This window comes from Myotis myotis, unplaced genomic scaffold (assembly GCF_014108235.1).
Source record: "Myotis myotis isolate mMyoMyo1 unplaced genomic scaffold, mMyoMyo1.p scaffold_m19_p_9, whole genome shotgun sequence".
Classification (NCBI taxonomy): domain Eukaryota; kingdom Metazoa; phylum Chordata; class Mammalia; order Chiroptera; family Vespertilionidae; genus Myotis; species Myotis myotis.
Genome location: NW_023416401.1, coordinates 81,952,868 through 82,011,598, shown reverse-complemented (window position 1 = coordinate 82,011,598; position 58,731 = coordinate 81,952,868). Strand labels below are relative to the sequence as shown.

Genomic DNA, 58,731 nt, shown 5'->3' with positions numbered 1-58,731 from the left:
ACACTTCCCACTTCGTGGAAGAAGAAAGAAGGAAGAGAAAACGCGAGCGCACGCGCGCGCCTGAGCACACACAGCCTCGCGCTGCCACCTGCCAGCCCCGGGTGCCTATTTCCTCCCCAGAACACGCGTAAGGCGCCAGGCAATGAATTCCCCCACCAAGATGTGCAAGCCCCGAGGCCAGAGGTCAGAGGTGGCGCTTCAGACACTTACAGGACGGTCAGCAGTAACGCTGTTGGACAGGGCGAGGGAGAAGAACCCCTCCTGGGGCCGTCATTTCTGCCGGAGAGCCGAGGTCGCTGCGGCTCACACGTCAGGGCCCTGACTTTGCTCGGCTCGCCCGGAGGCCCCTCCGAGTCAGGCCTCTGACAGCAACCATCTGTGTAAACAAAGTATTTTTGAGCCTAGAAAAGTGGTTTCTTCTCTGGGCAAGATTTTTTTTTTTACTCGATTGTCCTCTTACCTCCAACTCCCATGCTTCAAAGGGCAAGAGAAGCCTAGCATTTTATCCCACGTCTCTCCAGAAAGCAAAACCACTTTTGAGTTCCATGCCTCCCCGAGGGGGATGACTGTGTTGCCACCGGGTCCGAGGGGATGGCTTTGGATGTCAGGCTGTGGTGACGGACCTCCCAGGCTCGACTTTCTCCTGACCTCGGACCCCTGGTCTCTGGCCTGGCTCTTTCCCTGGATTCTCTCTCTCCACATCTCGTTAACCCATCTCTAAGCTTCCCTTTGCCCACACGGGAAGGAAAAGAGAGCTCACAGCATAAGTATAGGGTGTCCCCCAAAATAACTACTCACACTTTGAGTGATTATAAAGGCAGTGTTTACTAAAACATGTCTCATTTTCAAGTGTAATAGAATCTACAGACATTGTGTGAATACATTTTGGGGGGGATACCTTGTATTTGGCCTGCAGGCCTCGCTCTTTGGGGGCCTCAGTTTCTCCACTGGAGGATTTGGCTCGATGCTGGCTCTGGGACCAGCGATGTCGGAGCAGGCTTTCACACACACCCCCGCCCCCCCCTCCCGCCAGGCTCAGGGCCCCCCCACCTCCTGGCAGGTGCTAGGCGCTAAGTTATGCTGCTGAAAAGTTCCAGGGAAGTCCGGCCAGTGCCTTGGCTGCACTTGCTTTGGCCAAATCAGTGTTTCCCCACCTTATCTCCAGCCAGCTTGCTCATAATATTTAGACACTTGGCCTTAAATGGAGAAATCTAGTGACTCAGAGAGAAAGCAGCTGCGGCCGGCCCGGATCCCTGAACCCTCTCCCCAGCAGGGACGCGCCCTTCCAGACGGAGAAACGCACTTTCCCCGCTGGAAGCTTTTCACGGGGGCAGGGGGAACCGGGCCCAGCGAGGAGAGACAACTTCCCTAAAGCCACCCAGTCAGGGCGTGGACTGGACACCTACTCTGCGTGGTCCCCGTGGCAGGGGCCGGAGACAGTGCTGAGAGGACAGAGCAGGGAGCCGTCCTGGTGGGGATGCTGTCACGGCCGAAGAGTCTTGATCAGATTCAAAGCGAACACGAAGCTCTTTTCATGTGCTTGTCACCATGTTAAGTGCTTCCTGTAATTGATTGGTTGATTCCTCCTGAGAGCCTGATAAGATGGCTACTGTCATTTTACAGCAAGGAAACGGAGGCACAGTGAGGTCAGGACACTTGCCCAAGGTGGCACAGCTAGCGCAGTGGGCTGGACGGTGGACCCCTGAGATATCAGTTCCTCATCCCTGGGACCAGCAAACGTCACTGTATGTGGCAAAGTCTCTGCAGATGTGATCACATCAAGGATTTTGAGATGAGGACATTATCCTGTGGGGCCTAAAGCCACCACTTGGAGGTGAGAGTGGGTGGGTGGGAAGAGATTAACCAAAGAACTTGTATGCATATATGGATAACCCATGGACACAGATAATAGTGTGTGTGGGGGGGGGGGGGGTGCAGGGGTAGGCTAGAAGGGGTGAATGGGGAAATAAAGGGGACATGTGTAATACTTTCAACAGTAAAGATGAAAAAATAATAATAACTAAAAAATAAAATAAAAAGAAATGCCACCATATTTATTCTTCTAAGAAGAAGACAGACACACAGAAGAGGAGTGGGTGAGGTGAAGACAGAGCCAGGGATGCAGTGATGTGGCAACAAACAACAGAACGCTGGCCACCTCCAGGAGGGGGAAGGGGCAAGGAATGATTCCCCCCTAGAGCTTCCAGAGGGAGCGTGGCCCCACCAACATCTCGCTTCTGGTCCAGCGAAGCTGAGGTTGACCTGGCCTCCGGAACTGTGCAAGACTAGGTTTCTGTTGTTGTAAGCCGCCAAGTTTGTGGTAATTTGTGGCAGCCACAGGAAACTAACACAAAAGTAAATAAATGGTCAAGGCAGGATTTGGACCTTGGCAGCCTACTAATTTTCAGCTTTACAGATGTGCCTTACTTCTGTTCCTTTGGCTCCTGTCAGTCCTTCTCCTGCGAGATGGTCAATATGACCACTCAGAAGCAAACCCTTGCTTTCCCCCACTTTTCTGTTGGCTGGGAGGCCGGTGTGAAGGCAGGAACTGGAGTGGCTGCCTTGTACCCAGAGGCTGAGGTTGCCTATTGGGAATGGCTGAGGCGTCCCACCAGCCCTGAATCAGTGACGTTGGAATTGTTACACTAGAGACAGAAATAAACTTCTATGTTGTTAATAAAAATGGAAGGAAGGGAGGGAAAGAGAGAGGGCAAGGGAAAGGGAAAGGAGCCTCGTTATCTGATTTCCCCCCAGAAGTGCTTGCGTTCACAGGCTGCTGTCGGGGTTCATGGAGAGTGAAACGCGCAGCACCACTTTTTTGTTCGCTTCCTTGTGTCAGGAGCCCTCGCTTGGAGTCAAGGCCAGGAAAATCATTTGTCTCTATACAAGCTTATAATATCGCCTCTTTTTCTTTCTCCCCTCCGCCTTCTCGTTTTCTTTAAATATCAGGTGAACAGGCTGATGCAACTCAGTACATTTCCCTTCTTATCTCAGCTGCCAGGAAACTCAGTTAAAATCATTCCACTGTCATGACTGTCTCATCCCAGGTGCATGATAACATCTGTGTCCATGCTCCACAAGTCAGGGTTTATCGCTTAGCATTTTTAGTTGTTCTGGGAGACTGGATAGAATAGACCAAGGTCCAGATTCACCTCTCCTTCGCTTACCAGTTTCCCTGTTGCAAAATGGGGTTGCTCACCACAGAGCAATAGATGCCCAAGATTCATCCTGCCCGTCTGGTAATAGGACCCATCTCTTGTTTTCGGAAGCACCTGTCTCTCATGTGGTTACTCATCCCCTGGGAGATTAGCCCTGGCTTGTTCTGTTGATGGGTCTGCAGGGTCCAAAAGAGAGAGAGAGCACAAAGTGCAAGGACTCTTGAGGCCTACGCTGGGAACAGGCACAGCATCGCTTCCCTGCATTCCACCGGCAGGAGGGAGTCTCAAGGCCAGTCCAGATTCGGAACATGTGAAGGGCTTTGGTCCAGGGAGTTCATTAATTAGAGCAGTGGTTCTCAACCTTTGTTGTGGCCCCACCCCATAACAAAGAAACAGAATGTCCGGAGGGTGAGGCCCAGAAATCAGGGTTTTAAAAAGATTCCCAGGTGATTCTAATGTGCAGCCAAGGTTGAGAACCACTGAATTAGAGGATCAAGACAGTGGAACTATCTCCATCCCCACCTCCACCTCTATAAATGGACAGGAGACCCAGGTCTAACCCAATGAGCATCCCATGTGGCTCCAGGATGAGTAAAGGGAATTGCATCTGACCTGAATAAGGCCAGCCTGAGTCAACCTCAGACTTTCACTAAGACTACTGACAACGATATTCTCCTTTGACTGGAGCTGCCAAGCTGGCAGGATGTCAGGGCTGCTCAGAGCCATCTTATACAGCACGGGGAGAGGCTGCCTGAGGGGGAAGCCAACACAGAGGAAAGCAGAGGTGAGAGATGGAGTGAAACGAATCCCGACAACATCCTGGAGTTCCTGGATCCTGCTGTACCTGAAGCTGCTTTCTCCCAGCTCCTTGAAGCCAGGATTCTACCCCTGGACTTGCCCTGCTAGAGCCAATAACTTTTTTTTTAAGACCCCAATTTGTAAGAGCCAATTTTAGTAGAGTTCCTATCACCAGCAACAATAATCATCTTAACTATTACTTGTAGATGAATGGCTCTCATACTGAACACTTTGTGAGAGAGAGAGAGAGGGAGAGAGAGAGAGAGTCTTTCCTTTCAGGTTCAGAGTGGGACATCCTGGATCTCATGCCACCATGCCACCGGCATTGCTTGCGAGCTCCCCGTCATTGGTTAAGGGAGTCACGACTCCTCCTGCCCCAGTTATAAGGGTTCCAGGAGCTCATGCACCTGCATGTGCTTAATGCAGAGGGGGCACTCAAATGGCATTTGGAACCTCAGACTTTCTCCTTGGAACTCAGTTTCCCTGTGGCCAAGATGGGGTGCAGGCATGCCGGAAGCTAATCCCAGCATGTCATAAATGCAAGTTTCATCAAAAGGTTGATGGAACTTTGAGGACTGCCTGCTGGAAGTAGCTAAGGGTATTTCCCCACACCTAAAGATTTGCATAGATGATTGCTTGCTGCCAGACAGCTGAGGGCATTTTAATCTACATGTTACTGCCTCCTACTGGCCAAACACCTGAACAGCCATAGGCCGTTCCCCAAATCTGACAGTGGATTCTGTATACTAAACCTTGCCTTTGATATGTATATCTACCTTGCTTTAGGACAATTTGTGTTAATAAAAAGCAAGGGGTCCAGAGAGACAGCAGAACTTGGTTCCTTTAGCTACGTCTTCTCTGGTTCCCCAAAATGCCTTTCAAAATTATGTTTTGCCTCTAGACTCTTTAATAATTTACACGCAGCCCTTCTCTAGATTCCTGAACCCTTCTAGATGCTGGACAAGACCCCGGGCACAGGCAAATGCAATCTAGGAGAGAAGCAGACGGGGGAGGGAAACCCTTGTCCCTGCCATACCTGGGCAAAGCTGCTCTCCCCTGAACAGTTTAAATTATTAGCCTGGCTTAAGATTTGGTATTTCTTGCTACATGAAGCCCATGAAAAGATCAGACCATGCAAAGAGGACAGGAGCTGAGCCTTTGATGATATTTATTATATGCCAGACACTGGTTACATGTGCCCTCCCCCCCTCCCCCGCCCCGGCCCCTGCCCAGGGGAAACTGAGGCCCAGAGAGGTTAAGTGACTTGCCTAAGGTCACACTGTAAGTAAGTGGCAAAGCCGGGATTTGAACCCAGGCATTCTGGCTCCAGAAAATCCTCACTCCTAATCATTGCACTAGATGACCTCTCTGGAGAATGCAAAAGATGAAAGGCTTATTTTTCGTTGCATAGCCAAAGTCAAAGAGAGGACATTAGCAACCCTACTGGCGTCTATGTAAATAGGGCCTTGATTTTGGTGTGTACAAAGGAACTAGCCATCCTCAGGCTGCCTCTCACCAGGACATGTTTTCTTTGGTCCGTGCAAGTGTTTTACATATTGGAAAAATCCCCCCCCCGCCCACACACACACTTAATAAACGTAGGGCTGGAGCTCAGGGGCGGGCTGGGTTTGAAGGGGGGTCTGTTCACTGCAGGGGGAGGGAGAGGAGAAGGCCTCAACCCCTGAATAAGACTCAGTCTGAGGCCCTTTCTGGGCTGGGGGAGGCCTCATCTGGGTCCCAGCACATCCCCAGGAGCCAGCCATTCATTCCTGCTGGGAGCACAGTGCCCTCTTGTTCCCCCGCCGGCCTGGAGCCCCAGAGGGGAAAGGCGTCTGGGTGAAACCCAGACTCCACCATCCCTGGGCTCTGTGTCCTCGCCGATCCCTGTCCCTCTCTGTGCTTTCCTTTTCTCATCTGTAAAATGGGCTTGCCGCCATCCCTGCCAACTTCCAACCTGCCGGCCCCACTTTCTGATCCTCTTTCGGGGAGCTGCTCTCCCCGCTTGTTTGGCTGTCCATTAAGGTCAGTGGGTGGACACATGACCTAAACTCAGCCAACCGGATTCTCTCTTGGGAGAACCAGAAACTTAAGGAGAGTTAAGGCCAAGCTGGGGAACAGTTGGGGCCGTGAAGACCCTGCCCTTTGGCTCTTGCTCCCCTACCCTTGGTTCTGACTTCTCATTCCCGGGAGGTGACCTGCACTTGTCCTTTCCAAGTCCCAGCTGGTCAACTTCTCCTTCCAATACCCCGTTACTTGCCTTTTTTGCTTAAATTAGCCAGGGCTGGCTTCTGCTGCTTGGCATCTAAGAACTCTGCTTGATGCCAGGGTGACAACTACCACTTCTAAAGCAGGCGTGAGAGTCAAATGATAGGCACTAGAGTGTAAGGCAGGACTTGGAAAACTGTAATGTGCGACCCACGTAGAGGAACTACCTAACCGAGAAAGTGAAGGTAACGCTGGCGAGGATCAGTTATATGATTTGTGGGGCTCAGTGCAACATGAACACGTGAAGCCCTTGTTCAAAAATCATTAAGAATTTCAAGATGACGAGAGCAGAGCATGACACCAAGTGTGGGGCCCTCGTGAGCGTGGGGCCCCGTGCTGGTGCCCAGGCTGCGTGTCCATGAAGCTGGCTCTGACTGGTCTGTAGATCACATCTCAGCCAGGCTGGGCAGGGGGTCTGGGCAGGGGAGGCTGTATCACCCTGATCTGTATCCCACTGCCCCCACCCAGGAAGTCCTGGAGAACGGTCACGGAGGATGTAACAATAGATTCTATCCAACAAGCACCAAAAATGGAACAGATACTTTCATTTGCTGCTGTATTTAGTCCTCAGAATGGAGGACTTCCCAGGGCCTGCTCCCAGTCAGCCACAGAGGGAGGTGTCCATTCCCGGAGACACAGGGCTCCTCTGGAGGCTCCAGGACTGCCATCCGCCTTGCTGGACTTTCTTAGAACTACACTGAAGACTACACCCCTTCCTTCCTTCCTTCCTTCCTTCCTTCCTTCCTTCCTTCCTCCCTCCCTCCCTCCCTCCCTCCCTCCCTCCCTCCCTCCCTCCCTCCCTTCCTTCCTTCCTTCCTTCCTTCCTTCCTTCCTTCCTTCCTTCCTTCCTTCCTTCCTTCCTCCCTTCCTCCCCTTCCTCCCTCCCTCCCCTTCCTCCCAGCCTCCTCTGCCCCCCCCCCTTTATTTTCCTCCCTGGCATTTCCCCCAATAAATTTCTCATATATTTCGTCTCATCTTGGCTGAGGACCTGGACTAACATATTTTTCCATAACAGATTTGGACTAAAAGGAAGAAGGGGTGCAGGCTTCCAGGCAGGTAAACAGCATGGGTAAGGTGTGGAGGTGGGAAGGCCCAGGGTGTTCGCACCACAGGGGGGGAAATTGGCCTGTCCTGAGAGGGCATTGAACTTCCATGCTCTAGCCCTGTGGTCGGCAAACTGCGGCTTGCGAGCCACATGCGGCTCTTTGGCCCCTTGAGTGTGGCTCTGCCTAAGCCTTAGGAGTACCTTAATTAAGTTAATAACAATGTACCTACCTATATAGTTTAAGTTTAAAAAATTTGGCTCTCAAAAGAAATTTCAATCGTTGTACTGTTGATATTTGGCTCTGTTGACTAATGAGTTTGCCGACCACTGCCCTAGCCCATCGGAGGAAGTACTCTGTCACTTTGGCCAAGTTACTGAGCCTCTCTGGGCCTTGGTTTTACCATCTGAAGATTGGGAATAATAATAATGCTCATTTTATGGGGCCTTGTGCAGATTAGATGGGTTAATATGCAAAAAGGGTTTCAAATGGCCTAAGTTGCCAACTACGTTAGAGCTGCAATTAAAGAAATATTGAAAACGGCCCCTCCCTGAGCTAGTTTTCAGCCTTGAAGGAGGCAGCACACATAATATTTTCCTTTCCTGACATAATTTGTTTGTGGCCTTTCGGATGCAGATACGAACCAGACCTGGTTCTGGGAAGAGAGGAGCAGGGGTGGTGGGAAGGGCTGCCCTTTCCCAGTCAAAGCCCCCCCGTTCTGAAGGAGTTGGGTCTTGACATTACCCTCCTGACCCAGCCAGATGTCTTGTCTCTTACTGGACAGTGCACATCTGGACACACGGAGACTCCCACAGGGGAAGGTCCGGATAACCCTCCGTAGGTGGCAGCCCCTTGTGCAGCCGGACAGAAGAGGGACTTTCCTGACTGTGGGCTTCACCTCCCTCGCTTCCCTGAGGAAGGCTAAGGTGTGCCCACTGCGCAGATAAGGTAAAGCAACTTGCTGAGGGTCATGTGGCAAACGCGTGGCAAGGTTGGGGCTTGAATGTGGCTCTCCGGCCTTGGCTGTTCCAGTCTTTTCACCACGGGCTTGGGATCGCTGTCGCTCGTCTTCATTCCTGAGGATGTACCAGTCCTGCCCCAGGCAGGGCCCTGTCAGTCCTCATGGGCCAGTCCTCATGGGTCAGGGCAGATTGGAGTCTCTGCTACTTTCCAGAGCCTGCCTGCTCCTGCAAGACGCTGGAGCGAAGAGAGCTGGGTGCCCCATTAGCCTGATACACGTAGAAGGCCTGAGCTATTAAAAAAAATGATCAAAAATAATAAGATGAAGCAACATTTTGAATGATCACCATGGACTGGTGCTGCGAGAGGAGTTTCAGATACATTCTTTATTACCTCACGTAGTCTTCGCCACAGCCCTAACTGGAAGGTCATCTTAGCGGAGAATGCTTTTGGCTGCATGGAAGAGAAAGTCTGACTCATGGTGTCTTTACTTGGTTATCTCATTAAACAAGAAGTCTAGAAATAGGTGGTTCCAGGGAGGGTTATTCTACAGCTCTATTTTGCAATTCTCCTTGCTTTCCCTCCTAATCCCCCCACCATCACATCTTTACACAACAGCACCCAAAAAAGAGGAGGGAAATGAGGAGGGAAAAGGCGCCCCCTTGGCCACCCCCGGACCAATCCCTAACAAAGAGGGATTTCCCTGGCTCGCTCAGACCAATGGTGGTTCATTTCCTGGGAGGGGGATGGGACCACTTTTCTAAACACCTGCCCGATTCCTGAACAAAATCCGGTTCTGTTAGCAAGGACAAGCCAGGGGCCCCCAAATGTTCTCTCATTGGTGTTTGAGCAGCTGGCCTCCTTCCCTGGGGGAGTTTTGCCTCTGGGTTAAGGGGGGGGGGGGGCGAGGAGAAAGGGCCTGCTATTTGGGACCCTGGTCTACACGTAAGCCAGGGGTGTGGGATAGAAGAGCCAACATTTATTGAGCACCTACAGTGTGCCAGTCCCAGACTGGGTGACTTCATTCTCTTGCCATTCAATTCAGTCCTCACCACAGTCCTGAAAAATCCCATTTTCACTAATGAAAGGAATGAGGGATGTAATGGGAAAAGCCAGCTGTACAAGTCTCCAACAGAAGAGCATTCAGGCAGAAAGAAGAGCAGAAAGCTGAGACCAGACCTGGATCACACCTAAAGCAAGAGTCTGAACTGGCATAAGCACTGACAGCATTACCTTTCACTAATGCAGTGGTTCTCAACCTTGGCTTCACATTAGAATCACCTGGGAATCTTTTTAAAATCCTGATTTCTGGGCCCCATCCTCCGGAAATTCTGTTTCTTTGTTACTAATGTTGTGGCCCCACCCCATCACAAAGAAACAGAATTTCCGGAGGATGGGGCCCAGAAATCAGGATTTTAAAAAGATTCCCAGGTGATTCTACTGTGCAGCCGAGGTGGAGAACCACTGCACTAATGCTCACTGCATGCGAGGCACTCTGACAGCCAGCTGTTTCCCCTGAATCAGGTCCTTTACTCTTCATCCCAACTCCATTCACTGATGAGGCACTGAGGCCCAGAGAGGTGGAGCGGACAGCTGAGCTGGGCTGTGAACCCCACTGCCAGGAGGTCGCCCCTGGGGCCCAAATTTGCAGAAAACCTCCAGGCCTGTTCTGTGGCCTTTTTAGGACTGTTGGCTTCACCAGCAGAGAAGCTAGATAAATAAACAAGAGGCTCCGGAAACTCCTTTTCCCTTTTGATGTCCTGGATCCACTGAGGCCACATGAGAGTCATCCAGCTGCCTTGACAGCCAACATTAAACAGGCAAATAAATGAATCCTTATTGTGATAGCAGGAAATGTTAAGTACAGAAAAAAAAAACACCCCACACAGGTTAAGGCAACAGAGAGTGATGGTGTGACTTCTTTGGACCAGATGGTCATGGAGGGCTTCTCTGAGGAGGTGACAGTCCAGCAGAGGCAGAGGAATGAGGTATGTAATGGGAAGAGCCAGCGTACAAGTCTCCAACAGAAGAGCATTCAGGCAGAAAGAAGAGCAAGTGCAAAGACCCTGCGGTGGGCATGAGTTAGGAAGGATGAGAGGTGAGTGTGGCTGGAGCAGAGTGGGTGAGGGTGAGAGTGGGGGGTGTGGGGGGGAGACGTGATGTCAGGGAGGTAAAGGTGGAAGGATGCAGATCATACTCGTCCTTGTGGGACCTTGTAGGGCTGTGCTCTGAGAGGTGGCGCCATGGATGGTTGAGTGGGATTCAGCGACAGGATCTGTCTTAGGTTCTAGCAGGGCCCGTCTGGCTACTGTGGGGCGAATGGCATGTGGAGAGGTGAACGCTGAAGCCAGAGGCTGGGGAGGATCAGCAGCTCCTCAGAGGGCTGTTGGGAAGAAGAAATGAAACCTGCCTAAGCTCACCCAGCCGTGAGCGGTAAGCCAGGCCTCTGGCCCTACTCCACACGTCCCCCAGTCTCACGGACCTTACCTGAGCCAAGCATTCAGGGTTTGCAACTCCCTGCTACTGACCAGTTCTCCCTTCCTCACACAGCCTCTGAGCGAAGTCCAACTCTGACCCGTCTGGCCCCAGGTAAGTAACTGGCCTCAGAGGGTAGTTACCTGTGCAAGGATTGGGGGGTGAAAACGGGGCTGCGGGTTTAGGGAGTGGTGAGCCTGCAGCAAACCTGGAGTTGAAGCATGGTGGCAACCATGCTTGGGTGGGAATTGCTGTTTAATATTTTAACCCTGCTGACTTGGCTTCTGTCATTATTTGCTTGCTAAAATAATAGAAAAGTTATTTTGATTTTCTGAATTATATAAATCATCCCATTCGATTGAATACCCTATCGATTGTCATTTGAATACCCCATTGGTTGGTCATACTGGTTTTAGAAACCACATTCCTCTGTACCTGGAGGCCAGGACTGCACAACTACTCTAAATTGCCTCAGTGGCTCCAGATAATGTGTTTCCGTTGACTCAGTGGTCCAGGACCCGAGGGCTTCAGATAATGTGTTTCCATCGACTCAGTGGTCCCAAGACCCGAGGGCTTCAGATAATGTGTTTCCGTCGACTCAGTGGTCCCAAGACCCAAAACTATAATTAATCTTTGTAGATAACTAATCGGCTCAATCTAGCTTCTGTAACCAACTGCTTTTTTGCAAACCAGGTTTTTCATTCCAAACCCCGAGATGTAATCAATACCTTTGTGATTTTTGCCTATACACATCTGGTGTTGCGGCCATCTTATCACTACGAGATTTGTAGTCCCAGATTTGCAATAATTGTGTCTCCTTAATTCGACTTCTTGAGGCATCCTTGTGTGATTCGCCGGGTACATTACAACAGAGTGAAACCAGGCTTCTCTCCCCCTCTGCCCCCCCATCCCCACCCCTGTGAGCCCAGTTTCTCACCAGCACCCAGGGGTGGGCTCCTGCTGAGCCGCCTGCACCTGGGGGCTGGCACCTTAACCACCAGGTAATCCTGACACCACACCCTGAGCCCCTGCTCTGCCCCCGTCCAGTCTGGGTGCTGTCCCCTCACGGGTCTGCCCCTGACAGCAGGTGAGGCCTGGTTCTCACAGCCGGGTTCCCAGTGGCTCTGCGACCCCCTCCCTGGAGCAGTGGTTCTCAACCTTCCTAATGCCGTGAACCTTTAATACAGTTCCTCATGTTGTGGTGACCCCCAACCATAAAATTATTTTCGTTGCTACTTCATAACTGTAATTTTGCTACTGTTACGAATCGTAATGTAAATATCTGATATGCTATATGTGTTTTCCGATGGTCGCGACCCACAGGTTGAGAACCGCTGCCCTGGAGTTATGCAGGTAACACGGGTGGGGGGTGGAGGGGGGTAGCATCCCGCCCAACGCCACCCACAGCGTAGAAATCAAGTCTCCAGCTCCCGCCTGGGTGGGGTGGCGGGTGGAAGCCCCTCCTTCCCCTCCCACCAGTCACCCTCCCGCCCCCATCTCCGCATTCCCACCCCTTCCTCCCTCGCATAGTTTCTCCCTCCTTGCATCCTCTTTTCCATCGCCCTCCCGCCCCACCACGCCCCCTCCTTCCTCTCCAACCCGCAGCTCCCCTTCCCTCCACCCCACATTTTCCACTCCCCCCACTTTCCTGGCCCAGGGTGGGCCTGTCTCGGACCGAGCTGAGGGGAGGGGTCTCCAGGAGCTCCCCCCACCCCCCACCCTGCGCCGCCTAAAGGCCCTGCCAGAAGCTGGTCGGAGGGCGCCGCGGCCGAGAGGGGCACCTGGGTCGCCGGCCGGGCCATGTCCTGGGCCGTCCTGCTCGGCCTCCTGGCCGTGCTGCTGCTGCTGCTGCTGCTGACCCGCCGGCGCACGCGGTGAGTACCCCTCGCCCGCCCGCCCGGCCCCCCAGCCCAGCCCCGCCGGCCCGGCCAGACAAAGGGGCGTCCCGGCTCCGGCCTGGCTGCAGCTGGGGGTCGCGGAGCCGGCGGCAGGCCCCGGCCGGAGCCCCGGCCCCCGTGCCCACTGCCACCCCCACCCCCACCCCGGGCGAGCCCCTCGGAGGTGGGAGTCCAGGCGCCCGGCACCAGGGCTCCCGCGCGTATCCCGGGAGGGGCCGGGCCTCTCCGCCGGCGCCGAGAAGCGGGGAGGGCGCGCAGGAAGATGTGGGGACCGGCCGGGACCTGCGGTGGGATTGCAGGTGGGGACCCAGGTCTCCGGGCCGAGGAAGGGTGCGCCGACGGCTGGTGTGGCCCCCGCTCCCGCTCTCAGCTGCCGCCTGGGTCCAGCACCTCCTTGGGGTCGACCCCAGCCTTGCTCTCTGCAGCCCTGCGGGCCTTCTCCTCCCCGTCCCCGATGGGAGAACTGAGGCTGCGGGGGGCAGAGGCCCTGGGGGATGCCCTCTGACCAGCCCCGAAACCACCTTCCACTGGATTCACAGGTGGCGCTGGTTAGGCTGGTACTCCCCTCGGCCAGGGCAGAAACGGGGCTCCCCGCCCCTGAGGTTCCTGGCCCCAGAGGCTGTCCGGTCCCATTGAGAATCTGCAGCTCGAGAGAAAAAGTAAAACTCATTCAGTTACACTTCACATCAGGGAGATGGCAGTAGGTCTCTCTTTCTCTAAAACATTTTCCAGGTTCATTTGAATTGCACACGGAAGAGCGGGATGCCTTTGACTTAAAACAAATATTCCGTTAGGGATGAGCCCTTCTCACCACCCTTCGGACAATTCTGGACTCTCCTGCGGATCCGACTGGGGCAGCCTTCCAGATCTTTTGAGAGCACACTTTTCATTGTAGACTAGCGTTACAGTTACAGAAAAGTTGCAAAGGGAGTACAGCTCGTTCTCAAAATGCCCCTCACCCAGTTTCCGCTCCTGTTAAGAGTTTTTGTTATAAGTGTATATTTGTCAGAACTAAAAACCAACTCTGGTCTGTTAGGACTAACCGAACTGCAGGCTTTATTTGAATTTCATCAGTTTTTCCATGAATGTCTTCTTTCTATTCCAAGAGCTAATCCAGGGTGTCATATCTCTCCGGTCTCCTTCCTCTGCTGTTTTTACAATTACTCTCTCACACGTAGACGTGAACCTTAAACAATACAGCCAGTGTAAGTGCTTGCATGCCTGTGTGTGTGTGTGTGTGTGTGTGTGTGTGTGTGTGTGTGTGTTTAAACTGGAGTATCTGAAAATTTCCGAAATTTTTCTGGAAACTTTATTTTTTAAACAGTAATGTTAGTTGAATTTCCAAACAATAAGTTCACAATATTTTTCTTCAACAACCAGACACCTTTTTAAGTGAAATTGAAAACCATGTATTGAATCATTTGCCTGGAAAGAAAAAGAAAAAGACAACAAATAAATTTCCCTGTGATGAAATGAATTATTTTCCCTGAGTTGTCAGGCTTTTCGGAGACGCCATGGAGAGGTGTTTTCAGACTTGATGTTGGCTTTTTCCACTCCAGATTTTAGTTATGACATCCCTCCATGCTGCTACGTGGAGAGCTAATTCATTCTTCTGATTTTCTGTATAGGCTTCCATAGTATGAATAGTGGCAGGCTTCTTTTCGCCTTTTTATTCCTGCCCCTATTGATGGAGTTTTAGGTTGTTTCCAGTGCTTTCGCTATTTCAGACAATGTGCTGTGGTTTTCCTGTGGAGATTCCTGGTCTGTGCTTTTCTCTGGGGCGATGGGGGCCACCATATAAATACATGGAGTTGCCTGGCCTGCATGGCTCAGTGATTGAGCGATGACTTAGGAAATAGGAGGTCATGGGTTCGATTCCTGGTCAGGGCACATGCCCAGGTTGTGGGCTCGATCCCCGGTGGGGGCTGTGCAGGAGGCAGCTGATCAATGATTGTCTCTCATCATTGATGTTTCTCTCTCTCCCTCTCCCTTCCTCTCTGAAATCAATAAAAAATGCATGGAGTCTGGGAGGCAGGGTGCTCAGTGCCCTGGGTACTCAGTATATGGACATTTCCAGCTTCTAGGAATAAGAACAAGTTGAATAACCACTCTGCCTCAGTTTCCCAATCTTTAAAGTGGAGATGATGATGATAACAGTAGCTGAGAGTGGAATTGCTGGGTTAGCGGGAATGCCAATTAAACATTATTTTAGTTGATTCTTGCTAAACCCAGAGAGCTAATGTATCTTTGAAGGTAAGTTGTTCACTTTTATATCTATGGGGAGCTTAGGAGGTTCCATAGTGGGTATTAGGGGAAAGTATGGGTATGGGGATCACTGACAGCTGGAAGACAGTTGCATGGACCCATGGGGACCCCAATCAAGCCCCCAATCTCACTTCCTCCTCCTGAATTGGTGAGGAGCACTCTTGTTACCTCATTTTACAGAGGAGGAATCTGGGGCTCAGAGAGGCCAAGCAATTTGCCCAAGGTCTGCCTGGATTAAAAATCTGGGCTGCATGAAAGTTTAATTCCCAGGAAAAATGAATTCTCACTCTTTGCATACATTATATTTGTGACCTGAATGCTCAAAAGTCTTAGAACCACACGGTGTTAAGATAGTAAGAGATGCAGCTATGACCAGGAGATGCTTAAGAAAGCACAAGTGACCAAGTGCTGGAAAAAGAGGCAGATGATGCTGGTGCTGTGTAGATGGTGTCAAACAAGCAAGGCCCTGCAGTTCCCTTGTCTGTTCTTTCTCCTGCCTGACCCTCTCAGTAACGCTCATAACCCCGTCTTACAGCCCAGGCTTAGAAAGGGTAAGTGACCTTTGTAAGGTCATACAGAAATTACATTCCCCATTTAGCTGGTTCCAACGTGTATGCTTTTCCCAGTAAAAAGAAAAAAAAGCACTACTTCAGTCAGTCAGCAACTCTGTCTTTACCTGTGCCTTTGTTCTTTATAAAGTTTAAAAAATTTTACTTATGAAAAATTTCAACTATACAAAAAAATAGAAAGCATTGTATAAGAAACCCCTGCATCCATCACCTTGATATATATATTTTTTTGATGGGAGGAAAATTTAGTGTGTTCAAAAGACAGAGTTTGTCATCACAAGGACCATCTTAGCATCTGTCGACTTAATTAAACATTAAAACCTGTAAGAATTTTATGCGTTTATTCAAGCCAAATTGACAACAATTGCCGGGAAGCAAAATCTCAATGGATTGAGAAAATGCTCCAGAAAATGGCAGTTTTGCACCTTATTTTATGCATCAGAATCAAAGGGGAAAATAAGGGTTACATGAAATCGTTAGAAATAAGGCGAGCCCCCAAAAATCAGGGGTCCTGGTAGAATACAAAGCATACTCAAGAGCCAACAGCAAGCAAACCTTTCCTCCTGCAAGAGGGTACACACACACATGGTCAGGGAGCACACGCACACTTTTATTCCTGATGCATGTGACCTGTCCCTCACTCTTAATTGGAAGATCTTAGGCTCCCAGTCTAGCACAGTCATCGCCTTGATTTGACAGTTGTCAAGATTTTTTTTTAATTCTTTTTTAATTATTTTTTTTCTAAGATTTTAAAAAAATTATAGATATCATAATATCTTACCACTAAATATTTCAGTATGCATGTCAAAGAAACAATGACAATCACAATTCTGTTATCTTGAGAATATAAAAAAATAATTCTTTTTAAAAATATATTTTATTGATTTTTAGAGAGAGAGAAAGAGAGAGAGGGAAACATTGATGTGAGAGCAAAACATTGATTGGCTGCCTCCTGCATGCCCCCGACCGAGGATCAAGCCCCAAATCCAGGCATATGCCTTGTCCAGGAATTAAACCAGCAACCTTTCCAGTCACAGGATGATGCCCAAACAACTGAGCCATACTGGCCAGGGCTAAAAAATATTTTTTTTAAAAAATATGTATTTTTTTATTGATTTTAGAGAGGAAGGGAGAGAGAGAGAGAAATAGAAACATCAATGATGCGAGAATCATTGATCAGCTGCCTCCTGCACATCCCACACTGGGGATCAAGCCCGCAGCCCGGGCATGTGCCCTGACCAGGAATCGAACCATGACCTGCTGGTTCATAGGTTGACACTTAACCACTGAGCCATGCCGGCTGGGCTAAAAAATAATTCTTAATGTCATCTCGTTCCAAGTCCAAATTCAAATTTCTGCAATTATGGCAAGAATTTTTAAGCCCAGCTTGGCAACCGTGAGTGCTTCCTCCTGGGAGAGGTGGTAAGCTGGGAGTTAGGAATCTGCTTGTTGTGCCCATTGAGGCTATGGCCTGCCATGTGAGCATCAGAAACCTTGCTTTCTCGGCCCCAGTTTTTCCATCTGTGTTCTGAGCTGGCTCATGTAGCTGGTCTCTCATGCCCGAGCCACTTCCCCAGGCTGAGTGCGTCTCTTCCTCTTTGGGCTTGTGTGCCTGTCACCGGGGGCCTTGGGAAAGGTCTCCTGGGTGGGAAGCCCCTTTTCTGGGGGGCCCGAGGCCACAAATGGCATCAGGCGAGGGTTCCTGGTGGTTCAAGGGCTGATCTGGGCCCTTGCAGAATATGGAGTTTTGAGGAATAAATCTGTGTCCTTCCAACATGTACTAACCAGAGGTCACCAACTGGTGTTCCATGGCTGGATTCAGTGCCAGGTAGGTCTGGTGTGTTCCGCAGCGCAAGGGGAGAGAATTGGGAGACTCCACACAAAAAACCCTCCAGATTTCCAGCTTCTTATTAGAAATTGGAAGATCTAACAACACTTGCCTGGGACTCGGTAGGAGAAGCCTCTCTATTACTGGTGGCCACAGTCCCCACCACTCCCTAGTGCCTCTCCAGCATGCAGCTGTTGTATTTGTCACTATACTTGCTCTGCTGTTTTTTCTTATGTTGAGAAACAGTTCTCTGAATCTGTGACTATTACAAGACAGGAAAACAAAACTAGAGCAAGATGGCCACATGCTCTTTCTAAACAGTGGGAGGCAAGGAGAGAGGGTGGAGTGAAAGAGGGTTAGGGAGGCCCTCGGTTAGTGGCAGAATGCCTACAGGTGAGCCTTGGAGAAAGAATGGGTGAAGCAGTTTAAACAGTAGCTCAGGTTGTTTCAACCCGGCTGGGCAGCAACCAGCCCCCTTCTGTTCTTCCATCAAATCCTCCCAGAGCCTGAGGCCCTGAACTGAGTTGAAACTACTGGACAGAGAGGTCAGGCAATCCACCAACATTGCACAGCAAAATGGCACAGCCTCTGCTCTGGGCAAGCGAGAACATAGATTATCTGTACGGTGCTTAACCTGCGCTAGCTCCCTTAACCCTCTTAGCAACTGCTCATTGAGCACCAACTATGCACAATGCATTCATCTGACACATTTATTAAGCACCTACTCAGGGCCAGGCGCTGTTGTCAATAACTAGTGCCACCTTAAGAGACACAAAGTTGGGTGAGATGCATCCTTGACCTTCTCCCCTGATTTGCAAAGAGGCTGAGTGGAGAGAGAAAGGGCAGGTGGTGGATTGGTGAGGTTAGCAGGAGGGTCTGTAAGTGAGGAATGGGCAGTTGTTGGAGGACCCCACACAATGGGAATTAAAACTCCAGGGGAGAATCAGAAAAGGTGCCCTGGTGTCTGAGGCGGGCCACAATCCACTATGTGGGCAGGAGCTGGGGATGACAGGGTCAACCCTGCATCCTGCCTGCTCCCTGCTCCCCCACCCCCTCCGGGGCCTGGCTGGCAGTGCCTGAAAAAAGTGAGAGTGTCAGAGAGGCTAGCGACTGCAGACCCAAAATAGAGCCTCCTTCACCCCTGCTGGCCAGCCTGAGTCACGCTGGAATGTGAGTTAGATTGAGGGCTGTGGGCTGGACGAGTCCTTGGCCACAGGGGTCAGATGCCTGGGCTCCCAGCTTCCTGCCTTTGTCTGCACCTCCTAGGGCTTTTCTGGGGAAAGATGAAAGCTGCCGGAAATAACACCTGGCTTGCTGGGGGGCTGCTGCCCAGATAAAGGGGATAAAGGTTGATAAAGGAAGCCCCAGCCCCACCTGCATCCCCAAAGAGGTCTTAGGGAGACAATCTCAGGCCCTGCATATGGGCAGGTTTCTGAAACTTCTCTGTGACTCAGTTTCCTCATCTGCAAAGTGGGGATGCAAATACCCACTTGGGGTGACTTGAGGTCAGGGTAGCATCTCTACAGCCAGACCTGCCTGGATTAAAAACTCAGATCCTCGGCAGTGACTCCGCCCCTCTGCCTCAGTTTCACTTACTGTGAAATGGGCTTGATAGTAATAATTCCTTCCTCAGAGGTTGACACAGCCAGGGCTCATTAAGTAATAGCCAAGCAAGGAGACCTTTGGAAAATGTATAGCACCAGACATACTGTTGTTACTCAATAAATGGCGCCTGGGAGTCTAATTGGTCCTGCTTCTCAGACCCACCCATCTGCTCCCAGGCTACGAGGTACCAGGCACTCACTGTTCTTTCTGTAACTCCCTTCATCTGCATCACAGCCTGATGTGGTGAGTAGTGTTGTCGCTCCATTTTTCAGATGAGGAAACTGAGGCACGGAGAAGCAAAGTCACACAGCCAGCGAGAGCATGGCTGGGATTTGAAACCAGAAAGTGTGGTGCTAAAGTTGGGCTCATAACTGCCATGCCCTCCTGCTTTTTGTGCAAAACACTGCTGTTCCCGTGCCCATCTCTCTGGGCTGGTGCACACTGAGCTAGCAAGTTACTCCAACCCTGGGCTCTGCCAGTGTGACATCTTACCTTTAAATGGAGCCTTTTGGAGAAGTGGCCTTGACTCAGGGGCTCACAAAATGACTAGGGGGAAGGTCCTGGTGTCTCCCTGGTGCCCCCTTAGAGATTCGAACCTGCGACTTTGCAAGTCTCCTCAGTGATGGGCTCAGAGGCAGAGTGGGGCCAGGGAGAGAGGAGGAGGTGACTGGGCGAGGCACTTCCCAGGGCCCTCAAACCTCAGCTCTGATTCTGCTCCCATATCTCCCCAACTCCAGCTCTCAAACCTGACCATTCTCTCCATTCACCACCTGTCCCATGGGTTCCATTGGAGGACAACCAGACTGAGGGGGCAGGAGGCCATGGTGGAGGAAGATGGAGAGCAGGGAAGGAGGATGCAGAGAAGGTGGTGCTCCCCTGGACTTCTGGAAGTTGGGGAGTCGGGTGCTCGGGCTGGCTCACTGGGGACCGTGGCCTACGCTTCCACCATCATTGCTCTCCAGGATGATACAGTAGGCTCCGAACACATCTCCCTGCTGCCTCTCTGTTGCAACCTTGTAAAAGCATAATCTTATCGCTTCTCAGCTCCCACTTCAAACCCTCTGGAGGATCCCCATCTCACTCTCTCCTGGGCTTTCGGGGCCTCATGGTGCACAGGTCATGTCCAACATCACCTCCTACCTCTCACCCTTACATTCTCTACTCCAGCCACACTGGCTCCTGCTATCATGACAACCTCACCAAATCTGTTCCTACCCCAGGGCCTTTGCACTTGCTGTTCCCTCTGCTTTTGTCTCCTCTCTTCCATTGTGCTTTCTTCTCATCCTTGGGTCTTGGCTCACATGGTACCTCCTTGGAGAGGCCCTCCCTCACCACCTTCTCTAAACTAGCCCCCTCACTCATATCACCCTTCTTTTTTTTCCCTTTACTGAGATATAATACACATACTATAAAATTAACCCTTTTAAGATACACAATTCAGTGGTTTTTAGGATATTCACAGGGTTGTGCAACTATCACCATTACCTAATTCCCCAGTATCTTCATCACTCCAAAAAGAAACATGGCACCCATTAGAAGTCACTCTTCATCCCCCCTTCCCCTCAGCCCTGGGCAACCACTGTCTATTTCTATTGATTTACCTTTTCTGGACGTCCCATAGAAATAGTCACACAATGTGCGGCCTTTCATGTCTGGCTTCTTTCACTTAGCACAGCGGCCTGGAGGTTCTGCCACATTATAGATGATTTAGTGCTTCGTTCCCTTTTATGGCTGGACATGTTCCCAGGCACGAGCACACCACAGTTTGTTTATCCATTCATCGGTCAGTGGACATTTGGGTTGGCTCCACTTTTTGGCTGTTCTGAACAATGCTACTATGAACAATGGTGTGTAAGTTCATGTGTGAGCACAGGTTTTAAATCCTTTGGGGGGTATATGGCGGGGTCACCTAGTAACTCTGTCTAACCTTTCAAGGAACTGCCAGACTGGTTTCCAAAGCAGCTGCACCATTTTACATTCCCACCAGAAATATATGCATATTTCCATTTCTCCTGCACGTTCACGTTCCCTTTTTTTAAAAAATGAGGCTCATCTCAGTGGGTGTGAAGTACCGCATGGTGGTTTTGGTTTACATTTTCCCCAATGACTAATGATACTGAGCTTCTTCTCATGTGCTCACTGGCCATTTGTGTCTCTTCTTTGGCAAACTGTCCATTCAGATCCCTTGAGCATTTTTAAACTGGGTTATTTTTCTTTTCATTGTTGAGTGGTATCTTCTATATTTTCTTACCACACTCCTCACTCTGAAACGTTTGTAGGTTTTTTCCTCTCCTCTCCTCTCCTCTCCTCTCCTCTCCTCTCCTCTCCTCTCCTCTCCTCTCCTCTCCTCTCCTCTCCTCTCCTCTCCTCTCCTCTCCTCTCCTCTCCTCTCCTCTCCTCTCCTCTCCTCTTCTATCTCTCCTTACTAGTACATATGCCCAGTGAGGTCAGGGACCTTGTCTGCCCTGTTCACTGCTGTGTCTCCGGCACCCCAAATGGCGCCTGCTTCACAGTTAAAATCTGGTGAAGGAATGAATGAATCCACAGTGAAAAGAAGAGTTGGGATGACTCACTCATTCAGCAGACCGGGAGCTTTCTGCAGCCCTGTGGTTCTGATCATTCAAAGACGACATCACGGGTCCTAGCCTTGGTGTAGAGACCTCCAAGGGGTCCACTCTGAACACCGGCTCTACACCATTGCGAGGCTCCTTTTGTGATCATGATACACGTCTCCTTAACTGACAGCCCCTCTCTCAGAGGGTGGTGGGGGAGGACAGGATGAGTGCTCATATACCACGTAATACCCACTAAGTGCTTAGCCAAGGGCAGTGCCCAGTGCGGGTACAATGTAAGTTTGAATGGATTCGTTTTTATCTTGTGCTGCGTTACAAATTATTACTCACTTAGCTTAAAACAGCACCAGTTGTTAGCTCCCAGTCTGGCAGCCAGAAGCCAAGCATGGTGTAGCTGGGTTCTCTGCTCAGTTACGAGGCTGAAATGAAGGTTCAGGTGAGGCTGCCTTCCTGTGGGGAGTATCCGGGGAAGAATCGGGCTGAATTCAGGTCCTTGTGGTTGTGGGACTGAAGCCCCATTTCCTTGTTTGCTGTCAGACAAGGTCCACTCATCGCTCCTAGAGGCCACCTCCATTCCTTGCCAGGGGGCCCCTCCCATCTTCAAAGCCAGCAACAGTCTCTCCCATGCTCTGCATCTCTTTTGTCAGGAAGATCCCTGCCTCTGGAAGCCCTGTGTCCGCCTGATTAGGTCCGGCCACTAAGGAGAATTGTTCTTCCTTAAAGTCAACCGTACCGCCTACCCCCCACTCAAGGGGAGGAGTTTATACAAGGGATAGGTCATCTTAGAATTCTGCCTATCACAGTGAGCTGCAACTGTTATTAAACTCTCAGAGGAGTTGCTCTGCTCTGAGAGATGATTCTGATCTGACTATCACAAACCCAACCTTCCCACCCCCAGGCTGAGCTAGCATGTACCCCTGGGACATCCCCACAGGCCATGGGCCTGGCCTCGGGCCACCTGAGATAACTCATGCTGAGCTGGCAAGGGGCAGTCAGGGGTCAGCGATGAGACCCTTCCTTCTACTGCCTTCTCCCACCCAGCTGTGCTCTCCGGTCTCATCCTTTCTCTGTGGGCATGACAGGGAGTGTGAGATGACCAAAACCCTGGTCCATGCTGGCTCAGTCAGAGACTTCTGTACCCTTATGGTACTGGGTTCTGGAAAGCTCTCCCACTCTTAGAGAGATGGCCGCCTCCATCACCTGGTCCCCCAGCTTCTGCTCGCATCCCCCTGCAGTCCGTTCTCTACTCAGCAACCAAAGGTTCCTGAGACTAAGCCAGATCATGTCCCTACTCTTCTTCAAACCCCCATGGCGCCCACCTGACTGAGACAAAGCTAACGTCCTCACAGCTGCCTACAGGGCCCTGCACGGTCTGGCCTCAACCTCTGCTACTTTTCCTTGCTCCCTCCAATCCAGCCACACTGGCCTCTGTACTGCTATTTGAACACACCAGGCAGGATCTAACTTCAGGGCCTCTGTGCTTGTTCTTTCTAGCTGGAGGCTCCTCTTCCAGATGTCCGTGTGGCTCCCTCTCTCACCACCTTCAGGTCTTTGGTCAAATGTCTCCTCAGGGAAGCCTGCCTTACCCTTTCCATTTAACATCAAACCCCATGCCCTACACACTTGACCCTCTTCCCTGCATTATCAAATGGCGATATGCACTGTGGTTTCTGCAGGCGACCTGGCGAACCTCCCCTGGACCTGGGCAGTATCCCCTGGTTGGGCTACGCCTTGGAGTTTGGAAAAGATGCTGCCAGCTTCCTCACCAGGATGAAGGAGAAGCATGGGGATATATTTACTGTAAGTATCTCTTGGGAGGGAAGTGGATGAGCAGCTGGTCCTGTCATGCCTGATGTTTACTGATTCCTCCAACATCCATCCATATCCTAATTCACTCATTCAGCATCCAGTGGTCCCACCAACTTCCTATCCATATGTCTCTCCACTGTACACCCAATGTTTATCTAACATCCTTCTCTTAGTTATCCCTCTAGTATCTTCCCAACATTGAGCTATCCAGTCATTCAATGTCTAGGCATACTTGTACATCAATCTAACCGACTTCTATCCATTCAACTTCACCTATCCAGCAGCCACCCATCAATATGACATCTCTTCTTCTCCCTGTCTACCCAATACCTAAGTAGCACCCTTCCATACTAATAGTCACCCAACACTCATTCACATATTTCATTTCCATTAAACCTCCATCTATCCACCCATCCATCCATTTTCCTATACTAGTATACCTCTCTAACATTCAGCCAACTTTCATTTGTATATTCAATTTCCACTAACTTCCATCCTTCCACATATCTACCTGTGTTTCCATCCATCTGCCGCTATTCACCCAATATTCTGTTATTTATCCATTCCATATACATCTATTTATATCTCCATCTATGCATCCATTCAACCTCCAAACAACTATCACCCATCCATAGACCTTCCATGTGTCCTTCCAACTTCTTCTATTCATCCAACATTCATCCTTCAATCCGTTTACCCAATATCCACTTAGCATCCTGCCACACATGTACCCAATGTTCATCCAGACATTTAGTTTCCAACCAACTTCCAGCCACCTATCCATCTTTCCATCCAATATTCAGTGATCTGTCTTACCATTTATTCCCCCACCAATAGCATTATTTTCTTAGATATTGGCCTGTGTCTTATAAGGGAGTTTCATTAATGTGACTCACAGACCATCCTTTGAAAATAGGGCCAAGGCAATTTAGAATTGTGTGACCCCTGCATAGACATTTGAGGGGAAACGCCCTTACCTTTGTTTCTGCAGAATTAGAGCTCTTTCCAGTGCTGTTTCCTTCCTTTCTGGGGCAGCGTGTCACATACAGAGCTCAGCCTCCCAAAGAAGTGGGTCTTGCTTGCACATCCGCTAGCATTTACCCAACAGCATCCATATGTCCTTCCTTCCTCCCTCCCTCACTTCTCCCTTCCTTCCTTGTTTCATTCCATCATTCATTTGTCCATCCATATATCTATCCGTCCACCCATTTATAATCTATCCACTAGCATTTACCCATCAATATCCTTCTGTCTATTCATCCATCCATCCATTTATCCACCCATCTGTCTATGATGCACACACACCCATCTGCTGCCTTCTGTGGGCAGACTCCCTCCTGTCTGCTGGAGACAGGACAGTAACCAAGATAACCATGGCACGTGCTTAAGAGTGAGGTGGTTAAGAGAACAACCTTTGGTTCAAAAAAAAAAATACAGAATTCCAACTCTAGCTCTGTCACTTCTCAGCTGTGTGACCTTGGGCACGTTACGTGCCTTCTCTAAGCCTCACTTTCAGCTGTAAATTGGTGAATGATGGTCTCTACCTCCCAGGGTGGTCGTGAGTGTAGATGAAAGACCATTGTCCGTTAAGTACCGAATGGGGCCAGTGCTCGGCACAGGGTAAGCCCTTCATCCCTGAGCACTGCTGCTGTTCATAGAGGCACTCACTGTAACCTGCCAACTTCCCAGGTGCTGGTGGGGGGCAGGTACGTCACCGTCCTCCTGGACCCTCACTCCTACGACTCCGTGGTGTGGGAGTCGCGCACCAAGCTGGATTTCCACGCCTACGCTGTCTTCCTCATGGAGAGGATTTTTGATGTGCAGCTTCCGCACTACAACCCCAGCGATGAAAAGGCCAAGATGAAGCCGTGAGTGGTCAAAGACGGTACCTGCGCGTGGGCTGGGGGCGGGGGTGATCTGTTTCCACCCGCTTGTCTCCACAACAGGTGTCCAGTAAAGACATTTTGTTTTGAGAAAATAAACAGAAACAAAAGAAAAAAAACAACAACTCCTACATCTTAGGAGACAGCTCTGATTTGAGGAGAAGGCGACCAGGGTTTGGATCAGTCAGATCTAGATTCAAATCCCAGCTCTACCCCTTCCTAGCCTTGGGACTTTGGACAAGTCACTCCCCCTCTCTGAGCCTCTGTTTCCACATCTGTAAGATGAAGAGAGATGGGTGGGGTGGCTAATATTTATGAGTCCGCATTCTGTGTCAGGCATCATGCATGATCTCATTAGTCTTCACCATGCTGAAGGGTGAGTAACTTACAGCCCCATTTTATAGATGAGGACACGGCTCAGAGAAGTGACTTGTCCGGGGTCACACAGATAGGACACGGTGCAGGTCCTGAAACATAAGGAATACTTACATCAACAAGGGGGCATGTGAGCGCAGTTACTTAGTATTCATTGTGCAAACATCTGAGGACCAGCTAAGCGCTGCTCGCCATCCTAGATGCAGGGGGTGCAAAGTGATGCTAACCACCACCTGAGGACACCTACCACATGCCAGGTGTTGGATAGGCACGCTTTCATATGTGTGCAACAGCCTCAAGAGGTGGGTGCTTTTATTCTCATTTTACAGATAAGGAGTCTGAGGCTCAGAGAAGTGACTTGCCCAAAGTCTCCTGCTAGTAAGTGGCAGAGCTGAGATTTGAACCCCAGTCTCCAGGTTCCACAGCCCATTCTCCTCCACCCAACATACTGAGGAAATTAGACTCTGCATCCGTCCCTAAAGAGTCACGCAGTCTGATGGCAGTCTTTAGTGATGTGTCTCCAGAAAGAGTAACCTCCTGGTAAAGTGTCTAGAAGGCTGGGTTTTGTAAGACGGCTAAAGCAGAGGAGAGGCCAGCCGTACGAGTGAACACTGATAAGAAGCAATGCCCTGTCTGACCTTGGAGTCTTCCTGAGCCTGCGAGTCCCGGGTCCCACCATTCCAGGGGGACCATGAGAGTTCATTAGCAACAGGAGTCCACAGTTCACTGCATCCTGCCCTCCTACCCTGGAAGGACCCCAGTTTCCTCCAGTGTCTGCCCCCAAGAGTTTCTGGGAATTTCTCACAAGTTGGCATGATGTCTTCTGGGTGTGGCTGCCACATCTGTTGAAGGCTACTTTCTCTGTCGAGGACTAGGGTCTGGAATGGGGTCGGGGAAACAAGGTCAATCGCAGGCCCCTGTTTATTGAGCACTTGTGATGTGCCAGGTGTTCTCTCTTAAGCCCTTTACACCCATCATCTCACATGGGTCATGTCTACTGTTATTCCAACAATGTTCCAACTTACACATTCAAAAGCTCTTATTACCTGAAAGTTCATGGAACCCCTCTGGAGTTTTCCACTCTAGAGATATCCAAGAGCCTAGGGGTTTACTCAGTCTAAAGTGGTCCTTATCCAAGTTTATGTGCCCCGAGGAGGGACTGTGGTGGTTAGGAGTTCAGACTCTGGAGTTGGGCAGGTCAGGGTTTCAATCCCAGCTGTATCACTTGCTGGTCCGGTGACTTTGGGCAAGTCACTTCCCTCCATGTCCCTGAGTTTCTCTGCCTGTAAAATGGGTATCATAATAGTCACTATTATCCCTAGAGTTATCAAAAGAAGAATTGAGATCATTGCTTAGCACAGTAAATAGTATTGGTCGGCATTGTTAATGATGGTGGTAATAATATCATCTTGTTTAAGCCAATCTTCCAAAAGCCCCCATTGCCTACAAGGACCTGGAGCCCTGGGACCCTGAGGTTGGGGGAGGGAGGTACCCATGTGCGGATATTACCTTTAGGAATCTGCACTCTCATTTCTTTGTTCCCTGCCTCAGGACTCTCCTCCACAGAGACCTGCAGGCGCTCACGGATGCCATGTACACCAACCTGCGCACTGTCCTGCTGGGCGACACCACAGAAGCGGGCAGTGGCTGGCATGAGATGGGTCTCCTCGATTTATCCTACAGCTTCCTGCTCAGGTGCGCCCGGGCAGCCCCCCTCTCCTACACTCTCAAGTGTGACCTTTGGTGTGTAAGGGATCCACATTTTCCCTGGAGCGGTGCAGACACCATCAAGGGCTGTGACTGGTCTGAGCAATGCTGGTTTGGTCCACCCTGTCATTGTGGAGCAAACAGGTCCAGAAAGGGGCAGCTGAAACCACCCAGCAAGTTCACAGCAAAGCAATGCCCAGGTCTCCTGGCCTCTGCCTCCCTGTGTCCTTGTGTGGGCAAAGAAGTCAGAGAGGAAGCTGTGGCCTGGGGGGACGAGGGGCGAGAGATGATGTGGTGGCAGCTGGGTCTGTGTAGGCCCATGGTAACAGCAGGCACAGTTTGGGGGTCAGATGTAAGTAGACCCCTGTATCTGTAGGACCCAAGGCCTGGGCTGGAGCGCCTACCTCCTTGCCTGGCAGCCTAGGGCCTTTTCATCACCATCTAGAGCCCCTGAAATAGAAAGGGATGGATGAGTTGGATGACGGACACTCATATGGAGGTTCACATGGCCCCAAACCATGAGATGCCACCCCTTACATCCTCCTATGCAGGGCCCTGCCTCACTCAGAGTCACATCTAAGCTCTTACCCTGGCCTATAGGATCCTGCATGATCATCCCCCACCCCTCCTGCTCTCATCCCCTACTGCTGTCCCCATTGCTCTCTTCCCTGTCATCTCACCGGCCTCTTTGCTGCCCCTTGAACAGGCCAGGCATACTGTAACCTCGAGGCCTTGAAGTTTCTGTTCCCTTGCCCGAGAATGTTGTTCCCTGCGTATCTGCATGGCTCCCACCTCACTTCATTCAAGTCTCATCTTAAGTGTCACCTCCTTCAGAGAAGCTGTGTCTGACATCCCATTTAATATGACCCTCTGTTGTTACCTCGCCCCAGTCCAACTTTTTCTCTACAGCTCCTAGCGCCACCTATAGGTTATGTATATTTTCACACATTTAATTATTCCCCGTCTTCAGCCAGGTAAGGTGTTATTTTGCTGTGGAGGTACCTTAGGAAGGGCCCTCACTCCCACCGTGTGAAACCTTTTGGCCTTCTTGATGTGTCTGTTTTTGATTGCCTATTTTGGTAGAAATATATGTACAGGGAAAAGGCTCTCTGCTTTGAGAAAAGCCCCCGTGCAAGTGGGATGACAAACGGCGACAGGTGTTAAACTGCAGTGTCACGGGGACCACAGGCCTGGTGAGGGCCGCCTGACCCTGCCAGCCCATTGCTGTCTTAAAGGGGAGGCCATGACTCAACTCCTGCCTGGGGCTGCCAGGCTGGACTGGGGCTTGGGGGCCAGATTCTGCCCTTTTTCAAATTGAGATGAGGGGGAAATCCAGATTTTGTGTGAATTTTCTCAAAAGTTTAAATATATATTCAGTTTGTTTTTAGGAAAACTCTGTTGACCAAACAAAACCCGTTTGGGACTGAATCCAGTGTGCAAGCTGCCCTTTACAGCCCCTGCCCCAGGAAACAGGGCACTGGTCTGGGAAGAGGCCGGGGCCGCACGGGTTTGGGGGAGAAGGGAGAGAATTCCTTCTGGCTGATGCGGAGGCACGAGCAGGCCAGCGGGTTGGAGTCTGGGAGGAGCTCGTTCTGAGGAAGGATTGTCTTCTCTTACTCAGTGGGGTGGGCAGGTCGTGAGCCCCCCATCTCTGCCACATGGAGGCCGAGTCTGGACGAAGGGAGGTGGAAGGATGCAGGGCAAAGGGGGACAGTAGCCCGATGATCCTGTAATAGTCTCCTGAGATCAGTGTTGTCAGCATTGAGTTCTAACTATCCATCCATTCACCCACCCACCCTCCTGTCTGTTTGTCTACCCATCCACCTGCCCTTCCTCCCATCCAACCATCCATCCATTCATCCATCCAGTGACCATTCATTGGGGGCCTACTATGTGCCGGCACTGTGCAGATAAGGGACAGAGTCTGGGCTAGACAGGCCTCTCTCTCAGCCCCCAGCCTCCCTCATTCCTGCATCCACCCTCTCCTTCTCAGGAAAACCCCTCTCCTGGGAGGCCCAGGGACTAGGAGGAGCTCGAGGGGGAGCACTGGGCTTCAGTCGTGTCTCTCTGCAGAGGCCGCGGCCTGCCCCTCCCACCACATGGAAAAGTGAAAACCTGTGGCTTTCCTCCCAGGACTGAGGCCAGTGGGCCTGGGCCTGGGGCTGGGCTCCTGGAGCATTCAGAGTGGTGGGTGGTGCAAACGTTTCCTCAGGGCGCGTTCCTACAGGCGGGTGTGTGTATTTGTATGTATGTCTGTGGTATAGGTGTGTATGTTTGTGTAAGGTATATGCGTGGTGTATGTGTGTATGAGTGTGAATGTGTGTGTGTGTGTGTGTGTACATGTATACATGTACGAGGGCGCACACATGCTCCCGTGGCTCATCCTTTCTCCACACATACATCCCTGTCCTTCTCCTGTCGGACTCCTCAGGTCAAGCCCAGCCTCCTTCTCCTGGTTGCAGCCCCCACCCCCGCCCTGCATGACCAGCTAGCTCCCACCCCTGACCCCTCACATTCCAGCTCTAGAGTCCGGACCAGTGATACCTGGCGGCTCTGACCAGGCTGAGTTGCTCCCTCAGCTCCGGGCCTGTGCCCAGGCTGTGTGCTCTGCCTGAACCCCTTCCCCCTCTTCTTCCCCCTGCTCATCAGACCCTGCCTCCCTCTCCTGGTCTGTGGCTCCATCGTGCCTCATGGTCCCCCTCACTCACTCTGCTGTGGCCTCACCAGCCTCCTTGCTGCTCCTCAACACCCCATCTCCTTCCTGCCTTGGGTCGTTGGCACCCACTGTTCCCTCTGCCTCGGACCCCCTCCCTCTGCACTTTCCTGGCTGCTGATCCCAGCCTTCAGGTTTCAGCTTAATGGTGAGCCCCATATACCTCTGAGTGCCAGCTGACATATTACTTGTTCACTCGTTTCTCTTGCCTATTGTCTGTCCCCTGTCCTAGAGTGTCCGCTCTATGAGGACTTGAGGGTTTTGTCTGTTCACAGTGACTCCCTGGCCTAGAACAGTCGGGCATATAAAGGGTGTCCAAAAATTCACGCAAGAAGTAATTTTGATAGAAAACACAGGTTTATAATTAAAAATTGTAAATTTTTTATTGATTCATAAAGTATACAGTATAGAGTTATGTATGGAATAGCATATCGGGTAAATGGCCTCCATGGCTTTGCTGGCACATACGCACTCTTTTGTTGAAATTTTCCATGACCGTTTTGCATAAATGTGGCTGAATTTCGTTGATACAGCGCTCAATTTCCTCCTTCAAGGCGTGGGTGGTCGTGGGCTTGTTGGCATAAACCTTAGACTTCAAAAAACCCTGAAGAAAAAAGTCCAACGGCGTTAAATCGCATGATCTGGGCGGCCAATTCTGATCACCAAAATGGGAAATTACACGACCAGGAAATGACTCACACAGTAATTGAATTGTTTCTCAGGCTGTATGGCATGTGGCACCGTCTTGTTGAAACCAAATGTTGTCCACATCCATATCTTGCAATTTAGGCACAAAAAACTGGATTATCATGTCATAATAGCGAGCACCATTAAATTAAAATCTTGCGTGAATTTTGGGACACCCTTTAGTAGGAAAAGTAGGTGCTCTTTGGGTGTATGAATGAAGAAAAGCTTGGAGGCTGCTGTGGGGAGGGTTTGGCCGGGGATGACCAAGGAGGACCCCTCATCTGCTGTTTGCTGCCCCCAGAGCCGGCTACCTGACTCTGTACGGAGTCGAGGCCCTGCCACGTACCCAGCAGAGCCAGGCCCAGGACCGTGCCCACTCAGCCGACGTCTTCCACACCTTCCGCCAGCTCGACCTGCTGCTCCCCAAACTGGCGCGTGGCTCCCTGTCAGTGGGTAAGCACTGTGGGGACCCTGGTGGGTGGTGGGGCAGACTGAGGGACCCAGAGGGGGCATCCAAGCTCACGGTGGAGGGAGGATCTCACTTGTAAGGTGGGGAGAAGAGCAAGACCTTCCCAGAAGGTGGCTATCAGGACTGGCTGAGGTAATGAGAAAAAAACAAACACTGTTATTTCTTAGCGCTGTGTACTAGGTACCAGGTAAAATAAGCATTGTCTCACTCAGTGCTCAGAACAGCGCATCACTTCATTTCCTTTATTTGTATATTGTTAGAAACCAAACTTTAACACATTAGATTGTTTAAATGAAGAAACATTCTCTGGTTAACAACTCATAGATATAGACAGTAAAAAGTAATAATATTCACTCTTCCAAGCCCTACTTCCTGGGAACCAATTTTAACATGGTGATTTATAGCCCTTCACAGGGTTGTGTAGGAACGTTCTATTTTGCAAACAGAGACAGATATACATATCTGGAGTGTGTGTGTACTTACAAAAAGGGATTATGCCCATTATTTGCAACTCGTCTTTTTAACCTAACAATACAGATATATTTCCCTCGTCAATACAAGCATCTTCTAGGGTTTAGCCAATGAAAGTAGATAAGAGAAGTCAGTTACCAATATAAGAAGTAAAACTATCCCTATTTGCAAATGAGCAGACACTGTATCTGGAAAACCTCAGAAAATCCATGATAAAACGAGCTGAAGCAAAACCAACCAACCAACCAACAAACAAAACAACAAAAGAAGAAGAAGAATCCAGCAAAGTAGAAAGATATAAAATTAACATTAAAAAAATACAGACACATTTCCAGCCCTTACGCAGTGGTTCTCAACCTTGGCTGCCCATTAGAATCACCTGGGAATCTTTTTAAAATCCTGATTTCTGGGCCTCATCCTCCGGAAATTCTGTTTCTTTGTTTTGGGGTGGGGCCACAACATTAGTAACAAAGAAACAGAATTTCCAGAGGATGAGGCCCAGAAATCAGGATTTTAAAAAGATTCCCAGGTGATTTTAATGTGCAGCCAAGGTTGAGAACCACTGCTCTAGTGGGTTGTTATAGTTGTTTCCGTGTGTGTGTGTGTGTGTGTGTGTGTGTGTGTGTGTGCGTGTGTTAGTTACAGTATTTCATTGCACTGATATCTCTTCTGCCATCTGGTGATTTTATTTCTCAATGTTAGTTTCCTGGAAGTGGGATTGTCAGGTCAAAGGGCATATCCATTAAAATAGTTATTAGTGAGTATCACATCATCTCCAAAAGATGGAGCAATTTCTACGCCTACCCAAAGGGAAGGAGTCCACCAGATGTTATCAGTCTTTCCACGTGTTTGCTAATCTGATGGGCAGTTTGTTTTAACTTAGGTTTTCCCACAACTTTGTCAACATGCACTTGTCATCCTTTAAATCCTTGCCCATCTGATGGGTAGGAAAGGGCATCTGGCTTTCTAGGCATTTTCCTGTTGACTGAGATGAAACATGTTTTTGTGTTTCACCAGCCAATTGCTTTTTCTCCCTGAGTTGCCTGTTCATGTCTCTAAACATCTCTTTAGAGGCAAATCCTTACCTTATTGACTCCTGCCATCAATGTTGGGAGTTTGGTACCATTATACCCATTTGCAGGTACGGAAATTGAGGCTCAGAGAGGTCCCTTGTCATAGACACACAGCTGATAGGTGGCAGAGCCAGCAAAATGGAAACTTGGTCAGCCTGCAAAATGCTGAGCATAAAGAATCTGACATCCCAATGCCCATTGCTTCTCCAGGGAAGGGTGGTTTCTCCATGGCCCTGCCGCCACGCTGACGCTCCATGGAGTCTGGGTAGATGCAGGGGGGACCCACCCCTCCTTCATTCTGGGAGCAGGGGGGGGAGGGGGGGAGTTGGTTATAGGAAGGCTGCATTTTCCAGTATAGGCAGCAGGTGGCAACATTGGGAAAGGTTTCTCAGCTCCAGGCTGGAGGCTGTGGGGCAAACCTGTCCCTATCAAAATATAAAATGCACAGGCTTTTAATCCCGAACTCCCTCTGCTAGGAATTATTCCACAGACATGCTCGCATATGTCTACAGACACAACAAGATATTCATTGCCATGTTGCTTGTAACGGCAAATGCTAGAAACAACCTAAATGTCCACCAGCAGGGGCTGATGAAGTAAGTTACTCATTCACATAAAGGAAAACCATGGGACCATAGAACAGAAAGGGTGAACTGCATGTGCTGCTAGAGGACTGAATCCGCTATTATGACAAAGGCGCGGGACAGCGGGTATATTGTGCTTTTTACCTTTCTTCAGCTTTATTGAGGTATGATTGACAACCAGAACCGTGTGAGTTTAGGGTGTATTGCATGACTTGACCTACATATTTTGTGAAATGATTACCACAATGAGTTTAGTTGACATTCATGTTTCCTAAAAATGTGAGAAGATGTATAGATTTTTTATTCTGGAAAGGCTGAGATGGGATGGAGAGAAACTTTTATAGTATACACATTTGAACTTTTAGAATTTCTCTTTTTTTAATTATTATTATTTTTTACCATGTGCATGCATTATTCCTCTGCTTTTAAAAGATATAAATATGTTTTAAAAGAAAATTGACCCTCTTGGGGACTTTACTCCATTGAGTCTGGTATTTCTCTTACAGGAGGGCAGTGGGGGCAAGGGGCAGTTAAACAGAGCCCTAAGCTAAGCAAAATGTTCCTTTCTAGAACATTCATTTCACTGGATTATTGGGGAGGGGTGCTATTTTATTTGAATTTTTTTTTTGGGGGGGGGAGGCATTTTTATATTAAAGAATCAGAGAATCTAATACAAAAACCTAATTCATGTTAAAGGGAAAATGCAGACTTTGAAGGCCTGTCTCCCTAAGGGGCAGAGGCACTTTTGAGGGAAAACTTGAGAGGCGCTTAAGCCTAGGACCCTCTTTTTACAGATGGAAAGATCGAGATCCAGAGATAGACAGGGCCTCAACCAATTCCACACAGCATGGGAGGTCTGGGATTCGAACCTGCTTCTCCTTGGAGAAATGTCTATTCAAGTTCTTGGTCCATTTTTGGAATTGGTATTGTTTGGGTTTTTGTTTTTGTTGAGTTGCAGGAATTTTTTTAATATATTCTGGGTACTAGATCCCTATCAGAGAGATGATTTGCAAATATTTTCTCCTCTTCTGTTGTCTTTTCCCACTGTGTGGCTTTGTAAAGTCATCCTTAAAAGCAGTGTTTACAGTGACATTCAAGGTTTGCAATTGTGCTGTCCAACCTGAAAGAATGCCACCCATTTCTAAATCTGTGTTAAACTTCTGTGCCTGCTTTTTTTAACTATTTCCTCAGATGACCCCCACACACATCCAGAACCAGCATCCACTGAGGTGGCTGCAAGCTTCCTGCACCCTGCACTCACCTGTTTCAAATCTCCGCAGGCGCGGGCCCACCCGCAGCGATTCTGACAAGACTGGTCTATGGTGGGACCTGGGCATGAGATTTAAAAGCTCCCAAGCGATTCTCCAGTGCCCAAGAAAATAGTGTATTCCAGATGAACAATTGGGCTCACTGCCTGTTATTTGAAAATGTAACTAATATACTTACAAAAATAAGGTTAGCCTACATTGAACACCCTTTTAAACACCTGTGCATGCAGCCTGCTCAGAGCCACTCACTGGATGGGTCTTCCAACACTGCTTTGTGCCTCAGAGAGAGTTCCTAGAACTTTGGAATTTCGTAGCAATCCAAAGCAACTTCCATCTTCCAAGGGGCGATTTTGGAAAAACCAAATCTTATACTTGTGCAAATATATGTAAATATAGCACCTTGTAGCATTAACAGAATATTTAAATCGTGAGCACCTGGCTTTATTCTCTCAACAGTCTGCCCTTGTGGGCCCATCACCTTGCTTTATAAACTAGAGCACAACGCACCATTGTTTATTTGATAGGGATGCAAATGAGTGATTTGTGGGCCAAAGTTGACTTTTCGAGATGCTTGTGTGACCTGCACAGTGATTAAAAACTTCTTGCTTATATGCTGACCGTAAAAAACATAAAAAGATTGCACATGAACACCTGGATTTTCAGCTTCTTCTGTAATCTAAACTCCCTGCTAGGGACCGATTGGCCAGGAGGCAGGGGCGGAGGGGAGTAGGGGGCGGGGCTCTGGTGGTGGCGCTGAGCAGAGGCTGCCCCTAGTCCCCTGTTCCCCACAGCGCCTGCCTGGCCCTCCTCCCTCCTTTATTTTACCTGCCTTCCCTGGAGGTAGTTAAATTTGAGACCTCAGACCGAACTGTCCCCTCTTGATGGCAGTTAGCTTGTTTGCGATGTCTCCGAATGAAGCTGTGCTGAGTCTGGGGAATGCGGCTTGGTGTTTCATGTTCGTTCCCCTGCTGTGTCAAGAACCACCATTCGTTTAACACATATTTATTGAGTTACCATGAGCCAGGTGCTCGGGACACAGAGGTAAATCAAACAGACAAGGCCCATTGCTCCTGTTCGCTGCCGGTGAGATAAACAATAAGTCAACATTTAAAGGGCTTCCCTGTAGCCACTTTCCCACAGGAACTCCCCACCCCCATGCAGTGCCACCCAGAAGACCCTTGGCCTCATGGGAAGTCAGGGCTGGGTGGCCCTGGGCGGGGGGCGGATCTGTAACGTCCACCCCCTATGCTCTATCCCTGCAGGGGACAAGGACCACGTGGGCAAAGTCAAAGGTCGCCTGTGGAAGCTGTTGTCCCCAGTCAGGCTGGCCACCCGGGCCCAGAGGAGCACCTGGCTGGAGAGTTACCTGCTGCACCTGCAGGAGATGGGTGTGTCGGAGGAGATGCAGGCGAGGGCTCTGGTGCTGCAGCTCTGGGCCACACAGGTGGGCATGGCGTGCGAGCGGGGGCACGCAGGTGTGCGTGTGTGGTTGTGTATCTATGAGTTTGTGCCGGCTTATAGGTATGCCTTAGTGAGTGTGTACCAGCTCCCTGACTCTCTGTGAAACAGTATCATGAACATGATCATTCACGAAGCCGAGTGAGGAGGGGGAGTGGACTGAGGGACAAGATCATAAAGGTCCTGTGGATCCTGGTAGGTAAAGAATTGGGTTTTCCTCTGGGTGAGTTGGGAGCCCTGGGAGGTTCTGAGTAAAGGAGGACAGGACCTGAGGAGTGAGGACCTGCAGGGAGACCATGGTGGCAGGACCAGGTGGGGGCCATGAGAGTGATGAGGATGTGGAAAGATTCTGGAAACCAAAGGAACACAGCACCAGTGCGTTTAGTAATGGAACAGGTATTGGGGTGAGGGAGAGCCTGGCTCCTGCCCTCCCCCTACCCCAGAGCCCCCCTCCTTCTCTTGGCCCCACCTCAGCGATGACAGTTGCACAGGCTGACATTTCTGGGTAATTCCTATCCCATCGACTCGCAAGTTATTTTTAGTTTTGTCTCAGAGCCATTAACCGTCCTTGGAGGCAGAGGCTGGCAAGAGGTGGGGGCCCCATTAGTGCCTAATAACATATTTATGGGCAGAGATTGGAGCTACAAACTATTCCCAGAATCCCTTGTGGAAATGACCTCTGTCAGCAGAACTGGACGCTGGCCTTGAGTGACAGGCGGTCCGGGGAACAGCTTCCGTCAGGGCCGGGAAAACTGGGCAGGAGTTGGGGACAGGACATCCTCTGAGGTTGAGTTATGGCAGCATCCAAAATTCAGGCACGGGGGAAGACCCTTCGAGAACACAGGTCTGGAGAGCAGGGGCGAGGCACTGTGTAGCCCAGTGGTTTCAGGCGCAGGCTCTGTGACTGACCTGCCACTTCCTGGCAGGCGAGCTGCTTAACCCTTGGTGCCCGGGTTTACTCCTCCTTAGGAGGGAGATGACAGTACCTTCCTCAAGATCGTGATGAGGGAGTGATACATGTGAGACCTGTAACTGCTTGGCCGGTAACTAGAGCTCAATAAACGTATTCCACAGATATTCAGTGAGGTCCCGCTGTGTGCCAGGCACCCTTCTAGAAGCTGGGGGTAGAGCAGTGAGCAGAACCAAGATTCCTGCCATTTAGAGCTGCATTCTGGTGGGAGAAGACAGACTGTTAATAAAAAGTAGGTAAAATGTACTAGAGGGAATGAATTCTGTGGAGAACCACTAAAACTGGGGAAGGGATTAGCAGAGGAGAGTGAGGAGGGCCCACTCTATATAAGATGGTCAAGAAAGGCCTCACCAAGAAGGTAACACCTGAGTGGAAACTCGAAGGAAGTGGGGAAGCGAGTCATGTAGCTATAATAGAATGAGGGCATCCAGGCAGGGGGGACTGCACGTGCAAAGGCCCTGAGGTGGGGATGAAGGTGCCAGACCACTCAGGGCCCTGTAGGCCATGGGGAGGACTTTGGCTTTTACTCTGAGATGGGAACACCTTGCAGGCTCTGAGCTGAGGAGCAACATGGTCTGTCTTCTGCTTTCAGGGAGTCATTCTGGTTGCATTGCTGAGAAAACTGTAGTTGGAGGAAGTGGAGGCAGGGAGACTAGAGAGGAGGCCACTGCAATATCCAGGCAGGAGAGGATGATGTTAGACCAGAGTGCAGGGGAAGCGTGATTGGATTCTGGATGTATTTCAAGGTAGAGCCAATGGGATTTGCTGTTGGCTGGGACATTGGGAGTGGGTCTAATCAAGGATGGCTCCAGGTTTGGGCCTGAGTGGTGGGAAGAATGAAGTTGCCATTAACAGGTGAGGTAGGTGGTAGAAAGAACAAGTTTTGGGGGAGAAAATCAGGAAGTAGGTCTTGAGTGTGCTGAGTTTGAGATGGAGAATGGTGGGGGGTGGAGTGATACCTAAATTAAAGAGTCTGGGGTTCAGGGTTAAGGTCTGGGCTGTGACATTCATTTGGGAGTTGTCAGCGTAGGCCTGTTGTTGAAACCACTGGCCTGGAGATCACTGAGGGTGACGTTGGATGGGGAGGGGGACCAGGCTCTGGGCCTCTCCAGTTTGGGATGGAGAAGATGAGGGAGAGCCAGCAAAGGAGACTGAGTAGGAGGTGCCAGGGGGTGGGACCGGGATGGAGCGCCACCCAGAGGCCAGGATGGAAAGTATTCCAAGGGGTTGAGAAATGGTAGCTGCGATTGCTATTGTCAGGTCAGAATGGAGGCACGAATGATCATTTCAGAAGCTCTCAAACACTTTACCACATGCCATGTGCCAGCCAGCCTGTTGAGTACTTTACAGACATCATCTCGCAAAAGCTCCCTGAGTCCAGAGCCCCAAAGCCTGGAATCAGGCTGATGGAGGGGTCAGTGGGAAATGCCTGCACCCAGGGACCTATAGGAGAAGCCGGTGGCCTGAGACCCAAGTCCAGGCAGGGGAAGAGGCCCGATCTAAGGGGGTGTGCGTTGGGGTGGGCAGAGGAGGAGAATCCCAGCAGGGCCCAGGCTCCCCTCAGCTCTGGGCCTTGGACTTTGTCTTCAGTGGGAGGGAATGATGCTAGACTACAAGTGACCTCCTGGGTGAATGGGCAGCGAGTTCAGAATCTCTTATGATTGTCTGAGCACACAGACGCGTGTGCACCCACACTCGCGCACTCACACGCATCTGTGCAGGTGGGTGAAGGGTGGTCTTTGTCACCTCCCCAACTTGCCACAGCTTTTTCCTGAAAGCAGAGGTAACTGAGCAGCCTGGTGTTCCACTCCTGCTTTGTAACTAATGAGCCATGGCCCCCATCTGACCATCCTGGCAAACGGAAGTGGCCTCAGCGCTGAGTTAACCCGAAGCTGAATTATTTATTGCCTGCATTCCCCCGGCTATTTGAGTGATGGACAGCAACTGACCTTGCTTGTCTCCGCTGGACCTGAGATGCGGGAGGAAACCTCAGAGAGAGTCCCGGGTCCCCACTTGTTCTCCAGCCTGGAGGAGGGGCCCGCGGGAGGGAGGAGCCTCTCTGAGCACCTGTTCTGTGGCCGCTGGCATCCAGGCTCAGTGGGCCTGCTGCTATTGGAGCAAAAGGGAAGTCCGGAGGCCCAGAGGAGAGAGTGACTTGTCTGGAGTGACAGGGAGTGGGGAGCTGGGATTTGAACCAAACTCTGCCTGGTCCCAGTCAGGGCTTTGCCAGCCCACCTTCCATCCAAGCTGACTTGCAGGCCCCAGCCCAAAGGAACACAGATGTTCAGTTGACAAATACCATGGAGCCTCTCCTACATGCTGGGCAGTGGGCAGGGACTAGGCCAGTGATGGCGAACCTTTTGAGCTCGGCGTGTCAGCATTTTGAAAAACCCTAACTTAACTCTGGTGCCGTGTCACATATAGAAATTTTTTGATATTTGCCACCATAGTAAAACAAAGACTTATATTTTATATATTTAAATGCCATTTAACAAAGAAAAATCAACCAAAAAAGTGAGTTCGTGTGTCACCTCTGACACGCGTGTCATAGGTTCGCCATCACTGGACTAGGGAGTGCTTAGTTTTCTTGTTCAGCGAAAGGTGTGACAATGGTGTGTCCTTAGTGGGGGAATTGAATAAGGGAACAGGGTACCTCCTTGGCACTGAAATCATCACGGCAGCTAAAGAAAAGGACAGAAAATCCGTTTCACCGTCACTGATGCTTTGGTGCCTTTGTTTACTGCCTTTTTTGTGTGTCTTTTTTCTGTGGTTAAGATCATGTAGTTTTTTAGTCCCGCTTTTAATTTGCCCTAACACTGTGTCGTGGACATTTCTCCGCGTCCTTGCAGATCCCTATAAAAATCATACACAGTGAAAAGCCAGTTTCCCCCCTCCTCTCCCTCCCCTCCCATCCCTCCCATCCTCCCAGCTGCTGTCCCAGAGGCAACCTCGGTTGCCAGTTATCTGAGTCTCCTTCCCGAGCCGGTCTGTGCTTCTTCACATACGTCCCCTTTAAACACGCACACCGTGGTGGCACGCTGAGCCTGCTCTGCATCTCGCTGTTTGCTTGCTTCCGGGAGCCTTGCCTATAGTCCTATTGGTACCCACAGAGCCGGCTTCTTTGCAACGACTTCCTGTTGGGATGATCACCATTGATCTCATTGATCTCCTATTGATAGACATTGAGGTTGCTTCCAATCTTGCTGTTCCAACAGCACCATGGTAAATATCCCTGTGCAAATAGCTTTTTGTCCACATGCAACTATGTCTGTAATAGAATTACTGGGCAAACATGACATTTAGTGACTGTTTAATATTCCATTGTTACTAAAGATTGGATAGGACAGTCATTTATGGTACACAAAGATCTTCCCCCCAGGTGAGGTTAGTTGGTATTCACCCATGCCTCATTTAAGGGTGCCCCATGCACATTGTAGCCACATGCTACACACCTGGGTATTAAAATGTTCAGCCAAAGCTAACGTCTTAGAGCAAGAAATTCCATCCATTTTCCTAATTATTTAGCTATTGAGAAGTTTTAAATATTTTTTCAATCCATTAATAGCTTTCATAATCATCATTGATCATTGCTACTTCACTTTATATGTACACAATACCCACATATTTGAAAGCAAATATTCAGATATTGTATGTTTGCTGCACCCTTACTTAACTCACATGTCTGTGGGCCTGCTGGGCATCAGCTGGTCTTGACTGGGCTCAGCTCTATTCCATGTGTCTCCCATCCTCCTCTTGGGACAAGTGGGCGAGGCAGGCAAGTGGAAACACAAAAGGTCTCTAAAGGCCTAGACCTACAGCTGCTGTTCTGTTGATTCTGCCTCATTCTATTGGCCAGAGCAAGTCACATGACTGAGCCCCAAATTCAAGGAGTGGGGAAATACACTCTGCCTCTTTAATGAAACGAAGTGCACAGTCACAGGGATGCCACCAGCCTCAGATATTAACAGTAATCTTAATTGACATACTCTGTTACTACTATTGATGCTTCTTTTTTTATTTTGCTGATTAGCTATGAAAATTACCTATGTGACCTCATATCAATGATCTTGCTCAAGGTCAGGGATGCCAGAAATAGCCTGGAAGTAGCCATTGGGCTATGCCAAACCACACTCCAGTTCTTGGCCCTGTCCTGAGGTGAAGATAGACATAGGTCATGCCTAGATGTTTGGCAGGGGTGGGAACACAGGCCTCCTGACCCCTGCCCCTTGACCAGGGCTGTGTCCATGGCATAGACCATTCAGCTTACACCCCAGGTTTGCTGTCTCGATGGTACAACAGGGGCTCTTCTCATTGCAGGGGAACATGGGTCCAGCTGCCTTCTGGCTTCTGCTCTTCCTCCTCAAGAATCCCGAGGCCCTGGCTGCCGTCCGTGAAGAACTCGAGCATGTCCTCTCTCGAGCAGAGCAGCCTGTCTCACAGATGACCACCCTCCCACAGAAGGTTTTAGACAACATGCCTGTGCTCGGTGAGATGGCCAGACCCTTCAGACAACCCCAGGCTGGGTCATCATGGCCCCCTAGGGTCTCCCCCACATGAGCTCCCGTCGTCCAGGGTCCATCAGTGTCCTCTGACCTAAGGTCCCCCTGAGCCTCCTGTCTTCTTAGACTTGGCATCTCCATGCCTCAGTCTCAGCTGTGCATAGGCTCAGTGGGAGGTTTTAGGTTGCAAATGGCAGGAAACCTAACTTAAACTGGCTGGAGCACAAAGAGGACTTTATTTGGGGCAAGAAACTAAATAGTCCAGAAGTATTTAGCTTCAGGTACAGGTGGATCCAGGTGCTCCAACAATGCCCCCAGGATTCAGTCTTTCTCCATCTCTCAGCCTTGTTTTCTGCTGGGTTGGCTCCAGTCTCAGGCTGGCAAGAGGGCCACCAGAAGCTCCAAGCTGACGTGTTCTTGCCCTGTGAGCACGTGCCTCTCTGCAGCATTCCTACCCAAAGTCCCAGGAATGTGTCTCATTGGCTCTCTTTGGGTCATATGCCTATCTTGAACCAATCATAGGGTTCAGAGGGTTGGAAATATGCTCTGATTGGCCACACACAGCCCAATCCCAGCAGTTGGGAGTGGAATCAACAGTCCAACCCCTGAGAGTGGGAGAGGGCTGGTCCCCAGAGGAAAACCAGGGTACTGTTTCCAGAAAGGGACTGACTGTATGCTGGGCAGGCAGAAACAACCAATACTGATGGTCCTGCTCTCTCCCTAGTCTTCTCTGGTATCTCTCTGGTCCCCACCTCCCCTCATTGTCTCTCTTGGGATTAGACCCAAATCCTCAAGTCTAAGATCTCTGAGGGACCATAGCAATAACACCTCATGAACTTGCCTTTTCGGCCTGACTGTGGGCAAGTCATGCTCCCTTTCTGAACCTCCTCACCTTCCTCTATAAATGTCTTGATGCTACAACATGTCCTAGGGGGTGGCATTTAAATGGGTAGAGGACGGCTGCTGACTCTTCCTTGTACCTGCCCCGTGCAGAGAGCGTGCTGAGTGAGACCCTCAGACTCACGGCCGCGCCCTTCATCACCCGAGAGGTTGTGGCGGACATGGCCATCCCCATGGCAGATGGGCGGGAATTCTCCCTGCGACGCGGCGACCGCCTCCTCCTCTTTCCATTCCTGAGTCCCCAGAAGGACCCAGAGATCTACACAGACCCAGAGGTAAATGCCATGTTATAGAGACCGTGGGGAGAAAGTGGCTTCGGGACCGGCCAGATCTGAGCGGCATCCTAGCTCTGCTTTTTGCTGTGTGACCTTGTCACTGTTCGATTCCTGGTCAAGGCACATGCCTGGGTTGTGGGTTAGATCCCAGTGTGGGGCGTGCAGGAGGCAGCCAATCAATGATTCTCTCTCATCATTGATGTTTCTATCTCTCTCTCTCCCTCTCCCGTTCTCTCTGAAATCAATAAAAATATATAAATCAATAAATAGCTGCCATAATTTTTTAACCAATCTTCCATTAATTGCCCCTTATGTTGTTTCCAGTTATTTCCTCTTATAAACAAGCCTGCGGTGAACATGCTCGTAGCTTGTTTTCATGCATGCATGTATGGGGGTGGAGTCAGAAATGGACCTTCTTCCTGTCGCAGGTTTTTAAGTACAACCGATTCCTGAACGCTGATGGATCAGAGAAGAAGGACTTTTACAAGGATGGGAAGCGACTGAAGAATTACAGCATGCCCTGGGGTGCTGGGCACAATCAGTGCCTGGGGAGGGGTTACGCCATCAGCAGCATGAAACAGTGAGTTTGGGGACGGGGACGGGGGGGGGGGGGGGGGGCTGGGCAAGGGGAGGCTCCTGCTCTATCTGGTTGGCACACACCCTCCTCTCCGGAGACCGAGAAGCTAAGCCAGGAGAAGGGTTTAAGGAAGAGGCTTCAAACAACATCCAGGAGCCATGTCTTGCCCACAAATCTTATTTGTGTTTTTAGAATATGTGCTAACTTTTAAGAATCAGAAGAGCTCACGTAAAAAGCCAGCTTTCTGATTTCTTTTGAAATAATCAGATCTGGCAACAGGTCCTTCCCCCTGAGCCTATGCCCAGATACCAAACACCCAGAATACCAGACACTGGACATCTTGTGCAGCTGACCGTGGCCGTCTGTCTGCAGCCGCTGTGCTGCTCAGAACCTCGGCGGAACTGGCCAAGGGTCACCCTGCCCTTTGGTCATTTTAATGCCTCTTCATTCTCTTCCCTTGACCCCAAAAGCCTTGGCCCCCAGGTCACAAACAGATTGGGCCAGGCGTTAGGATATCCACCCAGTCCTTCTGTCCAGCCCCGTGGTCAGTGTAAGCTGGGTGACCTTCTGTGCTCCTATTTTTCTCAACTATAAAATTGGGATCCTGGTGTGAGAAATGGCTCACCTGGCCGAATTTCAGTGACGGACTGGGAAACAGAAGCATGGCAAAAGTGAGACTTTAAAATAACACTCTCAAGAGTGGGTGCTCATTTTACAGGATCACACGTGGGGCAGAGGACATAGCCTATTTACTTAGACCCTCCTCCGGTTCCTCACTGGCTGAGTACTGTTTCATCACCTATTTCCTAATAGCTCACCTAGGTCTTGCTGTCTCCCATTGGGTTATTTTAAAAAATGGCTGGGGCCCTCTCTAGTCGCCTCCACCTCTCTTTGTCTAGGGCAGTGGTTGGCACACTGCGGCCCCTTGAGTGTGGCTCTTCCACAAAATACCACGTGCGGGCGCACATGTACAGTGCAATTGAAACTTCGTGGCCACACTCTCGAGCCACATTCGGCTCTTTGGCCCTTTGAGTGTGGCTCTTCCACAAAATACCATGTGCGGGCGCACATGTACAGTGCAATTGAAACTTCGTGGCCACACTCGCGAGCCACATTCGGCTCTTTGGCCCCTTGAGTGTGGCTCTTCCTAAGCCTTAGGAGGACCCTAATGAAGTTAATAACAATGTACCTACCTATATAGTTTAAGTTTAAAAAATTTGGCTCTCAAAAGAAATTTCAATCGTTGTACTGTTGATATTTGGCTCTGTTGACTAATGAGTTTGCTGACCACTGGTCTAGGGGAATCTTCCTAGGACATGTGTATCAGCCACGGGTACAGCTCTCATCCTCTCTCCCCACCCCCACACCCTGTTTGCTCTCGGGAAATTCAGCCGCTGCCTGGCCACATGCTGTTTCTTTTCTATGAAGATAAATCAGAGGCATATTCTTTACACTGGTCATACTGCATCCCAGAGGTGTCAGGACAGAGGAATGAGATCTTTCTAAACACTTAACCCACTGCCTGGCTCATTGTGAGCACCTAATAAATGTTAGTTACTATTGTAATTACTAATCGCACTATTGTTACCGGGTCGGTATTATGCTAAGTGAATGGGCATTTAACACTAACCTCTCTGCCACAGTTTTATCTAGCAGTAAAATGGAGGTCATAAAACAGCTGGTTCTGTTCATGAGTGTTCCCAAAATCACTGTGCCGTGAGAAATCACGCATTAAATACCACAGGGATTGTGGGAGCAATGGGGCCAAAAACCTCACCCGTGTGACACAATGAGAAAAAGATAAGAACCTAGGGAAAATGGCAGCAGAGGTTTACACATGCTAAATGGCTAAGAAATACCCAAGTGCTACAGAAAATACGGCACTTCACTCTTTTTTTTTTTTCTTTTTCTTTTTTTTAAAATATATTTTATTGAGTTTTTACAGAGAGGAAGGGAGAGAGATAGAGAGATAGAAACATCGATGAGAGAGAAACATCGATCAGCTGCCTCCTGCACATCCCCCACTGGGGATGTGCCAACCAACGTACATGCCCTCGACCGGAATCGAACCTGGGACCCTTCAGTCCGCAGGCCGACGCTCTATCCACTGAGCCAAACCGGTTTCGGCACGGCACTTCACTCTTAAAACGACCTGAAGTTCACTGTGGAAGTGGACCATGGGTGGGATGGCAGCTGTGAGCTACTGTGAAGTGTGGAAGGAGGGGTATCTGAAATTGGACATTTGATATGAATGGTGGGGCACATAACACACACACATGTGCACGTACGCACATGCACGCACCGTGAGCTGGGGTCAAGGGAGGATAGAGTCTAGGTGTGTGTGTGTGTGTGTGTGTGTGTGTGTGTGTGTGTGTGTGTGTGTTGTGAATTCCTGCTCAGCTCAGCTCAGCTCAGCTGGGTGCAGGTTTTGCATTCTCCTTGTGTTTCTCACAGATAAAATTGCACATAAGCTAATATGAAATTTGCATTAAGCTTCACTCGTGCCCTAATATGTCAATCACATCGGAACAAAGTCAGGTGTTCAAAACAAGTGTTATAGCAGGACCTGCTGTAGCTCCTACCTTCTAAAGCTTTCGGACAGATAGAGATCATATTAGGATACTACATGTTTAGCACAGTGTCTGGCATGTAGTGCTTCAATAAATTAGCTAAGTGGTTGTTATTTTTATCTCACTTAATCATCATGACAGCCTGCTAGGTAGGTGTCAGTCTAACACTGAGGTCAAATCATTTGCCAGGTCACACACCTGGTGAGTGGAGGTACCAGGATCCAACTCCAGGTGTGGATACAGGACCCCCACCCGATATAAACTCACCCTCCAGCATCCTACAGCTTCAGAGCTGGAAGGGATACATCCCACTTTAAAAATATGTATCTTTTTATTATTTCAGAGAGGAAGGGAGAGAGACAGAGAGCTAGAAACATCAATGATGAGAGAGAATCGTTGATCGGCTGCCTCTTGCACAGAGGGATTGAGCCCACAACCCGGGCATGTGTCGGGGTTGGGAATCAAACTGTGACTTCCTGGTTCATAGGTTGACGCTCAACCACTGAGCCACACTGACCAGACTTCATACATCCCACTTTTTTGACCTTCTTTGACCAGATGGGGAAACCGAGAAACTTGACAAGGGCCCCACACCCTTAAGAGGAGAGACAAGTTCTGTATCCAGCACTTCCATCCAGAGCTTGACTTTGCTCTGTCCTTGTCTTCCCTCTTATCGTTCATTCAGTAAGATTAGAGAATCCTTGCCAGGTGCTCAGTCCACCTTGGGCACCTGGGTCTCAGTGGGGGGATGGTGGGGGGCAGAGGAGCTGAAGACCCAGTGCTGACCCTTACTGACAGGGTGGTGCTGAGTAAGATAAGGCAGATGGGCAGGAAGCAGTTGACATAAGGCAGGGCTGCCACCACATTTATGGGCACACTGATGACATCAAAAACATGGTTTGTGTACTTACTAGGACAGTTTTCCAGAAGATGGCAGTAAAGAGTACTTGTTCTTGCAAAGTTGGTTCCTTTTTTTTTTTTTAATATATTTTATTGATTTTTTACAGAGAGGAAGGGAGAGGGATAGAGAGTTAGAAACATCGATGAGAGAGAAACATCGATCAGCTGCCTCCTGCACACTCCCTACTGGGGATGTGCCCGCAACCAAGGTACATGCCCTTGACCAGAATCGAACCTGGGACCCTTGAGTCCGCAGGCCGACACTCTATCCACTGAGCCAAACCGATTAGGGCAAGTTTGTTCCTTTCGACAGTTTCCCCACAGACACAGTTAAGCGTCTTGAGGGAGGGGTGCCTGTGTGTGATCTCACAGAGGTAGCCTGTGATTTAGCAGCAGCCTTGACCAGAGCAGAAGGTGAGGACTTCCAGGTGTTTGGGAGGGAGGGTGAGCGTGTGGGGGGAGTCAGAGGAGTCGCTGTTCATACTGATCAGAGGAAGCTGGGCTATGCTGCTGAACCAAACGACCCCCCAACACCCCAATCTCAGCAGCTGTGACAACAAAGCTTAGTTCCCACTCACACAAAGTCGGCCGTGGGTTTGGGGGTCTTCTCCCCTCCATGCAGAGACTCAGCTCTTTCCATCTCAATGCGAGGCCCACACACCTCCAGACCCAAGGGAAGCTGGAGTGCAGCACCTGCTCTGAAATGCTTTGGTGTGAAGCTGACACACAGGTCACTTCTGCTCACGCCTGTCAGCCATGCTAGTGCATGGGCCTGCCTGATGTATGCCCACAGGGTGGCACACATGTAGGAGCTCCTGCTCTCTCACTCTCCTTTTCTCACTTTTCCCAAAGTCAGAGTTGGGGCAGACTCCGGAGGAGGCCGTTGCTCTCCTCCCTTATTCCTTTTTTGTTTGTTATTTTTAATTTTATTAAATTTATTGGGGTGGCATTGGTTAATAGAATGATATAGGTTTCAGGGGTACAGTTCTATGATACATCATCTGTATACTGCATTGTGTGTTCTCTCCAAGTCAGGTCATTTTCTGTCACCATGTACTTGGCCCCCTTTACCCTTTCCTACCTCCCGCCAAACTCCTTCCCTCTGGCAACCGCCCTACTGTTGTCTGTGTGAGTTTTTGTTTGTCATGTTTGTTCATTCGTTGCTTTCAGTTTTATATCTCACATAGAGGTGACATCATATGGTTCTTGACTTTCTGTATGACTCATTTCACTTAACATAATATTTTAAAGATCCATCCATGTTGTTGGAAATAGCAGTATTTTATCTTTTCTGATAGCTGAGTAGTATTCCATTGTATATACATATGTACCACATCTTCTTTATCCAATTATCTATTGAAAGACACTTCAGTTGTTGGTTGTTTTCACGTCTTGGTCACCATGAATAATGCTGCAATGAACATAGGGGTAGATATATCTTTTTTTATTTTTTAAATCTTTATTGTTGAGAGTATTACAGATGTCTCCTTCCCCTCACCCCCCATTGCCCTCCTCCACCTGGTTCCCACCCCACCTCAGGCCTTCACCACCCTATTGTCTGTGTCCATAGGTAATGCCTATCCTATATAATAAAGAGCTAATATGGTAATTAGGCCAAATAGCCAAATGATCTTCTGGACGTCCTTCCAGATGACCTTCCGGACAAAGCCAGGGGCTATGAGAGCTGGCCAAGGCTACGAGGGCCAAGCCCCTTGCACGAATTTCATGCATGGGGCCTCTGGTATATATATAAGATCTTTGGTTAATCTCTTCCCACCCCTTCATCCCCCCTTCCCTCTGAGATTCATCATTTTGTTCCATGTTTCCCTGCCTCTGATTCTATTTTATTCATCAGTTCATTTTGTTCATTATGTTTCTTGTTCGTTTATTTTGATTTTTAGATTCAATTGTTGATAGATATGTATTTATTGCCATTTTATTGTTCATATTTTTTATCTTTTTTTCTTCTTCTTCTACTTAAAGAATACCCTTCAACATTTCATGTAATATTGGTTTGGTGGTGATGGACTCCTTTAGCTTTTTCTTGTCTGTGAAGCTCTTTATCTGACCTTCAATTCTAAATGATAGCTTTGCTGGGTAGAGAAATCTTGGTTGTAGGTCCTTGCTATTCATCACTTTGAGTATTTCTTGCCACTCCTTTCTGGCCTGCAAAGTTTCTGTTGAGAAATCAGCTGACAGTCATATGGGTGCACCCTTGTAGGTAACTAACTGCTTTTCTCTTGCTGCTTTTAAGATTCTCTCTTATCTTTAAACCTTGGCATTTTAATTATGATGTGTCTGGGTGTAGGCCTCTTGGGTTCCTCTTTTTTTGTGATTCTCTGCACTTCCTGGACTTGTAGTCTATTTCTTTCACCAGGTAGGGGAAGTTTTCTGTCATTGTTTCATCAAATAAGTTTTCAATATCTTGCTTTCTCTCATCTCCTTCTGATACCATCATAATGCAAATGTTGGTACATTTGAAGTTGTCCCAGAGGCTCCTTACACTATATTCATATTTTTTTATTCTTTTTTTCCTCTCTTCTGATTGGGTGTTTTTTGCTTCCTCATATTCCAAATCGTTGATTTGATTCTTGGAATCCTCTGCTCTACTGTTGGATCCCTGTAAATTATTCTTTACTTCAGTTAGTGTATGCTTAATTTCTGACTGGTCCTTTTTCATGTCTTTGACATTCTCACTAAGATCCTTGAAAGTCTCAATAAGTCCCTTTGCGCTCTCATTAATTTTCTTGAAGCTCTCATTAAGTCCCTTGAAGTTCTCATTAAGACCCTTGTGTAACCTTATAACCATTGTTTTGAACGCTGTATCTAGTAGTTTGCTTGCTTCCATTTTTTTTCATCTGTAACATTTCTTTGTCTCTGCATTTTGGCTGCTTCCCTGGGTTTGTTTCTGTGTATTAGGTAGAGCTGTTATGTCTCCTGGAATTGGTAGAGTGTCCTGAAGGCCCAGTGGCCCAGTCTCCTCAGTCACCTGAGCTGGGCACTCTAAGTGTGCCTCTGTGTGGGCTGTATGCACAGTCTTGTAGTTGAGCCTTGGTTGCTGTTGGTGTCACTGGGAAGAATTGACCTCCAGGCCAGTTGGCTGTGAGGACCAGCTGTGTCTACAGTGGAAGAGCTGCTTTGCAGGAGACATCCTTATGGAGCAGGACTTGCTTCAGTGGGGCTTTGGTGCTCACTGAGTCTTTCCCTTGAGTGTGTCACATGTGAAATGGTAGAGTTGTAATCTGGTATGCTCTGAAGCTATCACCAGGTGCACTGGCTCTGGGGCCTTCCAGGAGGAGCAAAGTCAGCCACTGCTTGCGGCCATCTGGCAGGAGCTACAGAGAGATCTGCAGATGGCTGCTACTTGTATTGGACTAGGAAGTGCCAGATGAGGCCCAGCTGTGAAGGAAGGCAGGCTGGTGCTAGTGCCAGGTCTTGGGCCTTTTATTGGTAGGTTTGGGGCACACTGATGCCAGATGCTACTTTTTTGAGAGATTTTAGCAAAGTCTGAAGCCTGAACCAGGACAGGCCAGGGAAAAGCTGCTACAAACAGCTTGGTGGGGGTGAAAATTGGATGGGGTCTCAGGGAATCACCAGGGCAGAGCATGATAGAAACTCAGATATGGCTGCCAGTCAGCTCTGTGTAGGGGGAGGTTCCAGCACAGGAACAATGACCCTTGTGAGCATCCCTGTCTGGGAGAAAGCTGCCCCTGAGTTTCTACCCCAATGTCACAGTCCAGTTCCCCCCCAACCCCCACCCGTATGTCTCTGGATTCCCCCAAAGCCACCACCTGAAGCTCAGAGGAAGCGAAATCCTTGTAAGTTCATGGGCAGGTCCTTTAAGAGGAACACCTGGGACTCCAACAGCCTCTGTGTCACTCAGCCATAATCCCTGCTGGTTTTATAGCCTGAAGTTATGGGGACTTCTCTTCCTAGCTCTGGAACCCTGGGCTGAGAGTCTGATGTGGGGCTGGGACCCCTTGCTTCTTATGGGAGGCCTTAGAGCAGTGGTTCTCAACCTTGGCTACACAGTAGAATCACCTGGGAATCTTTTTAAAATCCTGATTTCTGGGCCCCATTCTCCGGAAATTCTGTTTCTTTGTTATGGGGTGGGGCCACAACATTAGTAACAAAGAAACAGAATTTCCAGAGGATGAGGCCCAGAAATCAGGATTTTAAAAAGATTCCCAGGTGATTCTAATGTGCAGCCAAGGTTGAGAACCGCTGCCTTAGAGATATCCCTCCTGATTAAAAAATCACCACACGTGGGTGTCGGACCAGCCTGTTCTGAGCCTCCATCCCTCCTACCAGTCTCAATGTGCTTTCTTCTTTACTTCTCTAGTTGCAGGACTTCCATTCAGCCAGATTTCAGGTGGTTCTGAATGATGGTTGTTCCGGATTTTAGTTGTAATTTTGATGTGGTTGTGGGAGGTGGCAAGTACATTTGTTTACATACACCATCCATATATCTTTATGAATCTCTCCTGCCTTATTTTGAACAAGCCCTCCATGTTCCCTCTTCTTCACACCTTCCACGCCATCTCTCTGCAGATTCGTGTTTCTTGTGCTGGCGAACTTTGACCTGGAGCTGGTCAACCCCAACGTGGAGATCCCTGAGTTTGACCTCAGCAGGTACGGCTTCGGGCTGATGCAGCCAGAACACGATGTGCCCATCCGTTACCGCATCCGGCCATGAACAGACCGGTCTCCACACGCTTGCCCCCACCCAGCCTGCACCTGGATCGCCCAACTTTCTGTGTCCACATCTGGCCTGGGTGCACAGCTTCGAACACCCAACAGTATCAGCTTCAGCATTTTACTGCTTTTTACCTGGAAGGCTGGTTGGGGGAAGAGGGAAGAAAGGAAGCTGAGAGAGGAAGGTTTAGACCAAAATGAGACTCTTTCTGCGCCTGGCTCACCTTGCTCCTCTCACCTTATGACACCCACAAAAGTTAGGGCAAACAGAGCAGAATAGGAGTCCCGACTGCTGTGCCCCAACTCCCAGAGGGGCCACTGTCCAAGCCCTTGACAATGGTGTGGTTGAGGCCTTAACCACTCAAAGCAGATGCTGGCCTTAAAAAGGCCATTTGAGACCTAGCAGTGTGTCCCTTGAAATAAGCTGGTCCCCAAATTATTCTTTTTTTTTTTTAATCTGCTAAATCTTTTTTTTTAATATATTTTATTGATTTTTTTACAGAGAGGAAGGGAGAGGGACAGAGAGTTTAGAAACATCTATGAGAGAGAAACATCAATCAGCTGCTTCCTACACACCTCCCACTGGGGATGTGCCCGCAACCAAGGCACATGCCCTTGACCGGAATCGAACCTGGGACCTTTCAGTCCGCAGGCCGATGCTCTATCCATTGAGCCAAACCGGTTAGGGCCCCAAATTATTCTTAAATTAGCTGAAGCCAAAGGAGTCCTTAGACCTGTTTCTGGTTCCCTCATCTCTCCATTCACAAGATTCTTGAGAAAGTGCAGGAGGGTTTCCGAAGCTGATGCATCCACGATTCAGATCGTGAGCACCCTCTAGACCAGCGGTCATCAACCTGTGAGTCGCGACCCCTTTGGCGGTCGAATGACCCTTTCACAGGGGTCGTCTAAGACCATCCTGCACATCAGATATTTACATTACGATTCATAACAGTAGCAACATTACAGTTATGAAGTAGCAACGAAAATAATTTTATGGTTGGGTCACAACCTGAGGAACTGTATTTAAAGGGCCAGAAGGTTGAGAACCACTGCTCTAGACATTGGGCTTGGAGCAGTGGAGCTCGCTGTTCTAGAGTGATGGGCTCCAGATGGGACAAGCCTTGTTAATGCTGAGACTGAAGTCGGGAATAAGAAAGTCACAGGCCCCACAGGACATCCTGATGGAAGGAAGCAGCCAGGCTCCTTGGACTGTGCAAAGCAAAAACAGAGGAGGCTTTGGTTTCCTTCAGTCTAGCTCAGAAACTCCAGCTGTGGACATGATGCAGTCTGCAGACCTGTTTTATATATAAATTGTTTCCATATCATCTTTGGGAGAGTTGATTCAAAATGTCCAGCTTCTCTTGAAAACTTGGAAAAACTGGGCACACTGGGCCCTTATTCCCAAGGGCAACCACTGGCCAGAGTTGAGAAGCAGCCACCTCCCTTTTCTAGGACATGTGCTCTGGGTCACCAGGGTTTCTACTTGGTGGAATTTTTTCTTTCTGCTTCTCCATTCCTTGTACCTCCTGGCCCATGAAGGCATTGGAGCTTGAGAACCCTGTTCTAACTATTAGAAGTGATCTTTTAGGAGGTGGTAGGAACCTGCTAACTGGTTCTTAGGCCAATGGTCCATCTTCCTGTGTTCACCACCCTTCCAACAAACAGATCAATGATGAAAACTTGCCTTTGCATCAGTTTGGGGATGTGGGGAAGAGGAGCTCAAAGAGAAAAAATTGCCTAGAAACCTTTAATATGATGGTGAGCATTGTTAATATTAGATTCTGTTTATTGAGAACTCTCTAAATGTCTGTGACAGGCACAATGGACATCGTATTTCTATTTCTCACATCATCTCTGCAAAGAGGGGATGGTGACACCTTTTCATAGATGAGGAAACAGGTTCAGAGGGGTGAGGTGACTGCCAGGGTCACACAGCTCATAAGCTAGTAGAATTCAGCAAACAGACTTATTGTCCCAATGGCAAATGCATTCCTTGGACTCAAGGGGATGATGGAGGTACAGTTCTGTTTGGCATCAGAGCCAGAGGCATGCATGGCCGAGATGCAGACACACACACACACACACACACACACACACACACACACACACACACACACAGAGCTAAGTTACTTTAGCTTTAGCTGAAAGAGAAGAGAGGGCCTGAGATTTCCGAATGTGTCGGGAGCTAGTCTCTTAGAGCAGCACTGGGGGGCTTGGGGGCTTCCCTGGCCCTCAGCCTCCAGGCGCCCCCAGGATTCCCAGACAGATACTGTGATTGGCAAGAGGCAGGATATCCCCAGGGAAACCCATCTTCATGCCTGGGTGACCCCTGCTGCCGCTTGCTTCTTAACTCCGCAGGAAATCAGGCCTGGCAGCCTCCTGTGGGAGGATGGAGCCGGTTTCCACGGCAACCCTCAGCTGCCTCATCCTAGTTTGGAAGGGAAGGAAGAAGGCCAGCAGAAATAGCAGGAAGATCTCTCTGTGAGGCTGCTACCCTGGTGGGGGAAAGCCCTTGTGACTCCCCTCTTCCAAATCAGGGACGCTTTGTCACTGAGACTAGATTCTCACCTATGTTTTGTTTTTGTTTTTTAAAAAAGGCCAATTTTCTTTAAAGGTGGTGCACCTCCTTGAAGCCACAATCATTAGGAAGAGACAAATCTCCCACCAGGCAGCTCCAGCTGGTACCAGAGATACTGAAGTACAGCTTAGGAGACAATGATTTAAGCCTTCCCTTGTTTTAATCTTTATTTTTATTTTTCTTTTAAAAAATATAAAGAAGAGCGAGAGATGAGTGGGTTAGCTCCTGGGTACAGATTATCTAGGAAGGTACCCAGTTGTCATTGTATTTCTTCGTTCCTTGCTTTAGAAGCAGAAAATTGCAGGACATATGTTAGAAACAGTCTTAGGTTGACCTAATGAAGTGTTTCTTAACATCATCATCATTATTTTTTGGCTATATTTTATATTGTTGTTTACCAGATATTTTCCTTGAAACAGATTCATTTTTTTTTAAAACTTATAGTTGTTTGAAAAGGTAACTTTTTTTTTTATTGCTGCCGGTAATGGACAACATATATCACTCGTTGTCAAGAATAGAAAGTGACTGTGAAAAATAAATTCGATGGAAGGAGGTCTCCATGCTGGTGTCGCTGAGGCTCAGGGCTTGAGATCTGTCACTTCTCTGTTGCAAAGTGAGACAAGCAAGTATTTGAGTGGCATTAAAGTCAGGTCAGCACCACCCGAGACTTCCTCCCTGACCATCACTGGGAGAAAAGGACAGAGAAGGGAGAAAGCGTCTCACCACGAGGGTCACCTGTGCATTACACCTGGCCCGAGTGCCTCCCAGGGTCTCCTACCATCAGTGGCCGAGCACACTGAGCTGGTGACACCCACCTGCCCATTCTTCGGTTGAGAGCTGAAGTGTCTTGCCAGATTCATTGATGTTGATGTGTATTTTTAAATAAACAGTGTTTCGTGCCTTGCTGTTTAAGTAAAGAATTCTATTTTCATATAATACTGTTGAATGGAAACATGCTGAAATATATTAAACCATCCTTGTTTGTGAAACTGCCTCTGAGTGTGATTCAGAATGAGAGGCGGCTGTATCCGGAATGGCAGAGTTATTTAGCTTCTAGTAAGGGAGCACAAAGCACCTTAGAATCAAGTCATACCTCCAGCTACCCTCCGGTGTGTATTATTATCTCCATTTGTACAGGGGAAGAAGTCGAGGGTCAGAGAGGGGAAGTGGCTTGCCCAAGATCACATGACTAATAAATAGTAGATGTGGGATTCACGTGCGGGCCTCTCTGCCTCCTGAGACCGAGCTCAGGATCTTCCCGTCACTGATCCTCCTGGTGGCACAGGACAGAGTAGCCACAGAGGACTTGGGGTGGAGGCTTACAACCCCAAAGCAAAAGAATATCTCAAAAATTCACTGGATGTTCTTTACCCGTCAGTGTATGTAGGCATTTATTTATTTTATTTTATTTTTTAAAGAAGGGCCCTAGCCGGTTTGGCTCAATGGATAGAGTGTTGGCCTGCCAATTGAAGGGTCCTGGGTTGGATTCCGGTCAAGAGCACATGCTGGGTTTGCGGGCTCAATCCCCAGTAGGGGGCATGCAGGAAGCAGCAGATCAATGACTCATCATTGATGTTTCCCCCTCTCCCTTCCTCTCTGAAATCAATAAAAAATATATATATAAATCCTAGCATTTAAAAAAAAAAAGTGAAATGAATTAGATTTGAGAAAAATAAAAAAGAGAACATTGTTTTTCTTCCAAATGTTTGGGTAAAAAATAATGTCCCGAGGTTAATGTCCCTCACATCAGTTTCCTCATCGTGAGGGGGGCCATGGAGACACATTTATTGAGATTGGATTTGGCTGTGAGTGACAGACATGTCAAGTAACAGCAACATTTTCACATTAAAACATTACCTTCAATACAGCAGACATTTCTCTGTCATGCAGACACAGGAGACTAGAGGTGGTGTGGCACCTCCACACCCACCAGACCCCTTCCTTCTGGTCCCTCCAGTATCTGTTAACCAGTGGTTTCCACCTTAGGGTCCAGTATTGCTGCTAGAGCTCTGGCCCTTCTGTTCACATTCCAGACAGCAAGAATGAGCAAGGAACAAAGAAGAGAAAATCTGCTTGCTTCCCATTGGCCAGAACTTAGTCACATGACACTTCTTGCTACACAGGAGACTGGGAAATGTAGTCTTTCCAGAGGGGCACTGTACCAGGCACTGGGAGATGAGCAGACTACTAATGGGTATGGGATTTCTTTTGGGGGATGATGAAGTGTTCTAAGACTGTGGTGAGGGTTCCACAATTCTGTGAATTTATTAAAAACCATTAACTTGTACACTTTGAATGGGTGAATTTTATAAAATTGTTATATATATATTTATATATATATTTTATTGAGTTTTTACAGAGAGGAAAGGAGAGAGATAGAGAGTTAGAAACATCGATGAGAGAGAAACATCGACCAGCTGCCTCCTGCACACTCCCCACTGGGGATGTGCCCGCAACCAAGGTACATGCCCTTGACCGGAATCGAACCTGGGGCCTTTCAGTCCGCAGGCCAATGCTCTATCCACTGAGCCAAACCGGTTTCGGCTATATATTTTTTAAAAGTAAATATTTAAGCACCTCACATGTGCTAGGAATTGTTCTAGGCAATGGAGACCCAGCAGTGACTAAAACAGGCCCCCAAAATCCATCCTCATGGAGTGATAGTCTCCTGGGGGAGACAACAATAGTCTAGGTAATAAGTATAAGTATGCCATGATGATAAATACGATAGAGAAGAATAAAGAGGGAAATGGGGTGGGGAATTACAACTCTAAGTAGGGTGAGCAGGGCAGGCCTCTCTAAGGTGATCTTTGAACAGAGACTAGAAGGAAGTAAGCGGAGCAAACCATATGGGTATGTGAGGAAAGAATATTCCAGAAAGATGGAACAACAAATGCAAAGGCCCTGAGCTAGGAAGAGCTCAGGCAGTTAGAAGGAGGCTATTGTGGCTAGGAGCCGTGGAGGGTTCTGGGTAGAGGAGAGACATGATCTGACTTGAATCCAGCAGGATCCCTCTCACTGTGTAGGTGAGAATAATGGGCTGTAGGGGGACAGGCAGGAGGTAGGGAGACAGGCAAAAAGGAGACTGCGACAGTCCAGGAAGGCCTCTGCCCTTGTAGGTTTTACTTTCAGGCAGAAGAGACAACTTATCTCAGAAGCAAGTCAACAAAAACACAATGTCAGGTACTGAGAGGGCTCTGAAGGCAAGCAAACAGCACAGTGGAATGTGGTGGTGACACGGAGATGGAGATGGTCATGGCTTTGGAGATGGTCAGGGCAGATCTCTCTCCAAAGAGGTGGCAGAGGAGCTGAGGTTTGAATGAAAAGTAGCCAACCTTGTAAAGAACTAGTACAAGAACTTTCCAGGGAAAACAAATAGCAAATGCAGAGGCCCTAAAGAGGCAAAGGGCTTGGTGTGTTTGAGAAACAATGAGGCTGCCAGGGAGGCCGGCCGAGTGAGATATGAAAAGAGCTGTGCCTGGAGCACGCTCCGCAGCCATGGCGGCAGCCTGGCCTTTAAGTGCCTCCGGAAGCCATCAGAGAGTCTAAGTAGGGAAGTCAACAACAGCTTTCCTTTAAATGGAATCAATTTAGCTTTATAAGAATCTCATTCCAGCATCCTTATTTTTCTCATTCCATGGTGGACCAGTGAACAAACACCTTTAATGCGCTGGTGTTTGGGAATCATGGCCACTTGAGACATGATCCAGAGGGGTGTGTCTGTGGGGAAGGAGGGTGATGACCAAGGTAGGAGAGAGATTGGTCCCCAGAGACAGAGTGCTATCCTCTCACCCTGGGAACCTCCCCTAGGACTTCCGTGTAGCCTGGGAGAGACAAGGCCAATGTACCCATGTTGCAAACCTGGGAAAGTGGATTCTTGCAATAAACAGAGTCTCCGTGTGCTTTTATTTCAGGTGTTCTTAATGCTGACCACTGTGGGGAAAATGCTGATTTCCTGGCCAAGAGCCAAACTCCCAACCTCCTTGCTAAAATAACTCTTCAGATATAGGCAGCCATGAGCTCAGCGGAAATAGGGCCAACCTCCAAATCAAAACCTGAGGCCGATCCAATTATAGGTGCCAGGCACCTTTTGCCAGTGATTGGGCTAATGGTGGTCATGTAACTCAGTACCAATGAGATGGTCCAGGAAGTCTGTGGGGAGCTTCAGAAATGTGGGAGAAGCTCATCCTTCCTCCCTATGTTGGAGTTATCGTGTGAGAGGGAGGCCATGGCAACTATCTTGTGATCATGAGGATAAGAAAATCTCAGAGAAATAACCAAGAATCCCGAGATCGCTGAGCTGCTCCTGTGACAGATCTGGAATCACTTGTGTCTGGATTCTGTGTTAAATGGGGTAATAAGTGCCATTACTGTTTAGACTCTAATTAGAGGCCATATACCATGGTGGTTTGCCTGGGCTCTGCCTGGTTTGAATCGCTGCTGAGTCACTTAGTACCAAGGTGAGTTGGAGCATCTCTTTGTGCCCCAGCCTTTCCACCTGTAAGATAGGGATAATGGATAATAATAACATCTCTCTCATAAGATTCTGTGAGCTTTAAATGATTTATATTGCCATTCACAAACAATGGATGAGATGGAAAATGAATATCCTAAGTTAGCCTCAAAATAGAGTTTCCCAGAGGAAAGAGAATCTGAATCAGACCATGGAGAGGCAGAAAAAGTGACACAGGATTTGGGTTTTGAAAGGTGAGTAGAAATTCCCTGCATGGGAAAAATTATGGTTGGGTCAGAGAAGGATTCTAAGCAATGGAAATAGCATGAGCAAAGAAGCTGTATCAGTTATCTATAGCTGTGTAACAAACAACCCCAAAA

The 58,731-nt window shown here is 49.1% G+C and overlaps 1 protein-coding gene across 1 annotated transcript; it reads left to right on the top strand.

Moving 5' to 3' along the window:
* Positions 1-12,297: 12,297 nt before the first annotated feature.
* Positions 12,298-51,878, top strand: PTGIS (prostaglandin I2 synthase). The gene is made up of 10 exons (XM_036322935.1): positions 12,298-12,573; positions 23,114-23,237; positions 24,936-25,114; positions 27,056-27,199; positions 30,913-31,064; positions 35,739-35,920; positions 41,222-41,390; positions 42,397-42,578; positions 43,007-43,158; positions 51,177-51,878. The coding sequence occupies exons 1-10, from the start codon at positions 12,500-12,502 to the stop codon at positions 51,319-51,321; spliced, it is 1,503 nt and encodes a 500-aa protein (XP_036178828.1). The 5' UTR covers positions 12,298-12,499; the 3' UTR covers positions 51,322-51,878.
* The last annotated feature ends 6,853 nt before the right edge of the window (positions 51,879-58,731 follow it).

What these genes read in the sequence shown, in the direction of transcription:
- PTGIS (XM_036322935.1), top strand. Translation starts at nt 12,500, where the DNA reads ATGTCCTGGGCCGTCCTGCTCGGCCTCCTGGCCGTGCTGCTGCTGCTG. An exon ending in TGCAGCTCTGGGCCACACAG is followed by an intron (nt 35,921 to 41,221) that starts GTGGGCATGGCG and finishes TTCTCATTGCAG; the next exon opens with GGGAACATGGGTCCAGCTGC. An exon ending in AGACAACATGCCTGTGCTCG is followed by an intron (nt 41,391 to 42,396) that starts GTGAGATGGCCA and finishes TGCCCCGTGCAG; the next exon opens with AGAGCGTGCTGAGTGAGACC.